At 37.0% G+C, this 72089-nt stretch overlaps 1 long non-coding RNA gene across 1 annotated transcript; it reads right to left on the bottom strand.

Annotated features, from left to right (window-relative positions):
- Positions 1-30330: 30330 nt before the first annotated feature.
- LOC123822136 lies at positions 30331-64596 on the bottom strand. Its single transcript, XR_006786223.1, has 3 exons — positions 64563-64596; positions 64368-64453; positions 30331-30626 (listed from the first exon to the last, which is right to left on the bottom strand). It is a non-coding gene; the product is annotated as an uncharacterized LOC123822136 (long non-coding RNA).
- Between the last annotated feature and the right edge of the window lie 7493 nt (positions 64597-72089).

Here is a 72089-nt window from a genome sequence, read left to right as displayed (position 1 = left end):
AGATTACACATTATGAGTTTGGCACAACTGAAAGTATATGCACCTGGCAGCAAGCATCCAGGAACACAGAGCTGCATCACAGCAGCTTCTCTTCATTGTAGCAGCATAGCATTGCTGTGGGGTGATCTTGAGTGCTACTGGCCTCCCTTGGTGCCTCCCAATTTCCTAAGCCTCATGCTCCAGTGCCCTGTTGCTTTTATGAGCTATCCAATTTACTTCCAACAAAATTCTTTTTCCATCTTACTTAGCTGTTTTGTTTGCTTGCAACCAAATACACTGATTGCTAAAGGACCAAAGACCCAAAACTCCAAAACTTAGCATGTATATGTCCCATAAATGCTAAATTCATGGGTGTTCTGTTTATGGGTATATTTTCCATAAATGTTAAGTATGTGGCTAGTAGCTACCACATTGGACAGCATAGCAGTAGATCAGGTTGGCCTGTTAAGTCATTCTAAGGTTTGAAATTTAATCAAAGTAGAGCAAGAACCATTGGATAATTTTCAATGATAAGACAATAAAATGTAAATTATCTGCTGGTACTTTATGGGTTCTTTTTTTCTAACATTCAAACATAATAAAAATATGCTGGAAAATATTTTGGCATAATATATGAATCTAACATTTCCCCCCCAGTTACAAATAATTATACTCTACCACTTATTGGGAATAATAGAATATATGGAAACCAATCATTTCTCATCATCCCTACCACCCTGTCCTGGTCAACCACCCTCACCTCTTTTCTGGATCAGAGATGTCCTTCCCTGTTACTATCTTGCCCTGCTGCAGCCTAGTCTCAACCAAGATGCCAGAATAATCTTATTAAGACCTAAAACAGATCATAAAAAATCTCAATAGCTCCCCATCTCCCTCTACATGTTCCACTAAGGCCCTACCTGCCTTGGCCTCCTGTTACGCCTATCTGTGACTTCATCTCATACTAGTCACTCTCCCTCAGCCTCTCTGGCCTTCTTGATGTTGTAAAAACACACCAGGCATTCTTCTGCTTCAGGTCTTGGCCCTTATTCTTTTCTCTTCCCCTATAAACATATCTCTTACCCTCACCTCCTATTCTTTTCCCATTTATGTGAGCTGTTTTTTACTTTCATTGAAAGGAAAGAAAGAGTCTGGAAAATACCAACTTGAGTTGCCTTTATTTTTCTTCAATTGTGACAGCCCTCTATGAAGTATATGAAAGTGAACCTAGCATCAGAGATGACCACCATTTATGTCAGATGAAAAGAATTTAAGAAAGAGAAAAACTGAACACCTCAAGTAAAAAATCTCTAGTCACTATCAACCATTCCAATCTAAATAACTGAATGAATTTTTCTTTATAAAACTGAGGGTGTCAGTATACAATTGACCCTTGAAAAATGTTGGGGTTAGGAATGCTGACCTCCCAAGGAGTATAATATCCACAGATACCTTTGACTCCCTAAAAACTTTACTACTAACAGCCTATTGTTGACCAGAAGCCTTACTGATAACATAAACAGTCAAATAACACATATTTTGTAAGTTATATAAAGCAGGCATGAAAATGTCATTAAGAAAATCATAAGGAAGAGAAAATACACTTACAGTTATGTATGTTTTTGTTGAAAAAATCCGCATAGAAGTGGATCGCATAGCTCAAACCCATGCTGCTCAAGGGTCAAACATAATTTTTCTATTTTCACCTGAATCTGTTAAAATTCAGTTAAGGCAATTTTAAAGGGACTTAAATTTGTATATGATTCATGGCATTTGTCACACAATTAATTTTTCAAGAAAACTGTAAATAACCAAAAATTTAACAAAGTGCCCTGCCAGTGTAATAGGACATACATGTTGGGTAATTTTTTCCAAGTGTGAGGAGGGATTTGCACTTTTCCAGTCACATGTGCTTTACTTTCAACTAAGAGTGTGCATTAGCAAGGAGGTGGGCTGAGGTTAACAGTGCAGGCATGACTACATGAACTGGCCCATCCAGGAACTGAATCCATAAACATGATTTCATTTATATGGTGCTTCAATCAACTGAATTAAGCAACCACAGTTAATTAGAGATCTAAACCTCTCTACCACTCGCACACCTCTAACCTACAAGTCGATCCTTTCATTGCCTCTCTTTATCATTGAAACACTTCTGGGTTAAAAATAACCTTAATTAGCAGTCAATACCATAAAACAGCCATAAAAACTACATTAAATATTTTTTCCTTACTCTTTTACTCAGCAGAACAAGAGAATGCTAAGAAAATTGTTGTCTTCCCAAACTGAAAATTTCATAAAGAACAGAAACATCAAAATTAACATTAATTTTAACTCAACTTGATTGGTTTAAAGAAGCAGTGTAGTGTAACAGATAGGCAAACTGGGCTTCAGAACTTTGGGGGTTCAATTTCTGGCTCTTACTGTCATGTGACCCCTGGTCAACTAGGCTGCTCTCAGCCATAATTTCCTTATCTGACAAAATGGAGTAATGGGAACTAATTGTTCTGATGGATGTTAAGTGCCTGGCACATAGTAACCAGTCAATGCATTTTATTGTTACAAACACATTATTCTGGTACCTTTTTACAAGGACAGATTAAATAAATCAAGAATGGAGGAGGGGAAACCAGCAAGGAGGTTGTTGAAATAACCCTGATCTCAAAAACAGATCTGAGAGACATTCAGGAGACATAAGCAACAAGGAGTGGTGAAAGCAGTGAAATGTAGGGAAGGGTGACTAAGAGAGAAAAGTCCTAAGTGGCTTTCATGAAGACTATATTCTACAGAATTCTGGAAGAGGGAGCAGTGAAAAAGCTAGCAAAATTTAAGTGAAGTATTGTCTTTATGCTAAATTTGGTGTTTTCAGATTCTGGATTCTAAATTCCCAGGAACTAGATTTACTTAGCTTTATAATAAATAAATATCATTCCCCTCATATATTTTACCACTATTTTTATAATCCATGTCAATGCTGTGATGATTAAGAACTTAAAATTTCTTACAAAGACATTTCTAAAAGGTAACTTTTTGTTATTATTTACATGTTTTAATTGTCAAATATCATGCCATGTTTTAGTAAGTGGGCCAGAAGATAATTCTCTCTTTTTATTTTCTTTAAGGAGAGTCCCAAATCAGAGCACAGAGAAGAAACTGAAGGAAGCATGCTTTGAGTCATACAACAAGTAGAGGGATGATGATGGTTACGACGATGGTGATGGTGATGGTGATGAAAATAACAGCTAACTTCTCAAAACCAGTTCTACATGAAGGTGAAGACCAGACTGCAGGGAGGCAAAAGTGGGGAAAATGGAGGTGATCTAAATGACAAGATGTTCAGAGATGCCCGATAGATGAGCTGCTGCAACCTGTCTCAGCCTTGGTGGATAGGGGAGGGAAATGGTGAAGAACAAGAAAGAGAAGAGGGAAAAGAAATGAATGCCAGAAGCAAGAATTAAAATTATCTGACAAATGAGAACATGGGAAGTTGTGTCTCCCTGGTGAGGACCCAGGGAGATATCAGAAGACAGGTGGTAGAGCCACTTCTAAGGACACCCAGCAACTAGGTCTCCTAATTCCCAGTCTTGGCACATAGTGCCCAACTTTGCTAGGGAGAAGAGGTGACTACCTGTGTCAGGTTGGATCTGCAGAAAGATGATTCCACTCTCCAGACTTCTCTTCTATGAACCCCATCTAAAGGGTTTAAAATTAGGGGAGATGAAAATATTTAAAAACTGGATTGTAATAATAGTTGCCCAACTTCATACATTCACAAAAAGTCATCAAATTTACCAGGAGTGAACGTAATAATATATAAATCTTATTTCAATAAAATTGTTTTAAACAAGCCCTGGCTGGCGTAGCTCAGTGGATTGAGCGTGGGCTGGGAACCAAAGTTCGATTCCCAGGTTCGATTCCCAGCCAGGGTACATGTCTGGGTTGCAGGCCATAACCCCCAACCGCACATCTCTCTCTCTCTCTCTCTCTCTCTCTCTCTCTCTCTCTCTCTCTCCCTCCCGTCCCTCTCTAAAAATAAATAAATAAAATCTTTAAAAAAATTGTTTTAAACAGAAAAAAAGAGGAGTCCCTGTTCTTGAAAATAATACTAATTATGCATACCCAGTTCTTGGTAACCATCTTCTAATTTCAGAAATTTTTCTGATTATTTCAGATTTTAGAATAACCACCACAATGGAGAGGAATTGAGCAGAAAGCCACGGAATATTCTGCTGTATCCAAAAAATGTGACTTAGGTTTGGTTATTTTTTCTTTGCATCAATTATTTCAGTTGCTGTGACTGTTCCCACAAATATTTGTACACAGCTGGGCATAATTCTGCAGTGCTTACTGCCCTGTTAAAACCTCTCCTCAACACAAAGGATTTTCAACAAATACCTGAGTGGAGGTTCCTCCATGTAACTGTGGTAAAATCTGTATTCCCTGTGAAAGGGCTTAGCTTGATGGGCTAAGAGGAGACCAACACTAATCTAGAAGCAGAAGGAAATGCTAAATAGAGAGATGAGTTGCAAACATTGCCTTCCTGTCATTTTGACACAGCCGGGACATTACTTACTGGATCTGTATTTTCAGTTGGGTTATACATAGCAAGGTTAATATCATCCAAGTCAGAAAAGATATGAGAAAATAATTACTACCAACTCATCTTTCACTACCAAAACTGAAATCAGATAAAAAAGTATTTAACAATTACTGAAATACAATGACAGTTATATTTATCATATCCCCCTGGAAGCCCAGAACAAGAGTACTTCTGGCCTAGTTAAATAGAATGTGCATTCCCATTCCCTCCTCACCCCACCTCACCACTACAATCACCACTGCCACCTCACACCCACATACGCCACACACACAGATTTTTGTTTATAAATACTTTGGTGGAGTTTTTAGTATTTGGGAGAAATTTTCAACACGTGCTATGCATTTTCAGCTCTACAACTCATTTCAAAACCAAGGACAATAGTTGTAGAATTCTGTTCTTGCTGAAAATAGCACAGGTGAATTTGAGACAAGATCCAACTAGTGCACACAGGTCTAAGAGGCCCCAAATTTAGCAGAAAACTTAAGAAGACAAAAAGACAGGAGGCCAGGCTTAAATCTAGCTCAGCTACAACTGCTGCCTCCCCTGAGGCCAGTCACTTTAGCAATCCGGGCCTCTAATTCCTGGCACAAATGAGAGGCTAACACCAAATGATATCTATAGTGTCTTGCAGCTATTGAATCCAGCACTTCTCTGAGCTACCTAGCCATTCTTGAAGGTCCTGCATATTTTGCATTTTCCCAAACAAGAGGCAGCACCATTCTAGTCCTAAGAAAGTGCCTAGGTCTCTCCTGAAGAATACAAGTTTAGATCCTTTCTTCTTTTGTCTTACCTTGTAATGAAAACTCAATTCAAACACTTTGCCAAAGAAGTTGTATGGAAAATACCTATGAAACTGTGAGTAGAATCAGACTATATGTATGGCCATATCAAAACTCCTAGTTGACACAATAAAATCAGTGGAATACCTGAAATATTTATTGAAGGTAAAATTGGAATAAATGACCCATTCAGTAAAAGAGTTACTTGAAGAGGTTAAAACAGAGCAATAATTACCACAATGTTTTCCACAAGGTGTTAAATATGTTCCTGTTTTTAAAAAAGGTGGGGGGAGAAGTGGTTATTGTGGTCAGATCAGTTTGGGACTTGCCAGGTTAAATGTGTTAACAACTTTTTGCAGGGTTTTCCCCCTGCAGAACCTCTGACAGTAGTATGAAGTCTTTTCAAAACTCACTGACCATGGAAACCTCCTTTCCTAGAACAGCTCATGGAATCACTATGAAGGAAAGACCTTTTAAGATATACTAAAATAAATTAGGAAAAAAGTACATTGACAAAGCATGTCAATCTGCTTTCTGATACTCACTAATGAACTGATATCTTTAAGAGACACATCCAAATTTGATGTCTACTTAAAAGTTTATTCATCCAGGAGGAAAGTCATCTGTTTCAAACTGACATTTGTCAAATGTCTCAATGATTCTAAAAATTCCTGCTATTATATTTCATACAAATATGTTATGTGTACCTTCAAAAGTAGGCTTTAATAGTTATGGATAAAAGCTGAATAGAAATGAGAGAAAAATGATTTTTAAAATGATCTATGCTTGTCTTCCATGGAATTTTTTCCATCTTTTTAAAAAGGAGTTTCTTGGCCAATTCTGGCATCTCTCAGGAAACTACAAGCCAGGGTAAACCAGGAGCCTGCTATAACACTTCATTCTTATGCATCATTTAAAAGGCATGTATGCTTCATGTGATTCCAATAACACCAGGCACACTGAGAACGGGGGTTATATTAGGACCCCATAAATAATGCTTCATCTCGTCATTTAGGCTTGACAAACAAAGAAACCTTGTGTAAGACAGAAGTACATTTTAGAATAAGGTGTCCTACCTTGTAAATACATTTAAGAAGACTTCAAGCCCTGGCTGGTGTAGCTCAGTGGATTGAGCGCGGGCTGGGAACCAAAGTGTCCCAGGTTCGATTCCCAGCCAGGGTACATGCCTGGGTTGCAAGCCATAACCCCCAGCAACCGCACATTGATGTTTCTCTCTATCTTCCTCTCTTCCCTCTCTAAAAATAAATAAATAAAATCTTTAAAAAAAAAAAGAAGACTTCAAACCTACAACCTCAAAGGTGAGTAAGAATCTATCAAAATAACACTTCATTTAAAAATTGATTGATATTTTTGCATAAATGGTGATTGAGAGGACTGACCATGACCCACAAGTGTATGAAGTACACAAAGTGCATTAAGCACTAGTAGAAAACAGTGTTTTCTTTTTCTAAGGACCCAAATGAAGGAAAGGCTTACAGAGAGTATGATAGATTTTACTGGGGTATTTTATGTATAGTAAGTGTATCAATTTAAGCTAAACAATATTCACCTGTGTCTAGCAGGACTCTATGGTGTGCCTGCTAGGGAGTTTTACATAAGACTGAAACCCCTCCTGGGTAAAACTTACAGAAAAAAAGAACGAAGGCAAACATCATTTGGTTCAAGAATGATGTGCCAAAATCAAAAGGAAGATATAAGTATGAGGATGCTATATAAGTATATAGCACAATGTCGGACACTCAAATTCCCCATGAGCTTGCAGACTTACAGCCAAGCACCAGAACAGGAAAGAATCCACTAAAGAACAAGTGAAAACAAGAACTGCTGGGACAGACAATGAGCACGCAGGCAACTACAGCTTTGGAGCTAGTCCCCTCCCTGCACAGTAAGAGACATTAGTGGCTGATGCTATGACAGATTCACCAACACACACAACAGCAGACACTGGTGGCCTGGGCACAAACACTGAAACTTGTAGAATCATTTCCAATTTTTCACTGGCAGCAAAGTTGCTGTTTTTCATACCAGAAGACAGTAGACATGCTATATGGAGTCAAGGTTAGATAGAAAATGAAATATAGGATGCTACTGGGTTGTTAAAGGGGTAAGGTTGCTGACTGTAGATGACAATCATCTTAAGAATGCTATAACTATTTACTAGATATGTAAGAGTAGCCTTACATAGTGAATAGGAGCAGGGTCAAAGGAATACAAATTTGCAACAATCAAAATATTTTAATTTTTCCCTTTGTTGGTGTGACTGAGAATCAAGAATTACATAAGAAAGGATTGCATAATATTGAAACTACTTGTATTGGAATAGTGTCTTAGTTGGCTGTGGTAGTCTTTGTAAACAATGGAAAAGCACATTTAATTGAATTGGCTTAACTGGTCCATTGTGAAAGGTTGTGAATTTGATAACCTATTAAGGTCATCTCTCTAATCACAAGTGTCCTAATGAGCACTGATATTTTTTTTCACTTTATTCCCAAAGGTCAGAGCACTTTGGCTTAGTCCTACTTAAGTTTCATTATTTCCAAAGCATATAGAGTATAATAAAAATGCATTTAAAATAGCCATAATGCTCATCTACTTGAGTATTCTTAATATCAAAAATGTTTATAAAGATAACTCATATTTTAATAGCATGCTAGGTATTTTCAAAGTTCCTTCATTTTCTTATGTTCTTCAATAAGAAGAAGTAAGCTATATGGCAGATAAGGAAGCAAATTTGGTTAACTGGCTAAGGTCAAGCAATGACTAAATGAGGAAGGTGGGTCTAGAAGTGACATGTCTGGACTACCAGTCCAAGCCAGCTCACTGAACCACACCAGTCCAACCCCTCTCCAGCCTGTGATCACTTCAACAAGCTCGAATGTTATCCATACCTACTTCACCAAAAAAATCTAAAACAATGGACCACTCTAAGCTACATTACTGAGAAGTTAGCTATATCACTGCTACCAGGCAGTGAGATCTCACTTATTTAAGTAAAAGGTGCTTTTCAATTTTGAGTTTTTAAACTTTTCTTTATTAGTATCTTTAATGAAATGAATGCCAACATTGGTTTATTTGTTTCTCTTCTGGATGTTCTTACAAAACATTCAGTGAAGTGTTCTTCTAAAGGCATAATGCTGTTCTTTCCCTGCCTTGCACAACCTAACTACCCAGCAAGAAGAGGAGAAGGTGTCCCCCATGAAGGTCCAGTTACCCTGAGATTTTATGCCTCCATCACAAGGAATGACCACATTCTAATGAAAAATAACTTACCACAGAACAGAAAGAGACTAGGGCAGGGAGTGGGTGGGGGGGGGAGACTTTCACAAGAGTTGGAAAGTTTATTTCTTCCTTGAGGAGGCGAACATTGAAGTTACTTCTTTGTTGACCAGTCATACAGACACAAACCCATGCACACGCACGAACTTCTCCAGTCCACTTCTCCACAAAAACAATCTCCTTGGCCTCAGTCAGGGGAATCCCTGTATATAACTTGTTTTTGAAAATCAATTCAAATAACTAAATTTAACATAATTCTAACCAAAGTCAAAAATTATGAGAATAATGAAGATGCCAACCATGCCCTGTTAACCTGCAAATCCCCCCAGTGTGTATTACATTTTGTTGGTGTGAGTCTATATATCCCCAACACACACGCAACTCAGATGTCATTATTCATAATTATCTTCCCCTTAAAAATAAAATTTACTCTAATGATTCCTCTTCCTGATATTCTTCAGCAGATGAATAAAATGACTCATATTAAACTCATACTAGCTTGCATCCTCACAGATTTTGCTTCTTTTTTGCTTTTTTACTTCCCTTGCAGCTGTACATTAATATAACTTTATTAAATTCAACAGACAGTTTTGGAAATAAGATATTATACCTTCAATGGGCTCTCATATTGAACTCATAAAAGAATGCAAGAAATGACATTCTTAAAGCTTTGCAATAAATTCTATAAGCCACACACAAGTCTTTGGCTATCTGCATGATTATACTTGACAGAGCTGTCTAAACCAAAATGCCCAGGATAATGAGAAGCTCCTTTGGCCTGTAATATTTTAAAAGACATTTTACACAGGAATGTAGACACATATTATATAGAATAAATTTACTACATATGTAGTAAATACATAAATATATTTAAAAGATTATATTCAGAGGGACCTTCTCTTGTTATTTTTCTAATCCTATAGAAAATACAATTTTACTTTGATGTAGCAAAACCTCCATTACAGGTATGTGAGAAAATTTATTGAATGGTTTTAAATAACACAAAACATAGCAGAAATTCATTAATATCATCTATCCTAAGTAATAGCTAAAAAGTTATTTTTTTTATTCATTAAAAATTCTTTAGTTTTCACCTACTAGCTTTCAAGATTTTTGTGGGACTCAGAATTATAGAAGGAAATCCTGCAGATAGAATTTCTTAGAACTGACTTCACAGGTAGGTGATAATTATACAGTAAAATTTTTGCCTTGGGATTAAGGGAAATAGGTATTACAAATACTGCCTACACTCTAGACAGAAACCATCATAGAAAGTCCCTAAATAGAAACAGGGATTATATATCTCTTTTGCTCCCTCTGCTGGTTGATTTTATAAAATAAAGAATGGGTGCTTTGATCTCTTTCCAGAAGTGCTGAGACATTTTAATGTTCTCAGACTTTCAGCATTTGGGTGTCAAGATTTGTCTGTTTGGTTTGTTATAATTGAGTTGTTGAATTTTTGCTTGTCTAAATTATAAATGCATATGAAGTATTAGATAAAAAGAGATAACATGAAAATGGAAGTTCCATTAGATTAATAGTTCAGAAATTATTAAACATGACCCAATAGGGAATATATGACATCCTTATATTAGAATAATATGATCTCCCTGGCTGGCGTAGCTCAGTGGATTGAGCGTGGGCTGCGAACCAAAGTGTTGCAGGTTCGATTCCCAGTCAGGGTACATGCCTGGGTTGCAGGCCATGACCCCCAGCAACCGCACATTGATGTTTCTCTCTCTCTCTTTCTCCCTCCATTCCTTCTCTAAAAATAAATAAATAAAAAATCTAAAACAAAAAAATTTTAAAAATAATATGATCTCAAGGACAGTAAAAGCACTTATATAGAATATTACTTAAGATTTTGGAAGTATGTAGTTAAAGACTAAATTGTTTGGCATTGGCTACATGTTGTAGACCATGGGAAGTAGAAAAACTAATGAACAAGAGACAGGAGTTGCACCGACACTCCGAATGACTGGTTCAGAAAAGCTAGAACATGACAGAAATGGTTGCTGAGGGAGCAAGACATACTATCATCAATATTCTAATCTTTTGATTCTGCACCCAAATACAACTTTCTTCCCAAATATATAATTGCAAACAATAGCAACAGCAACAACATATATAAAATATTTATATTCCAAATGAAAACATGTGCATCCTTTACCCAGTACTGGATACCCACAATAATTTGGTTTCCATACCTATCTCTGAGAATAGTCCTTCTCTATCTAGTTCAGTCACAAACCAGTTTTGATATCCTGCTACTTATGAATCCAATAATAAATTTAATCATTAATATACTCTATAAGATACTAGAAAATGACTAAAAGAAAGATACATTTGAGACTGCTAGAGGGTCCTTCCTTAGTGGGACAAACCATCCTTTACTTAAGGAGCTCTGAGTCTATAATCTGAGTCAGGTTAGGTAAGTGTGGGAGGGGCCGTGAACTTCCACTGTGGTGGGTCAGTAAGATCACTGCAAATGAAGACATTTTGTAAGTCAGACCTTAGTGGAATATCAATTTCAGTTCTACAATCCCCATAATCAATTAGTAACTTCCAAAGTTTTCTGCATGTCAGAGTTGATTATTATCACTCTCAGCCCGCTTATTATTATAGGAACCATACCACCGTGCCTGGCTAATTAGGTGCTGCTTTTCGGCCTCAGTCAACATCGCATGACAATGCATATAGTGGTGTCATCCCCACCTAGAGATAAGAGCCAATGAAGTCTTTTTCTAGAATGCTGCACTCCCCTTGCCAATGAATTTCTTAACTTCTAGTGAAGAAAAGTATTTTTTAATTGCTTCTTGAAAAATAAAATTGGGAGATGCCAAATCTCCCTAAATTCTTTAGATGATCTTTCTACAAATAGTAACTTATTTCTAGCCCTTTAACTTCATTTGGCACATTCTATTGATGAGTCCTGGTTTGGGGCAATCAGCCAAATCATCAATTAGAATCATTTTCAGGAGCTCAAGCTAGTATACTAATTCTACCTAGTCATTTATTTCTGCATTTATTAATGTATTTATTCATTTCTTCAACAATATTTATTTTTTCACTAGGTATCTGACAATATTTTATACAATGGAAATACAGCATAGGGTAAAGCAAACAAAACTCCCTGACTTCTCAGAGTCTTCATTTGATGGGGACAGGGAGAAGACAATAAACAAATTAAAATTTAAAAGATACAGTCTGTTGAAAGGTGACTGTGTTAGCACTCTAGAAAGAAACAGAGCTAAGGACCAAGGGAGACTGGGAGCACTGGAGTGTGTAAGTAGTGGGATCAGATCAGGCAACTCAGCCCAAGACTTGAGCAAACACTTGAAGATGGTGAAGATGCGGACAATGCAAGCATCTGAGGCAAGGGAGGCCAGGCAGTGGCGGCACAGCAAGTGCAAGGGCTCTGAGGCTTGTGTGAGAACAGAGAGGAGGCCAACAGCACTGGAACAGAAAAAGCAAGTGAAAAAATAATTGTCAGTGTTCTGCTTCCGATAAACTCATAGTTTTCTAAACAAAAGTTAATACAAATACCCTTTTCCATACTCTCTCCCAAGTCAGTGGCAGGTTTGTTAGTATAATGTGCTAAAACTTACCATTTTGTATCAGCAAAAAGTACCTAGCAACCATTTATCACTGGGTCTCTAAAGCAAATGGGTTAACTTAGCAAGAATAATACGAAGTTTTTTCCATCTTAGTCAGCTCATAGCAAGTCCATCGATTGTCTGTTATGATTACCCCTAATCACCCACCACAAACTGCAAGAGAAATATCACTGTGAACTGGGTGTGTAGTACAAAGTAGGAATATAGTGCTAAGACTCAAGCTTCTTGATCAAGGGCAATTGAGATTTCTTTACAAATAAAAGCAATAATCTTTAGAGAGCTTATGAAAAAGCCTAGCAACATCTTCCTACTTGTCAATAAACACCTATTTTTTGTAGTTTGGCTTTTCTATTTTTAACTGGCATGCTTTAAGGAAAACATCCAAGTCATAGATATTGAATGGAGAAATTATTGATTTTCCTCCAGGCAAATAACTTCATTAAAACTATATGCTAAGTACCTTGTTAGTTTAAGAAATTAAATATATAAACTGATTTTGTGTTTAAAAACATTCTGATTCACCTGTTATCAAAATAGATAATATTTTGTGGAAACAATAAATAGATTATAACAAGGAATAACCATACAAATAATAACACCAATAACTCCTTTTTTATATAGCAAAGCCTCATTGAAAATGCCAAAGCTGCAACCCCATGTTAATGGATGGTGTTGCTATGCAATTATTTTTTCAATAAAAGTTCTTCCTAAGATAACCTGCTGATATAGGACTAATCATTTACATATAGAAATTGTTTAAGTGAATCAAGATGGAAATGATAGAACTTCTTATACCTCATTTCAATTGAAAAGTTAATTTTCACTTTATTAGTAGAATCTAGTGTATGTCTGTTGCAGACCTATCCTTATCATTGCATTAAATTATTTGCAAACATAATCTCTGCCCTGATCATAACAATCCTACTGCATAGGTATACACAGATAAGGAAACTAAGGCTTCAAGGTTTCTGAATCTTCCTGAGATCATAGAGACTGTAAGTGGCAGAATCCTCTGATCCTACTTTACCATACCCCAAGCTTACCCCAATACTGTCTGCCTCCAGGCACCAACAGCATTTCCTCAAGTACCTTTAACACTTTCCCTATCACCTTTCTACATTCCCTACATGTTTTAGATTACTGCTGATTAAGAAGTCATGTCCACAGCAGAAAGCTACTCTGTCACATTGCCAGCACCAAACTGGCCTATACTAAGGAATTTAACAAGCAAATAAAGTCACACTCAATATTTAAACAGTAAAATTTTCTTCATAGTCATGTTTATTTTTAACAGACCATGAAGCATACATGGATTCATAAAGGTATGTGGGAAACACACTTTTGTTTCAAATATGGAAGAAAACTTGTGTTCAAAATATCATGAAACACAATATCAAAGTTTTGGCTACAACAAATACCTAAGAGATTTTCTATAATTTTCTAGTATTTACATGTTGCTTTATTGTTCATTATAACTAGGGCTATTTCTGAAAAGACTGTTTCTTAGGCTTCAAGTATCATTGTTATCAATATTATTAAAATTTAGACTTATAATTACATAACTTTTAGATAATTAAACAGCTTCCAAATACTATACATATGGTTAATTATTTTTAAGAAGGCTGCTTGAAACTGCAAGTCCTTAATATATATGAATTAATTAAATAATCTCAAACTTCCCTCAATCTTAAAAGTAATTTCACATAGTCCTATAATTTTATTATATGCCTCAGAAACCTATTCTGGTGACCTCATCTCATTTAAGGGAAATTTTATCACAAAAAAAAGATACTTCCATAAAAGACAAATCACCCAAAGAGTTTTCTATTCCCTTTATACATGGAAGGTAGGTTCTCCCCCAAAACAAAACCAAATGTAAAACCACTTTTTAGGTGAAAAATAGTATTTTTTAAAACTTTATTAAAAAAATTTAAATCTTTCCATTAAATGTGTTCCACTCTCACTTTATGAAATCTCAAGCAGATCTCAAAATAGCAATTGCCTCCTGGTCTAATAACCCCATTTAGAAACTTCAAATTTCCCTCTTGGGAGGACATCAGAGGTCCAAAATGAAAGGCAGAGCCCCATGAGCTCTCTCACAGAGGTTTATTCTTCTTCTTCAGCTGTATCTGTAAAGAACTCAGGATAAAACCAGACTAAACTGATGAATAAGGAAGAAAAGCACCCCGGGGCCACCAGCTGCACACGTGCCAGAATCATGCAGGCACTAAAAGCGAGCTCACGATTGTGCCCACAGTGCCTTACAAGTACCCCGCACAGCATTCATGTCCGCACTTGGGCTTCCTCAAAAGTCTGAAAATTTGACAAGCATTTTCATCTCCATTTCCCCCTGAGGAAACTGAGCTAGAGTGATTTGGGCGGTCTAATGTTTCTGGCACTACAAAGGCATGATCTATGTCTTCAGCTCCTGGTGGATGTTATACCAATGCACTGGATGCCTTCTATGAGGGGGTAAATAAAAAGATAAGCAGGTATGTCAAATAATCCTATCTTTGTCTGGGTAATGTGTAATTTCCACAGAGGCATGAACCCGTATGACAGTACAGATGATCCTCAACTTACGACGGGGTTATGCCCTGATAAACTCACTGTAAATTTAAAATATTGTAAGTCCAAATGTATGATACATCTTACCTATGAAGCATCACAGCTTAGCCTAGCCCACATTAAATGTCCTCAGAACACTTACATTAGCTTATAGTTGGGCAAAATCATCTCACTGCTGCTGTCCAGCATCACAAGAGAGTATCATAGCCCTGGCTGGCATAGCTGAGTGGATTGAGTGTAGGCTGTGAACCAAAGCATCGCAGGTTCGATTCCCAGCCAGGGCACATGCCTGGGTTGCAGGCCACGGCCCCCAGCAACCTCACATTGATGTTTCTCTCTTCTCTCTCTCTCTCTCTCTCTCTCTCTCTCTTCTCTCTCTCTCTCTCTTTCCCCATCCTCCTCCCTTCCCTCTCTAAAAATAAATTAAAAAAAAAGAGAGAGTATCATACCACATACTGCCTACCTAGGAAAACATAAGCATTCAAAATTTGAAGTATGAATCCTACTGAATAATTGTTGCTTTTCAGTTTTAGCACCATCACAAAGTAAAAAAATAGTAAGTCAAAGCCATCGTATTTTGGGACCATCTGTAACGGATAAATTAGCACTAAGATTATGGAACTACTAGAAGAGGCCTCTGAGGGGAGAAATAAAATTCATGTGAACGTTTGAAGGTATGCTTTTAGGTGCATACCCAAGATACAATTGTTACATCTTCCTGATGAACTGATGTTTTTATGATTATGAAATGTTCCATTTTATCTCTGATCTCTACCTATAGCATTACCAGGTTTCTATAATCTATTAACATGGCATATTTTCCATCCTTTTACTTTCAATTTAGTTGTGTCCTTATCTTTAAAGTGTGTCTCTTATAAATATTATCTTATTTTCATATACTACCTCCCTAATTTTTCTACCTTTTAATTGGAGCAATTAATTCACTTACATTTAATGTAATTACTAACATAATTGAGTTATCTTCCATCTTTCTGTTTTCCATTTGCCCTATCAGGATTTTCATTTCTTTTTTTATTCTTTTCTGACATCTTTTGAGTTAATCAAATACATTTGTTTTGCACTGCACTTCATATTTTCTATTAACTTTTTTGCTATATCTCTTTATAGTATTCTTTAGGTGGTTTTTGTAGTGATTATAATATATATTTTATCACAGGACACCTAGAATTAACATTATATCACTTCATAAAAAATGTAACAACCTTACAATAGTATGACTCCGTATACCTCATTCAACCTTTTGTGATATCTTGCTTCTATATAAATTATTAACCTTATGAATATGTTGTAATTACACTTGCCTTAAATAATCAATAGTCTTTTAAAGAACTATTTTAGATAGTCTTTATTTACCATATATTTATCTTTTTCAGATCTTCATTAGTTCATTACTTTACTCCTTCTTACAGATCTAACAACCAGGACCATTTCCCTTCAGTCTAAAGATCTTCCTTTAGAATTATTCATAGGATTAACCGCAGGTGATGGTTCTCTCAGCTTTTGTGTCTGAAAAAAAAGTCTTAAGTTAATCTTCATTTTTGAAGAATGTTTTTGCTGGATATAGAATTCTAGATTACTAGTGAGGGATTTTTTTCCTTTTTCACCACTCTAAGATGTCATGATTGTTTTCTGGCTTCCATTCTTTCTGATTACAAGTTATCCTCATTTTTATCATTGCTCATCTGAATTTTTCCTCAGGTTCCTTATTTTTTCTCTTTAGCTTTGTGTTTCAGCATGGTCACTATAATGTGTCTCTGTGTGGATTTTTTTGTATTTATCTTTCCTGTGGTGCCCTAAGCTTCTTGACTCTGTGAAGTAATGTTTTTAATCATCTTGAAAAGTTCTTGGCCATTATTTCTCAAATATTTCATGTGCTCCCATCTCTATCTAGAACTCTAAAATATGTAACAGACCATTTGAACTTGTCTCACAACAGTTTAGTTTGTTTATGATATGTTTTTTAGTTCACTAATTTTTGGTTCTGCTCTGTCGTCAAGTAAGCCCATTGAATATTTTTTCATTTCAGATACTGTGTTTTTTGACCCTAAAATTTGTATATGGTTCTTTTAAGTTTTTTTTTGTCATTGACATCTTTTCATCCATTTTGTCCTTTTCCTCTAAATGTTGGACATATTTAAAATAAGTTATTTTAAAGTCCCTTTCTACTAATTTCAACATCACCATGAGTGAATGCATTTTTTATTTTTATTATGAACCTGCTTCTTTTCACATCTCTTAGTTTTTATTATATGTCAGTCAGTCACTGTGTATGAAACAATAACCAAAACTAAGATAGGTGACTATTTTCCATAAAAACAGCTTCCCTTTTCCTCACCAGACACCTAGAGGGGCTGACTTCTTATATCTAATAAGTTAAACACCATTGGGGCTGGTTTTCTACTTCAGCTGGTTTGATTTCACTTCAAGTTCCAAGTATTCTAGGGGTAGAATCAAATATGTCCTTCCATAGGGAGTAGGGATCTAAATCAACTCACGAAAACTCTTTTCCAGCCCAGCTCCTAGGTTCCCATGCAGCTAGTTACTCAGCAGAAGTTCTGTAGATTAGTAGTGGAAGGAGGCTGGATATTCTCTGTGTTTGTATCTCTACCAGATTCAATCTGCTATGAAACCACACTGATAGCCACTAAAAATTCAATTAAATTCATAGTTCTTTGATGGTTTTAATGAAAATACATTTCGTAGTTCATCCAGTTTAAATTTATCCTCACTGTTATGTCAAGAACACTGATGATTTGTGACCTCCTGCATTCTAACTGGACACAGAACCAACACTGAGACATGTAAAAGACATTTATCCGCACATGAGGCAATTGTAAAGGATTTACAACTTAGTCAGGAATTATTGTGTGGATATGTGTACACTTTTCTTATTAAATGGATTGATTGAACAAAGAGAAATCTAGACTATACATGAGTAATATCTTATATGTTATCACCCAAAGAGGTCATGGCCATTTTATTCTTTAAATTATGCAGAGAGAAAAATCTGTTTTGGTCTTGAACTTTCCAGATGTTCCACTATTTTGAAACATGTGGTGGCCACTTAAGGTCTTTTTCAGTCCAAAGGTTCTAAAATTGATGAATCTTCTATTTCATCCAAAGCCCTGCTAAATGGTGTATAAATGGGGAATAAGAGGTGTCAAGAGAAGCAGAATAGGAAAACAGATGGTGAGAATTACTAATTATTTTTAAGTACTAGAGGAGAAAAAAACAGGACAATAATACTCATCATAATACACAACATTTATTGAATGTACGCAGGGGACTGTGTATGCTTTATAAACATTTTATTTACTTCACATAGTAGGTAATAAAGGTTCAAAGAAATTAAGTAATACACCCAAATATACAATACAGAATTACTAAGCCAGAATTTGAACTGAAGCCAGCCTGAGGCCAAAGTATATATTTTTACTTTATATGCACTGCCTTCCTAAAAAGTAAATGAATCCTTATATATATTAGCTCTAGCATTTACTATCAATGGTATGGATTTAGAGAGTAATGCTATATATGACACCATTTCAGTAAAAGAACAGATCCCAACTGGTGTTTCATACATCTATTTATACTAGCTTTACAATATTAGATTACGTTTTTATGTTTTGTAGAAACTATTCTCCTAAGATTTAAAATAATAACAATTTATGCTATTATTTATTTTTGTTAAAATGTAAACCTTTAGACTTCCAGGCAAGATGGAGGCATAAATAGATACACTTTGCCTCCTCACACAACCAAGAGAAGGACAGCAACAAATTCAAAAACAAAAAGTAACCAGAACTACCAGAAAATGTAACTGTATGGAAGTCCGACATCCAAAGAGTTAAAGAAAAAGCATTCATCCAGACTAGCAGGAGGGGCACAGATGGGCAGCCAAGGAAGACAGAACTCATGGCAAGGCAGCAACTTGAGGTTTAGGGCCAGTAAGCCAGCAGCTGGTGGACCAGGTGGTCCCACATCTGCCTGTGGATAAATTTGGAGGAACAACTGGGAAGTTAGACAGACCGTGCAACCCAGGGTTCCAGCACAGGGAAATAAAACCTCAAAACCTCTGACTGTGAAAATCTGTGGGGGTCGTATCAATGGGAGAAACTCCCAGCCTCACAGAAATTTCACTGGAGAGACCCATAGGGTCCTAGAAGGTACACAAACCCACCTACCCAGGAATCAGCACCAGAAGGGCCCACTTTGCTTGAGGGTAGTGGAGGAAGTGACTGAAAGCCAGCAGAGAGCTGAGTGAGGGGAATTGTTTCTTCTCAAACCCCTCCCCCACATACAGAGACACAATGCAGTGACATGGGTTGCCACACCCTGGTGAATACCTAAGGCTCCACCACTTACTATGTAATAGGCACCTAAGACAAAAAAAAATATGGCCCAAATGAAACAACATATCAAAGCTCTAAAAATATCTCCAATGAAGAGATAGCCAACCTATTAGATGCACAGTTCAAAACACTGGTAATCAGGATGCTCACAGAAATGGTTGAATATGATCACAAAATAGAGGAAGAACTGAGGGCTATGCAAAGTGAAATAAAGGAAAATGTACAGGGAACCAAGAGTGAAAGGAAGGAAACCAGGACTCAAATCAATGATTTGGACCAGAAGGAAGAAACAAACATTCAACCACAACAGAATGAAGAAAAAGGAATTCAAAAAAGTGAGAAAAGACTTAGGAACCTCTGGGACAACTTCAAACATTCCAACATCTGAATCATAGAGGTGCTAGAAGGAGAAAAGGAAGATCAAAAAATTGAAAGCCTATTTGAAAAAATAATGAAGGAGAATTTCCCCAATCTGGCAAAGGAAATAGACTTCCAGGAAGTCCAGGAAGCTCAGAGATTCCCAAAGAAATTGTACCCAAGGAGGAACACACCAAGGTACATCATAATTAAATTACCCAAGATTAAACATAAGGAGAGAATCTTAAAAGCAGCAACAGGAAAGGAGAGAGTTGTCTACAAATGAGTTCCCATAAGGCTATCAGCTGATTTCTCAAAAGAAATCTTTCAGGCAAGAAGGGGCTGGAAAGAAGTATTCAAAGTCATGAAAGGCAAGGACCTACATCCAAGATTACTCTATCCAGCAAAGCTATCACTTAGAATGGAAAGGCAGATAAAGTACTTCCCAGATGAGGTAAAACTAAAGGAGTTCATCATCACCAAGCCCTTATTATAGGAAATGTTAAAGGGACTTCCTGAGAAATAGAAGAAGATCAAAATTATGAACAGTAAAATGACAACAGACATATAACAATCAACAACTGAACCTAAAAAACAAAACAAACAAAAAAAGTAAGCAAACAAGTAGAACAGGAACAGAATCACAGATATGGAGATCATATGGAGGGTTATCAGCAGGGAGGGTGTGAGGGGAGAATAGAGAAAAAGGTACAGGGAATAAGAAGCATAAATGGTAGGTACAAAATAGACAGGGGTAGGTTAAGAATAGTATGGGAAATGGAGAAGCCAAAGAACTTATATGTATAACCCATGGACATGAACTAAGGTGAGAGGTGGGTTACAGGGTGGAGGGGAATAGAGGGAGAAAAAAATGGGACCATTGTAATAGCATACTCAATAAAATATATTAAAAATATATTTAAGCCTTTAAAGAAAAAATTTCCCAGTGATTCAGAGCTTTATGAATAAATCATAGCCTAGACTGTATAAATTTTACATGTACATGACGGAGAAATAAAGAGAACAGAAAAAATATATGTCAGAGTCTAAATATCAGGGGGAAAATCCCTTAAGAAGTTAACCTTTACCGTTAATTATACAAAGGACAGGCAACTCAAGTAATAGAACCATTTTCCTTCCCTCTCCTTATCTTGCTCATCCATAACATCCTAACCATCCTTCTTACAGTTAGTTCTTGTTCCGTCTCTGATGCAGACACCGGCCTGCAGTGTCTGAGTCATTATGGATGAAATGAGACATTAACACAGGTTACCAAGTCCAGTGTAGGAAAAGGGACAGCATGGCTTTTCTCTCAAGGGGAGCAAAAGCCTTGACCCTTGCCATGACCAACTTTATTGGGTTTCTTGGCACATTACATGATGGTCCTCATTTACTATGCACAGGCTTGCTTTAGGTGGTTACCTTTAACAGGAAACAAAGGAGCCAATGCTGCTAATCATATCACAGAAGAGGGATATTTGCAAATGAAAAGGCAAAACTAGTTGAAGCGGTTACACTCATCCTTGGAAGGTTTAGCATAGATTTTAGGAAGTTACTCTGCAGTAAATGTCCTCAATTCAGGGTGAGGGAGTTTTTTAGCAAAAGCAGGACTCAAAGTGGCCTAGGCACATTGCAGGCCTGATTCCCCACAGGAGAACCTATCTGTGGGCATGGGTCCTGTGCATCTCCAAGTGGGAGCTGGGCCCACACCACGCAGAATGGTCTCCTAGAATTCTCTCTCTTTTCTTCTCTCTCTTTCTCTCCATAGTAACAATATTTCTTTTCTTCCTTCTGATGTCTCCCTTTCTTCTCTATTCTTCATTTCAGGTCCATATTCTTTACCTGACTTCATAGTTTCCCAAGCTTTCTCCAAATCATTCTTACAAGTGTTTAGGCCCTTAACTTTTGAGGCATCCATCAGTCCCTGTTTGGTAACATACAGCATTTAAATCAAATACGATTTAGTAACCATAAACACACTGAAACCTGTTCATGAGAGCAGATGAACTGGAAGAAAAAGAAACATGTGCAGAAATCTGGGAGGAAGTACAACCCTTGAGAAAATAAAATTTTCATGTGCCAATCTGTAACTCATAGCAACTTCTTCACACAACCTGTAAATTATTGTCAAAGGATTTTATTTTATTTTCCCTGGAGATAAACATTCTAAATTGTTCAGACATGATTTACTTAAGCTACTCAATTTTTATCTGAATTCATTAAATGAAGAACTAATGAGTCAAATCATCATTATTATTTCTTTCACAATAATAATCAAAGTAAAAGCTGGAAGTTTCCTGGATAAGAGTGTAGAGAATAGAAACACAATACCAGGCAGTATTGGCCTAACAACAGTGTAAGGTAAAACAAAAAATCGTTGCTATAAATAATAATACTTAAATATAGTTTTCTTAAATCAGTGATTAGCATTCTTTTTTTTCCTTCTCAGAACAAATGAACCTTCCCAAAACCATCTATATTGAGATTATCAAATACCAATAGCAAAGAGGCAGTGGAACAAGATAGGCAAATCAGCAATAGTACATAAATGACTGGCTTACAGCTGGTTGATTTAGAAAAAAATAAACAGTATTGATATTCTATTTAACATGGTAGTTATAAGTACAAAGATAGGAAAATACATTATTACTCTAAATCCCCAAAATAACATTTATCACAACTCAGATGCATTTTAAAGGGGCAATGTAGTTAAAAGCGCTCTTCTGTTAGATCTGGAAAGTGTGCTGTTCATTGAAGAGTGAAACTCAGGATTTATATATAATTGCTTCTTGAAAGTACAGGCAGTGACCTGGTTGGGTGGCTCAGCTGGTTAGAGCGTGTCCCCATACACCAAGGTTGCAGGTTCAATCCCTGGTGGAGACACATACAAGAATCAACCAATGAATGCATAAATAGGTGGAATGACAGATTGATGTTTTTCTCTCTCTCTCTAAAAACCAGTAAGCAAAAAAGAAATTTTAAGAGGTAATTAACACTGTAAATTTCACAGAACTCAAAAGAGACCTAAGATCTGTCAGGTAACAGCACAGCAAATTTTCCCTGGAACATCAAACCATCTTAGTTTTGTCTCAGTTTCCCTAGTTTAAACTCTCCTGGTTTATAATCTAAATTGTCTGCTTCATAAAAGTGTGAACTGTAAAAAGTTCACAGTATTAGATGTTTTTAAAAACTGAGGTCATTGGAATATTTGAAATCAAATACCAGGTGTCACATAGCCAAAAATAAACAAGTAACAAAAAGGGAGAAATAAAACAGCCAAAATAGCCTCACAGAATACATCTTCTAAAACCCTAAGGTAGTCTTATGAAGGAAACCACTTAGCATGTGTTTGCTATTACTTTAAACACCTCCACAAAAGATTTTTAGACCACAACTTCAGGGTCCATATTTGAAAGTGACACACTCAGAACAGAAAGAAAAGTCAGGTGCCTGTGTACAACCAGTCAGGAACAGAAGAAAGAGTGAGAGACCATACAGAGAACACAAAGAATACAAGCAAAGGAGATGGAGTTCATGTAAGCAGCAAACTACACTATTTCACTGACTTTTTCTTGTTTTGTTCCTGGAACACATTAGATTACCTCCACTTTAACATGTAGGTTAAAACCATCAAATTCTCTTGGAAGACTAAACTTAGAAAGGAGAAAACTAGAGAAATCAAGTACCCTAGATGCCTAAGGATCTCATGAGAAGGAGAAATGGGGCACTGCAGAAGAGAAAAATGGTTCATGATCAGGAGATCAGGGTTATTGAAGGCAATCGTCCAGTTCACTTCTTACAGAGGACACTTCTTACATGTAGTATTCAAATGTCTTCCAACAATTCCTGAAAGACCCATTTCTCCTCAGAAAGGGTTTAGGTTTATGTCACAGCCACCTTACAATCCCAGATACTACAGCCCACTTCCATCCCCCATGAGACTATTTTCCTAGGTAACTAGAGGTCCTTATGAAATACACACATGAATTTATTGCAGCATTTTATTGAATCTAAAAGTGTAGATTAAATGACCACCAAAAAAAAAAGACTGAGCAATAAAAATAAATAAATAAATAAAGTGTAAATTAAAACTTAGTATATACTCATCATCATTAGTTATGAAGAAAATGCAAATCAAAACCACAATGAGATACTACTCAGAATGACTATAATTTTTTTTAAAAAATGTAAAATAACAAGAGTTGGGAGATTATAGAGAAATTGAAACCCTGATATATTGTGGGTGGGAACATAAAATGGTGTGGCCACTGTGGAATCTGACAGTTCCTCAAAAAGTTAAAGACAGAGTTACTATATGAGCCAGCAATTCTACAGCCAGGTACATGCCAAAGAGAACTGAAAAGTTGTTCACACAAAATCTTGTAGCAGCAGTATTTGTGACTGCAAAAAGTGGAAACAACTTAAATGTCCATCGACTTATAAACAAGCAAAATGTAATACATACAATGGAATATTATTCAGCCATAAAAATTAATAAAGTACTGATACATGCTACAACATGAATAAACTTTGTAACTATTGTATCATGCTAAGTTAAAGAATAGTCACAAAAGGCAATACATTGTATGGTTCCATTTAAATAAAATGTTCAGATTAGGGAAATCCATAGGGACAAAAAGTAAACCCATGGTTGCTAGGGGATGCAGGAGGGGAGAATTAGGAATAGGGTTTTTTTTTTAGTAAAAACTTTCTAGAATTAATGGTAACAGTTGTACAATACCGCTTATATATTAAAATCCATGGTAAATTTTGTTGTGTGAATTTTATCACAATTAAAAAAGAAAAAAATCAATACATGCACATTTTGTTTTTATGCTATCATTAAGTCTACTGTGTTAAAATGCCTACACAGACAATTAAATGAATTCAACAAGTGAATAAATGTTCAACTCTCAAATCCGACCGCAGTATTTCTTTTGAATACTTCATAATGTTTGAATTCCTAAATGAATACATGTTATTTTACTCAACCTTATAAAATATTTAAAGGAATGAAAGACTTTAATGTAGAACATGGCACTTACATGGTAATGATCTACCACGTCCCTCAGATTCCTTTTGGTAGAGGGCAAACTTTTTCTCTAATGACCCACCTAATTAATCTTCAAAAACAGAGGAGAAAAAAGACAAAAATTACAGCCTAATCTCATATAGGTCTTAGACAGTTGGTCAATATTAATTGTCCTCTCTATGCAATGTATTTTAAAGGAGAGCAACTCAGAGTAGTTGAGTATATGTTCTAGCATATATATTCTAGAGCAATTACCTAAGCAATGTCTGTGTTTTCAAATCAAAATTGCTCTTCCAATCAGAGTGACAGCAGAATGACAGGACAGTACTTGCACCTGACTCTTCATGTGTTGTGCTGAAGGGCCTGGACACAGAGAGAGGCAGGGGATGAAGGAGGGACACAGGCACTCATGATGCAGAAATCTACCGAGGCCATCCCATCACTGTGCTTTTGGCTTTTGAAAGAAATCATCTGTACTTGCCCAGCACACACTCCTGACCCTGCTTTTCACTCCAGCTTCTACCCTGATGTGCTTATATTGGTAATGGAGGGAGGGAAGGTGACACCTTTCTCTGTTTTGACTGAACCTGAGAAACAGAGGTGAGGAAAAGCAAAGAGGGGGAAATGGAAGTGAACAGAAGAGAGGGCCACTTTCAGAGCACAGTGGGTTTAGCAACCATTTTCTGTCTGGGTTACCCTTCTAATGCCATTTGAATATGTGTTAGTAGGACAGAAGTCTTGATTTGAGCACCCAGAATTCCATCCTCTCCTTTGGGCATCAACAGGCAGTACCTCCTCCTCCCTCTACACTCTGATGAGCAAGCTGCTTCCTCCCTATGCTGTGTGGTTCAGCTGGGGTGGTCAGTCATACAAAATCACCCTCCTCACCCTCACAAAATAAAACGTGCTCCTCCTCTTACATACAAACACTTCTGTGGAGGTGGACCCATGAACTGAGATCAGCTGATTAGATGCTTCTTTGGGATTTTAACTCTAAAGAGGAAACCCCTGGTGGCAGAAAGCAACACCCAAAGCCTTGAGCCTCAAGTGTCTGAGGTTGGGGTCCCTGCAGTTTCCCAAGTTCCGATTTTTCAAATCTTTTAATTCTCTGAACAATCCACTATATCCCCAGTCTATGCCTTTCCCTTGCTTAGTTCAGTGAGAGTCAGTTTCCTTTACTTACAGCAAAAAACCTTAAGTCATGTGGCAGGACTCATGTTCAGAGCATTTTGAGACAAATATAACTTGTAGAAATGCCTTTGGACTTGGGGAAGAAGGGAGAGTAGAGGTAAAAACTCCCAGGCTAGATTTAACCCCGATGCCCATATTTCACAACTGCAAAATAAGGAGTTGAGCTTAGGGATGTTTTTTCCAGCTCAAGCATTCTACAGTTTAAGGAATGAGAGGGAACTGAGTGGGAGGATAGCAGTGTAGTGTTGCACAACACACTTGCTTTGCCAGTACAACTTCAGAGGACTAGGTGGAATGTTTTTGAAAAAGCTGTGGAGGCACCTTAGCACTGTAGCCCTCTACCACTGTGAGGAATCAACTGTCAGCTATCAGTCCCTAGAGAGCTTTTGCCAACTCAACCAGACACCACATTTCAGGGGCCATATCCTCACTGACTGAAGCTGCTGCCAACCAGGGGCTGCTGCTGCCTTGAACCCATACAGGGATCCTGCCAACAGCTGCCATTTCTAGAAAGGTGTCAGGCTGTGGTGACCTTATGATTATAAGGCATCCAGCCCTTACCACTTTAGTATGAATCACTTTTAGAATTTCAGGGAGAGATTTCCAGCTTTTGCATATATTTCTTGAAGAGAATGAACAGAGTTTTCCTACCAGTAAACTTTGTGGGGTTTACTCCCAGAAGATGTGTGTAAGGGAAAGCAGGTGGATCTATGGAAATTTCTGGGCTCTAGAATCCAGTATGCTGTGTCCACATGTCTTCTCTCAGGTGGCTCTCAGTGCAGAACTATGGGACAGCTATGCCAAGAAGCACAAGAGGAAAACCAGGGGTGGTGGAAGGTACCCCACTTCCTAAAGAAGAGTCTGAGTAAATGAAAGTAGTTTTCCCAGCAACAATTACTCAACTTGCTCCAACAAATGATATTAGTCCCCAGGAACTCTTAAATTCTAAAAAGTGTGTAATGAAAATAAATGGAACAACAACTGAGGACACCATCTTCGGTTCTGGTGGTTTTGTGAGTGGAAAAACTCTAGAGTAAAAGATGTTTTTGAAACTAAGACTTCCTAAGTTAACTGGGATATCCAGAAAGTTGGGGCCAAAAGAAATCACCAAATTTTTTAAAATTTTCTTACACATTCCTCTCTTCTATTGTCAAATTACACCACAAATGAATGGAAATCTCATTAATAAGCCATAGATATAATAATAGTTTATTCTCAAAATTAATTGTGTCATTATATATGGGACCACAAGAATAGGCATTCTTAAGGCTTGTAAATGACTACAGAATCAGGTAGAAAAGACCTAAAAGGCACACAGAGAGGCAACACATGGTAAAACAGCAAGAAATAAAGAAGAAAAACAGGAACAGATTATTATCTCCTCTTCACTCACAGGTACTGAAAATGTGTAAGAAGGAATGAAAGAGATGGATATTTGTATGTATAACTCACAAACCACCACTAAAGGATTTCTGAATAATGGAGGGAAAGCTTCTAGATCACAGGTGGCAAACACCTTAAGGCCCACCACCTTGTTTTATGTGGCTGGCACCTTGTTTCTACCCAGTGGCAGCGCTGAGCTCTCACTTAACTGTTAAGGAGTAGTTAAGTACATTTATACAGTCCTAAAAATACATTTGGCCCTTTGAAGGCAACCGCAAGGCTGAAGTGACCCCCAGTGAAAATGAGTTTGACACCTGTGTTCTAGATGTTACTAATCCTGAGTGTTAGAGTTTACCACCTAATTTCAAGTTACATTTCTTCCAAATGGAGGCAGCACAGGAGAGGTTATTTTGCTGTAATCAGTAATCACAGTGTGATCTCATGGAAGCATACTAGACCGTTTGCATGAAATAGACCTGGGAAGTAGCTCATAGGAACTGAAATAGCTAAAGCATCATTTCAGAAACTGTGCTCTGTGTAAACTAGTTCATTCAGGGGTGTCTAGCCCATGGGCCACATGTGGCCCAGGATGGCTATGAATGTAGCCCAACACAAAAATCATAAATTTACTTAAAACATTATTAGATTCTTTTTTGATTACATGTCGCAGTGAATTTAATATATGGCCCAAGACAACTCTTCTTCTTCCAGTGTGGCCCAGAGATGCCAGAGATGCCAACGTTTGTTGGACATCTCTGAATATTAATAGGTGTTTCACAAACAGCCCTTCCATAATCAAATAATTTGGAGATATTCACTTTATGGAGATGTTCAATGAACCTTAGTATCTTAAATACTCTTGGAAGCCCTGTATTCAAATAGCATATTTATCTTTATATAAACTAGTTTTTCTAAAAATTATTTGATCATAGAACCAGTTTTTTATTTAAAAATTATTTAAATCTTTTGAGATAGTGTCCCAAAGAATGTAATTTAGGAGATACACAGCCACATAAATTCATAAACTTACAGAAGGCTAAATTACCAAAGGCTAACTTTTTAACAACTATTGATATCTTTTTCAGTGTGTACATGATACCAAATATAAGAAAATTTCAAGTTCAATCTGAGTTTTAGTGAATTAGTTTAGAATGTGGCATTTTTTGAGAAACAAAGTGCTAATTCTGTTTCAGCCACTCATTGGCTATGAAAAATTACACAACTTAACTTCAATAAATCTCACTCTTTAAAACTGAGAAAACTATTAAGATGTGTATAAATCATTTAGCACTATATTCAGCACATAATATTTAAAAATGGTATCTATTATGATAAGGAAATCAGTGAATAACAACAAAGTAGGTCCATAAATAAAGACCTAAATAGAATTCTCTAAGAAGTCCCATTTTCATTAGTGCCTTAATACAGAATTAGTGTTTAATGACAGACCTATAGGCAGGCATGTGTATTTTTATATATGCTCATTCACTTTTTTAATTAAACAATTTTAAGCAACTTTTAAATTCAGCAACTTTTTAAATTAATTATGTGTTCCTCAAACAGACCAAGTTTTCTCATGAGTTAAAACTTTTGTGTTCATTTCCCTTTGTCTAAAATGTCTTCTCCCAGGTGTGCTTACAGCTGGTTCCCTAAACTCCTTAAGATCCTTTACCTGTGAGGAAAACAGTAATCTCTGCTATTTTTCTCCACAAGCACCAAACACCACCTGACAAACTACATATATACTGGTTATTTCTTTATTGTGTGATTTCCCTACAAGAATATAAAGTCTATGAGGCCTTGTCTATTTTGTTCATTCCTATGTCTTCATCTCCTTGACTAGTTCCTGATCCATAATGGGTATTCATAAGTATTTGATTAAACAGTTTGAAGATAAATATCTTCTCCTCATAAATCTTCTGGGGGCAAAAGTAAACACTAAATGCCATTTTTAAAGTCACATTATTATGTTGCCTCTTTTCTAAAAGAAATGTTTTAAAATGTCAAGATAAAATTCAAAATCGTATCTTAAAATTGAAATCTACAACACTAATATAAGTATTTATCCTTTATAGTCACAAATTATCCTTTATGCTCTCTCTCCACGCATTGCAAAAAGCATATATCAACAATTAGGTCAAAACAAATTTCCTGGATTACATATACTTACCCTAACAAGTTCTCCTAGAGTCTTTAAATTTTAAAAAGAATAGTAATGTGGGGCTTGTCTATAAAACCATTGATAATGTTTGGATATCCTGGATTAAATACAATAAAATATATTAAAATAGAAAAACATAAGCTCTTCTTCATCCCATTAAACCCCCAATTGTATGAGCTTGGCAAACAAGTATCTATAAACAAACTGTCCAAGGAGCATACTGTGTGCACACCCCCTCATCCACAGAAGAGTTCGACCCCTGGTAGCATCTCACGTGGCCCACACCCACCCTTCCCCTCCAGCCATGCCAGGCATCCCCTCGGCATTTCCCTTTTATATTCTCATGTCTACTGCTCACAAAAATCACATGGTGCCGCATGTTCCCCCTCACCTCTCTAAGATAACAGCACCACAGGCACTAAAGACACAGAGTAACCTACATTTTCAAGGTTTCTTGCAAATATAATGGCAACTTTTTACAGTATTCTAGTTTTAGAATGTATAATTTCAATATGACATAGTTCATCTGTGTACTTTGGCACACAAGAAAATTCCACTTCAAATTTTTACAATGTAGGTCAAGATGTCCTCTAAAAAAGCCATTCTGTGCAAGTGTGTATATGTGTATGTAACAAAGAAATTCTTACAATAGCTTCAGCCTTCTTGACATTTATAACACTCATTTATCTTCCAGTCCTGAGGATCACCCTCAGTGATTCATACACCCATGTGATCAATGGCTTCAATTGTTTTTATTAATAGGGCATTTTTGTTTTCACATTAATCAAGTGTGGAATTTAATGTTTGCTTTAATTGTAGCAATGAAGATTTATAATGTTATTCAGAGAAATGCAAGTGGTGGGTCAGTTTCTGCTCTTAATTTCCTTTAATACATATTTATTGAGCACATGTTATATGTATGTATATGTATATAAGCAAAATACTCATTTATTGTACATGAAAACCTATATGTTCATACATAGAACTCTGCTATTAAGAAACATTATTAAAAAAAAAGAAACATTATTAATCTTTATGACACATTACTATTGAAGAAGATAGGCTTTGGTATTTTTAGCTCTTGTGGTATTAAGAGATATTAGAAATGTCCCTCTGGCTGAAAGGTTAATGTTTATGTGTAACACAGGAAATTCAAACACAATGATTGTAATTGATATGAATCCTTGGTTACCCATTCAATAGCCAATCCCAGTTCCCAGAGTTTAGAGATGATAGAAATTCATCTTCCCAGCCTTCTTTGCAACTAAAGGTGGCCATGAGGCACAATTCTGGAAAATACAAAAAAAATTTAAATTGCTTTTAGGAAATATTTAAGTAAAGAGACATATATACAGAGTGATATATATCTTTTGATACTGCCTCCTTCCCACTCTTTCCGCCCTAAAGGCCATCACATTCAGACTGATGCCATGAGTTACAGCAGCCTACTATGACCAGAAGGAGCCAAAGAAAAGGCCAACATCCTGAGAAAAGACTGAGAATGCTCAGGTTCTTGCTGGTATCACTAAGCCAGTGAACAACCCCTATACTGTCTACCTCTGGGATTCTTCTTCATCAAATTAAACATCCTAATGCTTTAAAAGCACCCTTGGTTTTCTGTTACCTGTGGTCAAAAGCAATCTTTCTGATTTACTGGACACCCATTTACATGTTGGATATCAAACAGAAATCTCTTTTCCCATCAAAGAGAATGAATTATAAACCCTAGATTCACACAGTGAGTCAGAGAAAGCAAACAACAAAATATTTGGACATATGTATTATATTTAAGTTCATTTATAATAAAACTAATATAGTTATTATTTATTTTTAAGATGGGTATATTAAGTAAATCCATTAACTCATCCCAAGTTCAAGAACCACTGGTTACAGTTTTACATTGCCTGAATTGGATTCTACCTAAGGGAGGCTGCCCAAATTTTGCTGCATGTAGCAAAAAATATCCTCCCTCTACCCAAATTAACATACAAATATTAAAAACATATATTATAAATGTTTAAACTATATGAATATGGCTATTTTTCTTACATATGTTTATTCAGAATATCTCTACCTGGACCAAGAAGCAAAGTGCAGACTCCTCGTAAGTACCTGGGCAATTCATGAGATGCCTATGAAGTGAATTGTGAGCTACTGCTCTCAGCCCATAAAACTACAGTTCCAGTCCTTTACCATAGGATTCAGAAAAAAATGGATGAGATTTATTTTGGCAACATTCCACATAAGGAAGAAGAATTGCTAATATACGCTGACCTAGCCCATAGGGTATCTATTTCCTTGGTATACTGAAGCCTTAACAAAGATGGATTCTGAACTTTGTAAAATGAAACTAGTTTTTCTGTGGCGTATCACCCCTGTGTCCCACAAATTCCCCAACGTCCTCTCATTCTCCTTCCCACTGCATCTCAGAGTTTGAATTTTTACATAGCAAAATTCAGTACATGGAAACACTGGATGCACATTGCAGAGTATCAGAGAGACACAGAAAAGGGTCTGACTTCTTCTAAGATGTATTACTGACATTTTTCTAACTGAATAGAGACTATTCAATATCCTTCCTTGGGTATAATGGGCTAATTTATAACACACACCAGCCTGGTCCAATAATAGAAAAGAAAGAGCAATGACAGAATTTTATTCTTTCAGAGGTCTGAGGATTTTTCCATGCCTAATACAAAATTATCTCTCAAATTCAGGGCAATCTGCATGATGTTTCTATTTATACATGCTCAATTTCAATATGTAATTTAGAAATCTGAAAATAAAGCTAGGGCTTTTGGTTATGACTCTTTTGTGCCCAAAGTTATTTATGTTATTGAAGCCATATCTGAATTTACTTGGTGCATTTTCTATTGATAAAGTGGATTATTTTTCCCTTCACTAGTATCTCCTGGACTATAATTAATGTATTATAGAAATAAAATGTCAGTGTTTTTGCTAGAAAATATGCTCAAATCTGTGTTCCAAACATGTAAATTTGAAAATATCAGACTGAATGACAAGCTGTTGTACACGAATCCTAAGCACATTAATAATAAATAGCATGTATTGTAAACCAATCTTTTACCAGGCACTTGAAAGGCAACTTCACACAAGATAATTTCACACTTTACATAGGGCCTTTGTCTCCATTGGCATTTCCATATGATAACTGGAAGGCAGATATTATTTCTCTTTCATTTACATAATGAAAAACTGTGACAAAGTTTGGTTTGGTTATGCAAAAACTAAAGTAACAGCTTCGTGTTTCAAGGAAGTCAGGAGGCAGAATGAAGTCCAATGCCATTATATGCTTCTAATTTTTCTTCATAAAATATTTTCTCATTAGAATACATTATATCTGCCAAGCTAGAGTTCTCAAGTCTTTTTGTACAGCATCTCATTTGCACCTCACAGTTGCTCTACATTGTGTGTACATGATTTTCATGTGGAAGACTAATACTTTGGTTCAGCTCCCAAAAGTAAATATAAACCCATGTTCAAGATTTTTTTAAAAAATACTAAACGATGTTAAAATGACTAATCTAAATTCACATAAACTTAACTTGGGTTTCCCAAAATAGGTACCATAGTCTTTCTCTTAACACTTAAAAAAAAGGGTTGACTCTTCCCTTTTCTATAAAAATTTAGATATAAATTGCTCTCATATCTTAAAATCATCAAGAAATTTTCACTAGACACCAACATCCTTCTACTCTCTCTTTATAAGCTAAAACTATAAACACCTTAAGACTGACTTCTAGCTAGCACACCAGAACTCATTCTAAAATTATCCTTCAAAGCAGTCATTTTGAGAATCTTAACCCTATTATAAGCATACTAATCAATATGTTTATAATTTTTACAAATTTGCCTGATCTTGAGCCAAAAATTCTTTGCTTGGTTCAATTATTAAAACTTTTATTTACTTTGTTATTTTTTCTAAGAAAAAGACAAACTAATGAACCATTTCTCTTAACTAGTAAGGCAGAATTCAAGAAATTTTTTCATCTGCATTTTGAGTTATATATAGAATTAACATCCATCCCTTCAATATACTATTTGCTTTTTATTAAATGAACATATATTTTTAAATGAAATAACATATAAAAATGCCTGAGAATCTACTTATCATTTAGAAAGTAATTGGTCAACAATGGCTTTCATTTTTAATATTATACTTTATATTGCTAATATTTTTTCTGAAGTCTTTATGATCTGCCAACATAGACAGTACCAAAAGTGCTTAAATAAAGAGGATCTTTACTAAGAGGTTTGCCATTGCATGTTATCTGCCATTTGAGTAAAGTTTGGCATTATTGATACACCAGAAGCTAGATGAAGCTAGTGACAGTGAATGCCCAGGGCTCCAGATTTTAACAGCCTCTGTCTGTCCCCAACCAGAGTGTGAAATGTACTAAATGCACTTCCCCCAATCCATATGTTGAAACTGTAACCCCCAATGTGACAGTATTCTGAGGTAATTAAAATGGGATTAGTGCCCTTATAAAAGAGACCCCAGTGAATTCCCTGGCCCTTTTTTTTTTGCCATCTGAGGATACAATGTGAAGACATCTGTCTGCAACTTATAAGAGAGCCAGACTAGGACTTTACCTTGCTGGCACCCTGATTCTGGGACTTCTAACATCCAGAAATGTGAGAAATAAATTTCTGTTATTGTAACTCAAAAAAATTTCTTAAATAAAATACAATGCTTTGGGAATTACTTTGAAACCCAGGTTACAAGCCACAAAAGAATATCACTTTCTTTACTTAATAGTTATACCTCATTTTTTTTAATTAGTAACAGTTTAATCACTCACTTTCTTTGCCAGATGAAACTCTGATTTCTTTGGACCTTTCCCAAATATAATATTTTCACTCAAAGTATGAAAAATTTTTATTGTTAAACATAATTTTTCAAGTTTGCCATGGTCTTGCGGGACAATTCCACAGGAGAAATTCCAAGAATGACTTGTCCAAAGGCGGCATCCCTGAAGTGAGTGTGGAGCTGCCAAGTGATATCTTGGATGTGACTAACTTTCCCTTAGTATATAAGACAGTGATTTTCTGAACTAGCAATGGTTCAATTGCCATATAACTTCTGTTTCTTACAATTTATCAAGTTCGATTCAATTTACCAATTTTCCCATTATGCCACTTTTAAGCAAAGGGATCATTTTAAGCCCAGTAGAGCATTTCAATATATTGCCCACTATAGAAAAGCTAAGGATATATTATAACACTTCTTTCCTTCTGAAGAAATAATACCCTTCTGACATTTTGACAAGTTAATGAAGCATCTCTTTCCCATCAGAAAAAGTCAGCTGGCGTTCCTTCATCAAGCAAGTGTGCTTCCAAGTGTTTCTTCATTTGACCCTCAAAACACCTTTTAACACTTTTCCTGAGTGATGTCAACTGGTATGCAAGCCACTTGGTACATTCCCAGACCCTTTAAAAATAATTCCATCATACTGGCTAATCTTAGAGGGGGTCTCTCCAGAACTGAGTTCACTTGTAAAACTATTCATTAAAAGGGTCTCTTATTTCTGTCTCTACTTCCTTTAACACCCTTGTTATATTTCACTTGGACCTAGAAACACAACAAATCTCAAAGCTTAGAATATTGGTCCATTTTTCAACTACTTCTAGGATCCTATTCTCTGCAACCTCATCCTTCTTACTAATAAATTTGATTAAGGCAAATTCCCTTTTGTGAAACCAGAAACCAAATTTTCCTGCTATACTCTCAATGCTTGCATTTGTCTTCCACAGCCATTAACTAACTACTTGGATCTTTAGAAGTCTTCACCTCTTTTTCTTTATGTACGTATGTATATGTATATGTGTATATGTGTGTGTGTGTGTGTGTGTGTGTGTGTGTTTGTGTGTGTGTGTGTATTCTTCAAAAGTCTGTCAGCAGTCCGTTGAAGTGTTTCATTTTACTTGAAATTAATTTTCCATTTTTATTTTTCCAATTATTTGGCAGGTTTTATGGCTTTATAATAATTCCCCAGAACTCTTTGAACCTGTGATGATTTTTATGTTTGTGCTTAGCATGTTTCCTTAGCAACACACTGATTCTGCCAACTCTGTTCTATGAGATTTAGGGAGTGAACATGTCTGAGATATGAATATGAAGATAACTGTCATAGGTTTTGGTGTTTTGATGGTCCCAAAAATAGTTTTTTAAATTATGGTTGCAAATGAAAGATCTATCTTTTATTTCAACATTGTTTTTTTCAACCAATGTTCTTTCAGTATGACTTTGATTCATTTCTGCTTCCTGTACTAAAACAAGTTGTTACAATTTGGTTAATTAATAAGTTCATGGAAACTATATTACAAGACAAAGACTTTATCAATTCAGAAAAACCAGTAGTTTTTACAAATCCCACTACTTTAGTCATGTTTAAATGCATGAACACCATTTTCATTTATAGAATTTAGATTCGTCAAAATTCCAATAGTTAGAGAATTTTTACTGAAGATCTTAAAATCTTATAACAAAAATAGTATTCAATTCTATCTGTTTTTGCTAAATTTTGAAGCTAAGCTGTTAGTCGCATAAACATTTAGGATTGTTAGGTCTTCTGGCCAATTAATTCCATTATTAATATATAATATCTCTGTTCATTCCTGGCAATATTTCTTATTCTAAAGTCTACCTTGTCTAAAACTAAAATAAAGTCTCCTAGTTTCTTTTGATTAGTTTTGGAATACATATATTTTCCTATCCTTTTACTTTCACTCATCTGTGACTTATCCTTAAAGTGGAACTCTTGTGAACAGAATATATGGTTGGATCTTGCTTTTCAGTCCATCTGACATATAATTACTTGTACATTTATATACAAATATATAAATATTAATATAATTTTGTTAAAATCTACCATCTTTCTGATATTTTTGTTCCATCGGTGTTTTGAAGCTCATTTCTCATTTCTTGACTAATTTTCGATAAAATATTTTTATATTCCATTTTATCCTTTTCATTGGCTTATTAGCTATACCTCTTTACTTTACCTTTTGTGGCTTCTCAAATGTTTACAATATAACCTCTTGAAGCTTTCACATGCTGGCCTTAAGTAATTCATCAATATACATCCTGTAAAAAGCTATAGCCATACACTTACATTTCTCCCTCCTGTCCCTTATTCTATTGTTGTCATACATTTTACTTCCACTTTTGTCATAAACCCCACAATTTTTGTTATTATTTTCATGGTAAATAATGTAGTATCTTTTAAAAAGATTTTTAAATAAGAAAAAACATCTTTTGTATTTACAAACCTTTTACCACTTCCAGAATTCTTTATTCTTTTTTGTAGGTCTCAATTTTTTTCTCATGTCATTTTTCTTCTGTCAGAACTGCCTTCTTTCAGTGCCAGTCTGATGGCAACAATTTTTCTTGGCTTTTGCTTTTTAAAAAGTGCTCTTTCATTTTTTAAATACAATTTCACTAGATATACAAGTCCAAAGAATTAGACTCTAGTTACTAATTCTAGTTTATTTTAAATGTGGATTAAAATAATCTGTCTTATTGAGAAAAATCTTTTTAGTAACAAAAATTCCAAATAAAATTTTCTGGGTAGTTTTAAAACTAAAAATGTACTTCAAATTTCTCCCCCACCCCCAAATATTTCTTGCTATTTAAACACTTCAGAAACAAATATGGATTTTGTTTTATGAAATACCGAAAGTAAAGGCAGAATATTTTTCTAATAAAATCCTGTTTTTAATCTCAAGAATCTAAACATTACTTATGAACACAGGGTCCTGAACAAACATGTTTTTCACTTCGAACGAGAGTGTTGTGGTAGGAAGAATAAGGAACCCCCAAATTTATCCAAGTCCTAATTTTCCAGAATCTATGAATATGTTAGGTTACATGGCAAAGGGAACATGTTACAGGTGGAATTGAGGTTGCTATATAAGTGATTTTGAGATGGAAGGGTATCCCTGCATTACTGCATACACCCAGTGTAATCATAAGGATCCTGATAAGTGAAAGAGGAAGACAGGGGAAAAAAAAGAACCACAGAGATGACAACATGAGAAGAATTTGGCTCAACATTGCTGGCTTTGAAGATTGAGGTATGGGAAATCAAGCCAAAGAATGCATGTGGCCTCTGGAGACCGGAAAAAATAAAGAAACAGATTCTCTTTCCTTAAGCCTCCAGGAAATAAGGCAACCTATTAACACCCCAACTTTAGTCCCAGTTAACTCCATTTCAGACTTCAGATCTTCACAACTGTAAGATAATAAATTCATGTGTTTTTCAGCTGTAGTAACTTGTTATAATAGCAAAAGGAACTAATACAGATTATGGTACTTGGGAATAGGAGGCTGCTACATCAAACATCTAAAAATATGGCTTTGGAACTGGGCAGTGAGAAAGGGCTAAAAGAATTTTGAGATTCATAACATAAAAAAGCCTAGCATGTTTTGAACAAAGTTTTAGTAGGAACATGATGTTAATGACTCTGGGGAAGACTCAGAAGACAGTGTAATCATGTTACTGGAAAACAAAAGAAAAAGGATCTTGGTCACATTGTGTGTGGTTTTAGGTGGAGAGCAAAACTTGTAAATGATAAATCTGTATATTTAGCTGAGAAGATAGCCAAGCAAGGTGTAGAAGGTGCAGTTTGGTTTCTTCACCTTGCTTATGGCAAAATGTTAGAGGAAAGAGATAAGTTAATAGAAGAACTATTAACGAAATGGAACCAGGACTTGATGATTTGGAAAATCCTCAGCCTATCCACATTGCAAAAGGTACAAAAATTAAGAGACTCATTGGCAAGAAAGTATGCTCTAGAGAAAAAAGTTGAGGATGTGACTAATGACATTTTGCTAATACCTCAGGAAAACCAAAAGAGCAGAGCTCTTTGAAAATATTATGCAAGTCCCCATAGCCATTAAATTGTACACCATAAATGGGTGAATTGTATAGTATGTGAATAGCTCAATAACACTGTTTTTAAGAAGCAAAAAAAGCTCAAAAGAAAATGTCTCAAATGACCCAATTAAAAAATGGGCAAAGGACCTGAACAGACACTTCTCCAAGGAGGACATACAGAGGGCCCAGAGACATATGAAAAGATGCTCAGCATCACTAGCCATTAGAGAGATGCAAATTAAGACCACAATGAGATACCACTTCACACATGTCAGAATGGCCATCATAACCAAATCAACAAACAAGTGCTGGGAGGTTGTAGAGAAAAGGGAACTCTAGTACACTGTTGGTGGGATTGCAGCCTGGTGCAGTCACTGTGAAAACAACATGGAATTTCCTCAGAAAACTAAAAATGGAACTTCCTTTTGACTCAGCAATTCCACTGCTGGGATTATACCCTAAGAATTCTGAAACATCAATCCAAAGAACCTATGCACCCCAATGTTCATAGCAGCACAATTGGCAATAGCCAAGTGCTGGAAGCAACATAAGTGTCCAGCAGTAAATAAGTGCATCAAAAACCTGTGGTACATTTATACAATGAAATACTATGCAACAGAAAGAAAAAAGGACCTCCTACCCTTTGCAACAGCACGGATGGAACTGGAAAGCATTATGCTAAGTGAAACAAGCCAGGCGGTGAAAGACAAATACCATATGATCTCACCTATAAGTGGAACCTAATCAACAAAACAAACAAGCAAGTAAAATACAACCGGAGACATTGAATAAAGGACAATATGATAGTAAATGATGGGGGGGTGGATAACAAAAGGATAATGGAGGGGGCCATCAAGGAACATGTATGAAGGACACATGGACAAAGCTAAAGGGGGTAGGTTCAAAGGCAGGATGCAGGGGGCATGGTGGGGTGAAAATGGAGACAATTTTCCTTGAACAACAATAAAAAAGAAGAAGAAAATGTCTTTTTTCTGGCAATTTGGCCTTCCTGCAATAAATATACAATCCTGATGGACCAAAATAAAAATTGTAATGTTTATATTCAGACTCAGAATAGGTCAAAATTTCACTGAATAATTGGATGTCCAGAATATAATAAGGCACATATTTACAATTCTTTCAAATTTTCAGAATTATTTCCAACCTTTAAAATAAAATCAAACTGCAACAAGAAGTATGCTCACTTCAGGTCTAAAGTAGTTCAAAACAAGAAACTATACTTGGAACTATTTGGTCAAATCTAGCATAACAAGATCACTGGTCTATTTTATCTCTAAAAAAAGCAGCTGAAAGCAGGTTCCCTGTTATCTCCAAGGAAATTCAATTATTTTGTCAATTCCCACTGATTGGGACAGCAATATATCCTATCATTGCTATTCCTAAACTCAGTCAGTTGAGTGATGAATTTTTTTATTATCCTCATTGAAAGATATAGATGAATCTGATTTCCTATGTCCATCTCCTTTCCTAAAGTTTAAGAAGTCAAAAATAAAAGGAAATATTTTTTGTTCTGTGGTTAGCTAAAGTATACAATGGGAGCAAAACTTTCTGGAAAAAATATTCCTGACCTGCCAAATAAACTCACAAAATTAGTATTGGTTAACATTTGACCAGAGATAATATATAATATACATTTTCTATTAGACACTAAGTATTATTTAAAGAATTCAGTGCCAACATTAGTTTGTTTTGCACACAACTTATTGGGTGTTTAAAAACCTCACATAATCATAATAACTACGAATGGGGACAGGTGGGTACTTGAAATATTGGGGGGACCACTGTGCAAAGTACATGATTGTCTAACCACTATGGTGCACACCAAAAATTAACACAGAGTAACACTGAATGTAAACTGTAACTGAAAAATTAAAAAATAAAAAAATATAAAGAACTATTACAACTCAATAATAAAAGGCAAATAATCCAATTGAAAAAGTGGGAAAATACAGACATTTTCCCAAGAAGATATACAAATGACAAAAAAAAAAAATACATGAAAAGATGTTCATAGTCATTAGGTATCAGGAAAATAAAAATTAAAACTACAAGAGATACCACTCCTACCCACTAGGATGGCTGTAACAGAAATGACAGACAGGTTCAAAGATGGTGGCTTTACTCCAGGGAGCATGATTCTCTGCTTCTGTGGGGGGGAGAGAAACTCGAGGATCGGCGGAGGAACAGAGCAAGTGGCCTAGGTTACCGAAACATTTTTGAAAACAGGACATCAAAAATTATAGCGGACATTGAAAAACCAGATGGTAAAGAGACTGCTTCAGCACAACAGGGACCTAGGGATCAGCGCCGGAACCAGGGGGGTTGCAGTCTCCAGGCCGGATGCTCCCAGGTCTGCCTCAGGACACCCAGGAGAGCGGAGTCGCTGCTCCCTCCCCAGACAACGGGGGTTGAGCAACACCAGGGGAGACCTTGTGGCTTGAAGGCACAGAGAGGGGTGTTGGACTGGGAGACAATAGCGAAGGGGCTGCTAGCACCCACCCATAGCCCTGGGAGAAGTGAGTGCCTCCAGCCAGCACAACCAGGGGCAGCCTGGAAGTGCGGCCTACCCCCAACCCAGTGGGTGTGTGGATCAGGGGAAAACCCAGACCTTGCAGCCCTGAACAAGGAAAGGGCATGGGCGTTCTCGGGTTTCTGGAGCCTGAGGTGGTGAACTCGGGGGAAGCGCCCCCTCGGGAATCCTGACTCTCGTGCTGTGAACCCAGAAGGGATGCAATGCTTAGAGGGTTCCTAGACCCCGAAACTGAAAAATTTGGTGGATGTGTGCACCCCTTTACGATCCCCAGAGCTTAAACCATGAATCCAGAAAAGACACGTGTGCTTCTCGAGAACATAGTGCCCACCACAGTGAAATTTGGGGGAAGGGTGCATCTCCTTGCGATCCCCAGAGCTTGCACCGTGAAACCGCAAAAGACGCAGGAGCCCTGCAGGGCCCCGGAACCCAGGAGACCACTGAAGTGAGCTCCAGAGAGCTTGCGCAGACCGCCCAGGGTCCTGTAGGGGAAAGTCAGATTGGCTCTGGGAGAGTGCCCTGCTGGCCCTGGGGACAGAACCCAAGTGATTACTGAGTTTTGACTAGGAAGAGTGATAAGCATTTCAAATGCCCCTCAGCCTGCTGAAGCCAGCAAGACCAGAAAAACTGGTCTGGCCAGTTAGAAACCAACAAGAGGCTTTTTTGTTTGTTTGTGTGTTTGTTTTGGCTGTTGTTGGTTGATTGATTTTATCTTGTGTTTTAAGTGACTTTTTATTTTTCAATTCTTATTATTTTTATATCTCTCAATCCCTTATGTTTCTCTTCCATTCACCCTAGTATTATTCCTTCCACTCCAAATTTATCTCTCCTGCATTCCATCTTCTGCTTTTTTTCCCATTTTTTTTGAGCTTGCAAGTTATTGCAAATTTGTACTATCTTTTTCTCACTTTTCTGACATTTTTTATTTTAATAGTATTTTGGTATTCTTTTTATTTCTGTATAATCTTCTTTGTTTGGCTGGTTATATTGTCATTTGATAGGTTTCCCGTTATCTCAGTCACAGTGTGTTGATAATTTACTATCTTTCATTTGTGTTCCATTAGTACACCTCTCAAGGTTCTATACTCATTCTTGTTATCTAGATCTCATATATTCTGCCACACAATTGTTGCTTTAATATTACTGTAAATAAGACTTAGTTCAGACAATTGTAAATACTACTCAACACCCCTCCACAATCTCAGCCCACTTTGCAATTTCCTGAACTATATTATTGTGGGGCTTGTCTCTATTCTTACACTACTCCTATTTACTAATCTTTATTCCAACCCTACATCAGAATGTGACCTCCAAAAGCCTCACAGCTTTCTAGACCCAACTAACAATCCTTTTGTCCCCAAAAAGAGTCTTATCTTCTTTCCATCCTTTCTAAAACGTGGCTAGTGGGGTGGAGGATAACGGTTAACACTATAAGTAGCCAAAGGATATCCCATCTCTTCTCTACTGGCTGCTAATGTAAATATCATAGAATACTGTCTTGCTGTCTTAAACCATTTTGCCTTACTCCTCCAACTGATCACATAAAAAAGTAGGAGGAAGTTGTGAACACGAGGATACACGAAGGAGACTGCACCACTGAATCTCACAGGTATTCTACCACAGAAGTTCACACCATAATCACAGGGAACTAGAACAGATGAATTTAAGAAACAGAGGCTAACAAGAAGAGTCTCACGAACAATGAGAACACAAAGAAATAATCCCGAAATGAAGGGAAAGGAGGAGGCCTCAGAAAGACTGCGGAATGAAATAGAGGCAACTCAACTATCAGATACGGAGTTCAAAACAATAATTATCAGGAAGCTCAATGAACTCACAATAAGCTACCAGAAACTACAGGGAAGCTACAACGATCTCACTGCAAACTATATAAACATGAAAAAGGGACTAGAAACAATCAACAAGGTCCAACAGGAAATGAAGAATGTCATTTCGGAACTGAAGAACACAGTAGAAGGAATGAAAAGCAGGATCGATGACGCAGAAGATCGGACCAGCAAGCTAGAGGACAAAGTAGAAGAAAACACCCAGAAAGAGCAAGAAAAGGAAAAGAGGCTCAGAAAGAATGAAGAGAGATTAAGAGAAATGAAAGGCAATATGAAATGTAATAATATCCGTACAATAGGGATACCAGAAGGAGAAGAAGAAAAGCAAGGGATAGAAAACCTATTTGAAAAAAATAATGGTGGAAAACTTCCCTAATTTGATGAGAGAAAAAGTCACACAAATCCAGGAAACACAGAGAGTCCCAATCAAGAGGAACCCAAAGAGGCCCACCTCAAGACACATCATAATTAAAATGGAAAATTTTCAAGACAACGAGAGAACATTAAAGGCAGTAAGAGAAAAACAGGAAGTAACATACAAGGGAGCCCCAATAATGCTAACAGCTGACTTCTCAATGGAAACACTCCAAGCCAGAAGACAATGGCAACAAATATTCCAAGTAATGAGAACTGGAGGTCTGCAACCAAGGCTACTTTACCCAGCAAGGCTCTCAATCAAGATAGAAGGCCAAATAAGAATCTCCCCAGACAAAAGAAGTCTAAAAGAATACACCTCCACCAAACCAGCTCTGCAAGAGATTCTAAAGGGGCTGCTTTAAGGAAGGGAAGGAAAAGAGAGAGAGAGAGAGGAACACTCGTACATAAAAGAGAATGAATAAGTACCTATCAATAATAACCTTAAATGTAAATGGATTAAATGCTTCAATCAAAAGACATAGAATAGCTGAATGGATAAGAAAAAATGACCCACACATATGCTGCCTACAAGAGACCCACCTCAGGATAAAAGACCTGCACAGACTGAAAGTGAAGGGCTGGAAACAAATCTTCCAAGCAAATGGACAGGAAAAAGAAGCCAGGGTAGCACTACTCATATCAGACAAAATAGACTTCCAAAAAAGGGCCATAAAGAGAGACACAGAAGGTCACTTCATTATACTGAAGGGAAGAATCCACCAAGAAGACATAAATATTGTAAATATATTGCACCCAACATAGAAGCACACAAATACATAAAGAAAATCTTACAGGACTTCAAGAAAGATATGGACAGCAGCACAATTGTAGTGGGGGACTTTAACACCTCACTATCAAAAATGGACAGATCTTCCAAACAAAATATCAACAAAGATATTGTGGCTTTGAACAACATCCTAGATGAAATGGGCTTTACTTATATATATAGAACCCTCCATCCCAAAGAAGCTAAATACACATTCTTTTCAAATGTACATGGAACATTTCAAAGATTGACCACATGATAGGACACAAAACAAGCCTCAACAATTTCAAAAGAATTGAAATCATACCAAGCATTTTCTCGGATCACAAGGGACTGAAGCTAGAAACCAACCCCAAGGAAAAAAAACCCAAACACTCAAAATCATGGAGATTAAATAGCATGCTATTAAATAATGAATGGGTCAAGAATGATATTGGGGAAGAAATAAAAAGGTTTCTGGAAACAAATGAAAACAAACTCACAACAAGCCAAAACTTAAGGGACACAGCCAAGGCAGTCCTGAGAGGGAAGTGCATAGTGATACAGGCCTACCTAAAAAAGTTAGAAACATTCCAAACAAACAACCTAACCCTACGTCTACTAGAACTCGAGAACAACAACAAAGACAGCTCAGAGGCAGAAGGAAGGAAATAACCAAGATCAGAGCAGAATTACATGACATAGGGACTAAAAGCACAATTCTAAGGATCAATGAATCCAAGAGCTGGTTCTTGGAAAAGATAAACAAAATTGAAAAGCCTTTAAGCAGACTCATCAAGAAAAAAAGAGAAGACCCAAATCAACACAATCAGAAATGAAAGAGGAGACATGACAACAGATACCACAGAAATACAAAGGATTGTAAGAAATTACTACAAAGAACTGCATGCCAAGAAATTTGAAAACCTAGGTGAAATGGACAAATTTCTAGAAAAATATAATCTTCCAAATCTCAATGGAAAAGAAACAGAAAGCCTGAACAAACCAATAACAGCAAAAGAAATTGAAGCAGTGATCAAAAAAAGTCCCAACACACAAAGGCTCTGGACCAGATGGTTTCACAGGAGAATTCTACAAAGCATTGAAGGAAGAGCTAACCCCTATCCTTCACAGACTATTCCAAAAAAATCCAAAAAGATGGAAGACTCCCAAACTCTTTTTATGAGGCCAACATCATCCTAATTCCAAAACCAGATAAAGACACAACAATGAAAGAAAACTTCAGGCCAATATTGCTGATGAACATTGACGCTAAAATCCTCAACAAAATACTGGCAAACCGCATCCAAGAATACATGAAAAAACCATACGCCATGACCAAGTGGGATTCATTCCAGGGATGCAAGGATGGTACAATATTCACAAATCAGTAAATGTAATACATCACATAAACAAAAGCAAAGACAAAAACCACATGATCATATCAATAGATGCAGAAAAAGCATTTGATAAGGTACGGCACCCATTGATGATAAAAACACTCGGCAAAGTGAGAAAAGAGGGAGCATTCCTCAACATAATAAAGGCCATATATGAGAGACCTACAGCCAACATCATACTCAATGGGCAAAAATTTAAATCTTTTCCACTAAGATCAGGAACAAGACAAGGCTGTCCACTTTCACCACTTCTATTCAATATAGCACTGGAAGTTTTAGCAAGAGCGATCAGACAAGAAAAAGAAATAAAAGGCATCCAAACTGGAAAGGAGGAAACAAAACTGTCACTGATTGCAGATAACATGATAGTGTACATAGAAAATCCTATAGACTCCTCCAAAAAACTGCTTGACCTAATAAATGAATTTGGCAAAACAGTGGGATACAAAGTCAATATCCAGAAATCAAAGGTATTTCTGTACACCAACAATGAAACAGCAGAAGCAGAAATCAAGGAAAAAATCCCATTTGAAATAGCAAAAAGAAAAATAAAATACCTAGGAATAAACCTAACCAAAGAGGTAAAACACCTGTATTCAGAAAACTACATAACACTCAGGAAAGAAATCAAGGAAGACACAAACAAATGGAAACATATACCGTGTTCATGGATTGGAAGAATTAATATCATCAAAATGTCCATACTACCCAAAGCAATTTACACATGCAATGCAATACCTATTAAAGTACCTTTGGCTTATTCCACAGACATAGAGCAAACACTTCAAAAATTTATATGGAATCATAACCGACCCCGAATATCTGCTGCAATTTTGAGAAAGAAGAGTAAAGTAGGAGGGATCACAATACCTGCCACTAAACTATACTACAAGGCCACTATAATCAAAACAGCCTGGTACTGGCATAAAAACAGGCACATGGACCAATGGAACAGAACAGAGAGCCCAGAAATAATCCCAAGTCTGTATGGTCAGTTAATATTTGACAAAGGAAGCAGCAACACAAAATGGAATAAAAATAGCCTCTTCAACAAATGGTGTTGGGTGAACTGGACAGCTTTGTGCAAAAAAATGAAACTTGAGCACCAACTTACACCTTCTACAAAAATAAATACAAGGTGGATAAAAGACTTAAATATAAACCGTGACACCATTAAAATCCTAGAAGAGAGCGTAGGTAGGAAAATCTCAGATATTTCATGCAGAAACTTTTACTGACATGTCCCCTAGAGCAAGGGACATAAAGGAAAGAATAAACAAATGGGACCTCATCAAAATAAAAAGCTTCTGCTTGGCTAAAGAAAATAGTATTAAAATAAAAAGAGAACCAACTGTATGGGAAAACTTATTTTCCAATGATACCTCAGACAACGGTTTAATCTCCAAAATATATAAAGAACTTACACGACTCCACTCTAAGAACACAAGCAACCCAATTAAAAAATGAGCAAAGGACTTGAACAGACACTTCTCCAAGGAGGACATACAGAAAATCCAAAGACACATGAAACGATGTTCAATATTGCTAGCTATCAGAGAGATGCAAATTGAAACCACAATGAGATACCACTTCACACCAGACAGAATGGCCATCATAAACAAAGCAACAAACAAGTATTGGAAAGGTTGTGGAGAAAAGGGGACCCTAGTGTACTGTTGGTGGGACTGCAGACTGGTACAACCACTATGGAAAGCAGTATGGAACTTCCTCAGAAAACTGAAAATGGATCTGCCTTTTGACCCTGCAATTCCACTGCTGGGACTATATCCTAAGAACACTAAAACACCAATACAAAAGAACCCTTGCATCCCGATGTTCATAGCAGCACAATTTACAATAGCTAGATTCTGGAAGCTACCTAGATGCCCATCAGTAAATGAATGGTTCAAAAAACTATGGTACATTTACACAATGGAATTCTATGCAGCAGAAAGAAAGAAGGAGCTCCTACCCTTTGCAACAGCTTGGATGGAGCTGGAAAGCATTATGCTAAGCAAAATAAGCCAGGCAGTGAAAAATAAATACCATATGATCTCACCTTTAACAGGAACCTAAACAACAAAACAAACAAACAAGCAAAATATTACCAAAGTCACTGAAATAGAGGACAGGCTGACAGTGACCACAGGGGAGAGAAGAGGGAAATTCAAGGGAGAATGGGAAGGGTTTACAGGAACAAATTTAAAGGACACATGGACAAAAGCTAGGGGGAGGGTAGTATTGGGAGGAAAATGGGAGGGTTGGGTGGGTGGGTGGGCTGGATTGGGAGTAAAGGGGAGAAAACTGTACTTGAACAATGATTAAAATTTAAAAAATAAAAATAAAATAAAATTTTTTAAAAAATGACAGACAATAACAATTGTTGGTATGCATGTGGAAAATTAGAACTCTCAGACTTTGCTGGTGGGAATGTGAAATGGTACAATGTTTTCCAGAAACAGTGTAGCAATTCCACAGAAGTTTAAACATAAAGTTACCATTTGACTCAGCAATTGTAGCCCTGAATACAAAGTAGATGCTCTTATGAGGTTGTTTCATTAGGCACCATTTTGTACAACATTGATGAGCTGCCATATGAACTTAACTTTTGTTTGTATCAATTAGCTTATGGTAATATTGTTACCATTATAGTTATATGTCACTTCACTTAAAGTTGCAGAACCTGTTAACATTGTTAAGTGAGCACTTACTATATATCCAAAATACATGAAAACATATGTCCACACAAAATTTGTATACGAATGTTCATAGCATCATTAGTCATAACTGAAAATTGGAAACAATCCAAGTATCAACTGATAAAGGAATAAATAAATGTGGTATATTCATCCAATAGAATATTATTTAGCAATGAAAGGGAAAAGATAGATTTTGCTAAATAATCAATGAAATAACAATGAATTATATTCTGGTAAAAACTGATAATGTGATGGTAGAAAATAAGTTGAAGGTCAGGGAGGACAATCAGTTAATGAGGACAGAAACAGGATCCAATATTGTAGTGTTGAATTTTACTGCAATGTCAAGACACGGTGAAGCTGGTGTTTTTAAGTTAGCAGTCTTTGAGTCACAGCCCGCGGTGTCCTGGGTGCTGACACACAGCAGTGAACAACATAGACAAAACTCCTGCCTTTAAGGAGATGTTTGTTCTAGTTTTTTGTAAAACACAAACATAAATCCTTCTCTCTTTACTGTCTTACAATACATATTGGAATGTAACCAGCTAACTGTGTCCTAGTCTGAAATTTCATCAGATGCCACTCAGGACTCTTTGACATCATAAATAGTGATAAATCTCTTTAGACCTGTACTAGATACACAAACAAACTAGATGTGTTCAACATGGAAACCACCTTTTTAAACCATTCATAAATCATAGGCCTGATTAAAGTATTTCTTCTACTCCATAGTGAGGGCAAATAATGGAAAGGACTATGGACTAGTTTTAAAGCCACTGAAAGTGTGTATGTGTGTATGGGTGTGTTGCCAGACTGGTATACACACAGAAGGGCACTGGACACTTTAAAGTAGTAAGTGGAAATGTCATGGTACTGGGAACCAGAAGTCCTGCCACACCCTGGAAAAGTCTCAGACCTTGAGACTTGTGTTAATTCATTCCTTTAAAAAAAGATTCAAACTACAGTCTTACTTTGCTCTAAAATTATGAATCCATAATTTCCTATCTACGACCTAAAGCTACAACTCCTGAACTTTACCTACAGTGATCCAAAAAACCACTTTTGCAATACAGGATGAAATACAAGGTAAAAAGATCAATAGCCTCAGACCAACTTGTGTTTCTACTACTCAGTTCCTTCCCTTAGGAAATTAATAATAAAGAGGAAGGGGTTGTCAGGGCATCCTTAGAACTTTTCAGAGATAAAGGAAAGACTACAGGATCCAAGGAGGGAGACAGGGTGGAGGGGCTAGGCAATGAAACTATAATAAAGACAGAAAAAGAAATGATATGAAATCACAAATGTCTGCTCTTATAGTAGCTTCCTCACCCCATTCCTCTCTTATTTTTCACAACAGGCTTGTGGATGAAGATTGCACCCTCTCGCCACCTTTTCTAATTCCACAGGACTTTCTCGCAGTGGCTATTCCCTGCTCTTCTTTTTGTCATCCAGGTGCTATTAATTCTAATATACACTCTTATTTAATGCTTAAAATGAGGAAGAATCTAATTCTCACTAGGTATTACTAATTAATTATATTATCAATCCTAAGAGTCTGTGCAGTATTACCTTACCTATAAGATTGTTAGAGATTGAAAGGACCTTAAAAGTACAAAGAATTGAAGACAAGTCTGTCCTCCTCCCTGTACAGCTCGCTGAAATGTACACCCAGCCACACTGAGGCTGACACTGTCCTCACTAGTCCTTCTTGGACTGGACTGCCTCCAGTGGAGGAGTTCTCAGCACCAGTAGAGGTGTGTTAGGGATAGTTTCAAAGCAAGAGAGCCTTTCTAGCACCCATAAACTTTCCCTGTAGGCTATCATCTTCATAACTCACACATTAGGCTTCCCTGAGAAAGTAGACAATATCACTACCCTGGATATAAAAACTTACCTGTAAAACTAAGCATCTGCCATTACTTTATATGTATATAAATATGTATATTTAAATTTCAGGATAAAAGATTTGGTTAAATAACGTATACTTACATTGTTTACTAAAGACCATGTTTGCAGAGTGCTTCCTATTCACCAAACTTCTCTGTCTCTGGAGACAATCATGTGAGGTAGGTGGAGATCTAAGAACATCAGATTTGAGACTTCCGGCAAGATGGAGGACTAGGTGGATGCACCATACCTCCACGCACAACCAAGATTAGAACAACAACAATTTAGAGCTAGAATAACACCCAGAACTCACAGAGTATTTATCTGAATGGAAGTCGGACAGCCAAGAAGTTGAGGTAGACCCGTACAGCCAGACTGGTGGGAGGGGCTGAGAGGACGAGCTGGGCAGGCGCGGGTAGGCGCGTGCAGAGGTCGGGGAAAACTTGGGGAAACTTGGCGCATGAGCCATCCGGGGTGCACAAGAACGCAGTGGTGGTCCCTGAGTACACAAGCTGCGGCTGGCAGACCCAGTGAGGCGGCAATTGTGGACCAGGGCAGAGCTTGCAGCCCAGGATCCCAGAGAAGAGACTGAGATCCCAGGAAAACGGAACTACCTCCATTGTTCCCTCCTGTCCCCGCTCCCGCCCCTGCCCCCGCCCCCACATATAACATCATAATCTAGCGACTGGGGTGCCCAGCCCTGGTGAACACCTAAGGCTCCGCCCCTCACTGTAACAAGAGCAACCAGACTGGGGGGGGAGGGGAAAAGGAGAGACAGGGAGAGACATGTTTCCAACAGAAGAACAGATCAGTCCCCCAGGACTCATCCTTCTGAGCGACTAAGAAATAGCCAATCTATCAGATGCACAGTTCAAAATACTGGTGATCAGAAAGCTCACAGAATTGGTTGATTTTGGGTGCAAATTAGATGAAAAGACTCAGGTTACCATAAAAGAGATGAAGGAAGATACATGGAGGAGAGCCAACAGTGAAGGGAAGGAAACTGGGACTCAAAACAATACAGTGGACCAGAAGGAAGATAGAATCAACCAGCAGGAAAGCATGATGAAATAAGAATTCAAAAAAAAAAAATGAGGAGAAGCTTAAGAGCATCCAGGACATCTTTAAACGTTCCAACATCCGAATTATAGGGGTACCAGAAGGGGAAAAGCAACAGACTGAGCACGTATTTGAACAAATAATAAAGGAGAACTTCCCCAATCTGGCAAAGGAAATAGTCTTCCAAGAAATCCAGGAAGCTCAGAGAGCCCTAAAGAAGTTGGACCCAAGAAGAAACACACCAAGGCACATCATAATTACATTAGCCAAGGTAAAAACGAAGGAGAGAATCCTAGAAGCAGCAAGAGATAAGGGGACAGTAACCTACAAAGGAGTTCCCATCAGACTGTCAGCTGACTTCTCAAAAGAGACCGTACAGGCAAGAAGGGGCTGGAAAGAAATATTCCAAGTCATGAAAGACAAGGACCTACATCCCAGATTGCTCTATCCAGCAAAGCTCTCATTTAGAATGGAAGGGCAGATAAAGTGCTTCTCAGATAAGGTCAAGTTAAAAGAGTTCATCATCACCAAGCCTTTATTTTATGAAATGTTATGGGGACTTATCTAAGAAAAGAAGATAAAGAAAAAACATGTATAGTAAAAGGGCAGCAAACTCACAATTATTAACAACCACACCTAAAGCAAAACCAAAAGAAACTAAGCAAACAACTAGAACAGGAACAGAACCACAGAAATGGAGGTCACATGGAGGGTTAGCAACAGGGGGGTGGGAGGAGGAGAGGGGGGAAAAAGGTACAGAGAATAAGTAGCATAGAATGTAGGTTGAAAATAGATGGGGGAGGCAAGAATAGTACAGGAAATGTAGAAGCTAAGGAACTCATAAGTATGGCACATGGACATGAACTAACAGGGAGGGGCATGTGGGTGGGAGAGGGTGTACAGGGTGGAGGGGAGTGAAGGGGGGAAATGGGACAACTGTAATAGCATAATCAATAAAATATATTAAAAAAAAGAACATCAGATTTGTCACTTGAGCATACAAAAGTATTGGTTAAAATACAGTATTTAGACTAAATTGCCTGGGGCTCAATCACATCTCTGCCATTACTAGTATGTGACCTCAAACAAAATTACTAACCTCTTTGTTCTTCAGTCTGTTTGTCTGTAAAAATGGGAGAAAAGTAATATTAACCTGTTAGGATGCTTTGAAGATCAGATGAATTAATGAAAGAATAGTGCTTACCTGACACCTGGTGAGCACTTAATAAATGGTAGCTGTTAATATAATCACCATGACCACCATTATCATCACCACCATCTGGCATGGTTGTTTACTATGAGAAAATTAACCGTGCAGTTTTCAGATCTCCTTTCACTTTGTGCCCACACAGATATGGTCATACCATTGGTGCTTGCTACTAATGTTGTCCCTTTGCTTTGACAATTACTTTTCTCTACTTTTGCCACAATTGATTGCAGAATATTGAGCTGTTTCATGAAACTAAATAAATTTAATGAGTCATTTTTTTGTCTCCATTAAGAAAAGGAAAGTAATAATATTTCAAGTGGCTGCATGCTGAATAGATGTATGAAGACTTTCTCCCAATCTGGAATCTAATATTAAAATATTTCCAGACTATGACTTAGTATTATAGAACATACAAAAGTCTGTAAATATTCTAATATTTAGGCTTCTGTTGTTAGCTTTAATGTCCCTCATATATAACCATACAGTTTTTCTTTTATTTTTTTTAATTTATTTGTTTGTTTGTTTGTTTTTAGACAGAGGGGAAGAGAGGGAGAAAGAAAAGTAAGAGAAACATCAATGTGTGGTTGCCTCTCACATGCCCCCTACTGGGGACCTAGCCCTCAACCTAGGCATATGCCCTAACTGGGAATCAAACTGGCGACTTTTTGGTTCACAGCCAGCGCTGAATCTACTGAGCCACACCAACCAGGGCTAATTTTTCATACTGTCATGTTTAATATATTAATTTTAATGCCCAGGAAATATATTTATTTCAAGCAGTTGGTCCCAGAACAATAGAAAGATTTGCTAAGTTTATGATTCTTTGACAGTAAACTGATTTCAGTAACTCACAATTAGCTCCACAATGATAATGGCACCAATAAAAACTAGTATCTTCATAAAGCTATCTTGACCAATGTTTTGCATCAGGCTGAAAAATTTTACAGAAATTGTATGTGTGTTTGTTTCATTTTTAACACAGTTCCTCAAAAGATACAGGTACCAAAATACATCTTTCATGAAGGTCTAGAGTGGGTATCTGGTAATGTGACCTAGAAAAATTTCACGACTCGATCAAACTACAGGTAAAAGCCCATAGTCTAAACAACTACTATTTTCATCAAAATTTCTGGTATTAGCTTCTTTTTTATTTTAAGTAACTATTTTAATAAATTAAGCAGTTTTTATAATTATAGTCTCAATACCATGCACATTTCATCTACATCTAGCAACATCCTTTTAAAAACTGACTTACTTTAGGTGGGCAAACACCTCTTCTCAGCTGAGGGCCCTGTCTTTGGACATGTCTTTTTGTTATTGCAGTGGCAGTGGTGAAAATGCTGGGGGGTTTTGTCTATTAATATATTTAGATTGTAAAGTATGAGGAGACTATAATAGGAAAAGAAAAATAATTTTAATAATGTTTTAAATTTGCTACTTTTTAACAGCTAAAGAGTAGCATAATGAATTTAAAGTGGTTTTTTAAACTAAACATTTAATTATTTTTGTTTCATTTTATATTATTTCCTGGAGTTCATATTTTGTTTCAGACTCTACTATTTACTTTACTTTGCTTTTTATTTATTTATTTATTTATTTTGCCCATCCCTCCACTTCCTTCCCCTTTGCCACGGGCATTTTAATAGGGATTTCATTGAATCTGTGTGTTGCTTTTGGTAGTAAGGACATTCTATCAATATCAGTCCTTCCATTACATGATCATGGTATATTCTTCCATGTTTGTATCCTCTTCAATTTATTTTTTAGATGTCTTACAGTTTTCAGAGTACATGTCTTTCACCAGTTTGGTTAAATTTATTCCTAGGTATTTAATAGGCAACTGCCTTTGACTTCCTTGATTTTCACATGATAATGTAAATCCAAAGCCAGTGCCTCTATCTATTACCATGAATGCCTCTGATGCTTATTCTCCAGGTAATTTTCAGGAAGCTTAATCTTGAGCATAGTGTCTTATAACAACTATCAAAAGCCTAGAAAAGCAATATTTACTATTGTTGCCTGAAGGATGCCAGAAGTCAGTTCCCCCACACACTCTTAAAATGTGTTTTTAGATTGAGATAAACCAGTAGTACACTGCCCACTTAGATTGAATTTTAATTTTCAGATATTCTCCATTATCTTTCCTAATTCACTGACTTGTATTGAGAGATATTCTAAGAAACAAGCTTAAAAGAAGTACAGTTTGCCATCAGAATGTTGGAGAGGTCATTGCTTATTACATGACAGGAAGCGCCTATGGGAAGAGAAACATGGCAGAGAATTTGACAAGCTGCTCAATAAATACAGTCATAGTAAATTCAAAATGGCAACACTGCTGATACAGAAGGATTCATTTTCCCAAAGTCAGTTCTTCTGTCCTTCCTGAGTGAGAAAGCAGGTACACCCCAAATTTTCCCCTGGTGTTGAGATGCTGTCAGGCTGTAGCCTCCCTGTATTGAAGTAATCCTTTACTTAGCCTCCAAGTTGTCCCCTGGGCTTTTCAGGCCATTCTACAGAATTATCCTGAAGAAAGTTTTGCTTTTGTAAATCCCACCTTCTTCTCAGCCTCATTCTCTCATCAATTGAAGAAGGTTCTACGTTTAGATGAAAGTGGATCTCTTAACATAGTATTACAAGCTTACTGACTAAAATCTCAGTGTCCAAGGCCCCAAGGCAAATACCACATTGCCAGAAGCTGTACTACCCAGTGTCTTATGCTTGCAGCTTCTCCCAGTCCAATGCCTTTTTTTGTGTTACCATATCCTTACTCCTTCCTGGGTATACCCCAATAATCAGAGTGTTTGGTGAAAATAAAAGAAGCGGGGTGTGTGTGTGTGTGTGTGTGTGTGCGCGCGCGCATGTGCGCGCAGAATTAACATAGTATTTTTGAGGTTGCTATCTTCAGAAGGGTCTGTTTACAGGGTTGGCCCTTTGCTGGCTTCTGGGGACTTGGTTTTTGTCATGTTCCTTATGTTAATAAGGCTATTCTGTCCACCCAAGGCACTGTACCCTGCAATGTCAGCTTGGCTAGACTGACTGTACAAAAGATATGATTAATAGCAAGTACCTAATTTTCCTCTGGAATTTTGGTACTTATGACTGGCTGTGTCAGCAGAGAGTGCCTACAAAGACAAACCCCAGATAGAAACTTCGGAGTTTGAGTCTCAAGCAAGCTTCTCTGAGCCAAAACATTACAAACATATTGCCACTTTTCACTACTAGAGGAAGGAATGTGTTAGCTGTAATCCCTCCTAAAAGGGAAAATGTTGGAGTCTGCACTGGGATTCCTCCAAACTGCCTGATGTGTCTTTTTTCATTGCTGATAACTGTAATAAATTACAGTCATGAGTACTGTTGACTCTGAGTCCTGTGAGTATTTCTAGTGAATCGCCAACCATGTGGATGGACCCCTGAGATACATGTGTGAAAATTTTTAAATAGGCAAAAATTAAAAAAAAACACTTCATGGAAAAAGGTATATATATTATCTATACAAGCAGTCATTAAGAAAGTAAATTAAAACTACAATGAGATACCACTATACAGCTATCGGACTGGCTAAAATTAAAAATATTGACCATAACAAGTGTTTCAAGTACCATCAAGGAACAAGTAGAATTTGAAATTAATAACACAATATTACTTACATTAATACACACAAAAGTGAAATACTTAGGTGTAAATCTAACAAAATATGTACCAGATCTATATGCAAAAAAACTACAAAACTCTGATAAAAGAAATCAAATAACTAAATAAATGGAGAGAAATTCCATGTTCGTGGAGAAGCAAGATGTCAGTTCTCCCAACCTGATCTACAGATTCAGTGCAGTCCCTGGGGAAGAGGAGCCAGGACAGGAAAAGGCAGACAGGCTGTACCAAGAGGCACAGGGCACTCCTCGCATAATGACTATGTTCACTGTCATCATTGTAGTGATGGTTTCACAGTGGGTACATGTCACAAATACATCAAATTTTACACTTTAAATATGCATAATTCATTATATGTCAAAGATGTATAAATAGAGCTTTTTAAAATATATATACATGACTAATCCTTTCAACCTGCAGTTGTAGGTTATTAGCAACAGCACCCATCTGAGGTTCCCTATGATAATATGTGAAATTTTAATAATAATTTAAAAGCAACAGTATGTAATCTTTGGGAATTTCAGCAATAGGCATGATATGATACATGCCAAGAAAGAGTATATTTGAAAACTGACTCAGATGAAGAAGAAACAAAGGTTGGAAAGTTGATGACTGGATGGACACATTACAAATTTCTAGTCAAAATTCTGCAACATAGTCATTAGTTACTAGAGGTTATATAAATTCAAAACTGTACTATAAATAACAGGTCTCAGAGCAAAAATAAGTAAATATTTAATTTAAAAACATACCTTTTATTTCTTTCAATGATCTTACACATAAAAGAAAATTAGAATATCACAGCACCAACTACAAAAACTACATATACATTTCCAAAACCAAATCTGTTCTCATAAGCGATTATTTCTAGAAATTGACAAGCAAAGTCCTAAAGACTGTTGTGGTTGATATTTTGTTGATCTTGGGGATTTCTCATTCAAAACATTAGTCATTATAAATATTTCTGAACAACTGATATAAATATTTCTGAGCATATCAACACCTGGTAATTTTTCTTCATATAATCCATTAAAGGGACCTTACAGAATAGTTTATACTGCTATCTATGAAGCTGATCCTAGAGTCAAATAAATGTTCCTAAGTTACTTATACATAAAACACACGAGTAATACACACGGGTAATAGAGTACATTCTTTGAAATCATGGCAGTCATTGTAAGTGCAATATGTATATTTTTCAGTCCTCACCAGAGGACATGCTTATTGATTTTAGAGAGAGGGGAAGGGAGGAAGAAAGGGACAGAATAATGGGTCAGTTGTCTCTCATATGCATCCCAACTGGGGACTGAACCCACAACTTAACCATGTGCCCTCACCAGAAATCAAACCTGCAACCTTTTGGTTTACAGGATGATGCTCCAACCAACTGAGCCACACCAGCCAGGGCAGCACACTATTTCTAACTGACAAAATTTGGATATGTAAAAGAACATGTAGTTCTCTGTAATTGACCTTAGTTTCTGGGTAACTGAAACTATTAGTTGACTCCAAGTTTTTTCCTGAGTCACTAGAGTTTTTTACTAGTCAAGTGAGGCATAAACTCAGTCAATTCGAAATTGGTTTTCCCTTCCCCAGGGTGTCCAGTCATGGGAGAGGGGTGAAAGAATCTGGAGTTAAATTGGTGGTCAGTCTCCTACATGATCATCCCTGCACTCGAGCATCCTCTGAGGTGTCTGCTCTGTCCACCTGTTCTTCAGCTACCTAGTCCAACCCACTTCCTCCCTGGCATCCCCTCGCCACAATCAAGAAAACTTTTTAGGGACCAATGGATTCTAAGTAAATCCTGCCCTCTTTGGAGGGCCAAATATTCTGGTATCTTGATTATATTGGTGTCTGGCAATGTTGTCAGGCATGGTGTTCATGGCCATTTTCCAAGGCCCCAAGAAAGAAGCAAGTGAAGTCCTCCAGGCTCTTATGTCCCCAAACATCTCTTTATCAGATGGAAGTGGAGGGGGACTGGGAGATGGATTTTATTGTGTCTCTTAGATTCCTAGCCTTAAGAACGTCCAAGACTTACTCTCTTGCTTCCTTTGAAACTTTCTACTCCTACCACCTTCCCCTAGGCACTGAGAGTTCCCATTTCATCCATAAAATGTGATTTATTTAAAAACTATTTTCCTGATGTCATCTATAAGCAAGGATTCAACAAACAGTACTTGCAAACAAAATGAACATAGTCTGAGTGATTTATAGCTTAATCAATACACATACAGAGCAAATGCCTGATGCATTTTGTTATTAATCTTAAAAACCACTACAAAAATGCTAATTGCCTTTATATTTTTCTGAAAAAAAAAAAAAAACTCTCAGTAAATTCCATCAAAGTGTAACTTTCCTAAAAATGGTGAACACTATTTTTCTCTCTTTACATACAAAGTGTCTCATACATGGTAACTCCTCCATAAATGATCCTTCAATGAATAACAGCTTTCTCTTGAAGAAATTCTTTCCAAATAATGTAGCATGATGTGCTATTCAGAAGCTAAACAAATGATATATTAATTTTTGGTAGTGCCATCACCATATTCAACTATTCTATTTGGGGTCGTATTAGACACAAAACAGCTTGTTCCTCCAGGTAAACAATGTCATCAGTGATTAGGTATGCTGACGTTTTGTTCCAATGTGGAATCAAAACGAAAGACTGAGCATTTCTAAAAAAGCTCCAGTGTTCCCAAAAGAGGGAAAATAGAGAAGGGAAGAGTTTTCTGTGGTCCTAAAAATGAAAGTCCTTTAAGAGACACTTTTTTTTTTTCATTTCACTGCAATACAAGCTCTTTTGGCATGTTACTCACACAGCCATAAATTATAAGCATCATGAATTGGAATCAACTGGGTGCCAAACGAGATACTTATGCCCACTTTCCTAGTCATAGTGCCTTAGAAACTACAATCCTTTCATTCATTTTTAATTCTCTTGGGAACGTCCCGAGTCAATATTTTTATTTCCTATTTTCACCTGCCAGTGGTGAACATGTTTTGTCCATTTTCTAAACATATAACTAAATTTAACATGGTAGTTATGACAAGACATGCAGGAAGCTTCCCAAGCCAAATAAACTAGAAAACTCAAACAATTTAAAACATGCTTTTCTATTTTGAAGAAAGTCTTGAAGTCCTGAAGCTCCTTCCTGACCATGTCCTAATTTCATTGTGATACCACTATTTGGAAAAATTTCAAAGTTCCACAAAGTTAAAAGCTAAATTATTTCAATTCTGTATTATAAGAATAAGGCAAAACACTATATCTTATTCTGTATTTATTTTGATACACCAATTGTAAAACATCTGTGGTATCAATCTCATTTTACTTTAGCTTACTGAAAACAACAAAAGTTAGCTAAACTTTAAATAACATCCTTCTGAGTGACACAATCCTAAAATTTATTTTCATATAAAGAACCTTTGAAACTTTTATAATTTGTTTTAACCTGTTTTTATGACTCAAAGCCCAGTTAGACCCAGGAAAAGATTTTAAAAGATTTAATATATGTATATTTTTTTCTCTCCATAAATTATTTTAATCAATTCAACAATATGTTTCCCTTTATCTTAAAATAAAACTTTTCTAACAAAGATATGAAAACTTTTCTAACAAAGTATATTGGTTTTCATAATGTTTTGTATTTCTTCTCCCATCCCTTCAAATAGATTTCATAAAATACATGCACAAAAGTGGGCAATCTTCTCCTTTTATATCATCTATCATTATATCAAACAAAAAGTGTGCCTGCTGTGGATTGGGAACCCAAATTTGTCAGAATTGAGTTGTAGTGTCAGAATAAATAGGTCTTCCTTTTAAGGCATTTTAAAATATGAATGATATAAATGTGCTGGACTTTCCAGCCAGGGCAGCACAGAAGAGTTAGAAATGAACAGCTGTGTCAAGGAGAGATGGAGGTCTGGAAGAGATGAGGCATGGGGATTCCTCCCGGAGCAGACAAGCACAATGGCAGTGGAGGAGAAAACGTAACAAGTGTAACTTGCCAAGAGCAGATGATTTAGAGTCACTGTGGCAAACAGACATTGAATTCCAAGGGGTATCTAGAGCAAAGGGTTTCTAAGACTCTTGGGTTGTAACAGATTGTCTTCAATTGCTTGATTTTATTGGACACAATTCCTGTCTACACCTGCAATATGGCATGTGCATGAGCATGTGCCTGCATATGTGTGCATGTGTACATTTTTCTTAAACTTTACTCAGCATGAAGAACAATACCAGACATCTTGGTCTAATTTAACAGTGGGCCATTTATTAGTCTGAAAAACTTTTCAGTGCAATAGAAAACTAAGCAATTACCCAGATAATGCACTATTTTAAGGTTTTCAAAAGAGTTTCTGTATAGTAAATTTATAAATGCTATGCATGTATACAATGAACACAATTTATAAGACTTTCTCTGCTACTGAGAAGAGTATTTTCACTTTCACAATAATAATTTAGCTAATTATTATTAAGTAATTAGATGTCTATATATTAGATGGCTATAAGATGTCTGACATTATTCTAAGTGTTCTACTGATGCAATCTCTTAATCCTGACAATAACCCTCTAAATTGATCCCATTATTATCTCCAGAGCACAGAAACATGAAGCATTGTATTCAATGTCAGCTAACTAGAAAATGGCAGAGTGACCATTCAATCTCAAGCAGCCTGGCACTGGAGTATGTAACTCTTACCACAACACAATACAACACCTCATTGGATCTAGTTAGAGAGGCACTGTTATGTCAATTTTCAGACAAGGAAATTGAGATACAATGGGGTTAAATAACTTCTAAGTTTCCTCTGCTAACATGTGATAGATGCTATGAGTCAAGCTAGTCTTTCTGATTCCAAGGTCCATGCTCATGACCAGTTATGAGCTCATAAAACCATTGCAGCCTCCTAAATACAGGACCACTGTGTAAAACGTAAGTTACTGTGATCATCAAATACAACAGAAGTGAAAGTGAACATGTTACATTAATGGCATGATCCACACAGTCCCACTGAGGTGGCTCACCCACAGGCAGGACCAGTATTTCCACAACACTAATCACAGCACAGAGGTCTTAGGCTAAACCTCCTATCTGGCCCGAGGTTACTACTGTCAACACTACAGTTTGCCTTTGTTTTCCCAATCTTTCCAAATCCACATAGCAGTTTCTCTGCCTCCAGGAGTGGCCACAAGCCTAGCCAGAAGGAAATTCAACCCAGAGACCCAAAAATGGATTTCAAAACAGGAATTACCCACCAGCCTGAGTCAGGAATTTCCATAAAAGTCTCTCATCCTGAGAGAGGGAGCTCAGTAGCACAAAGGAAGTAAGTGCCAGATCATAGACGACAAGGATTTGGTTGCACTGAAGGACTTTTCCTTCTAGATGAGCATTCTGGATTTCAGAGTAGCTGTTTCCTGCTGAGCTTAGATGGGCCTGGCCTCTGCCCCTACACAAATGAGTAGACGAATTTTGAACTCAAACATAAAAGCACAACAGCAGGCCACAGAGTGCACAACTCAGGCCTGCTGGGAGCCCCAGCCAGTTCATACACCATATGTGCCCTGCTTATCCATCTGGTTTAGTGGAAAGAGCCAAACAAAACAGTAAAAACAAATGGCAGAATAGAGGCTTTCACCCTGGCCTTCAAGTGCACACTGACCTCACCTTGCAGAGTTTTTCTATAAATAATTTGGGTTGTGAGTAGTTTTATATAAAGTATAAAAGGCCAAGATATGCAAAGCTTTAAAAAGCGAGGAAATTTTCCAAAATTAAAGCTAATTGCCTTATATCAATCCTGCCACTTACCAATATTACCCCATAAAGCAAAACTTGAAATTCAGTGAAACCATGGAAACATGTAGTTTAACCACATGTGAATCCAAACCAAAAACAATCACAAATTATACAAGCACCACAAAATCCTTTGCATTATTAAATCATTTCATAGACTGAGGATTGGGCTCACTTATTTAAGCAAAAGTTAAAACAGTACATTTCAATATGAAAGAATCTACAATATCTAAAAGGTCATTCTACAACTTAATCAGCAAAGGCTGACACTTGCCATTGAATACACACACACACACACACACACACACACACACACACGTATATTTCTACACCTTGGGCTATGTCTAGTTTCTCAGACTTAGAACTACTGGCATTTTGGACTAGATAAGTCTTTGTTGTAGAAGGCCTTCTGTGCATTTTTGACATTCAGCCAAATTGTACAGAGAGATCTGATAAGATCGATAGGAGAAGGGAAAGGCCACAGGAGGAGGTTGCCCAAGGCAATGGTAAACAAGCTAGTGTGATGTGTGTGACAGACCTACCTACCCCTGGGCAGAGACGCGGCAGGGGACACTGAAGATCTGCCAGTTTAGGACAGAATTGGCTTAAAAGACGGATGCTTCCTGAGCACATGGATTTATAGGCTAGAAGATTTAAACAGTAGGGAGGCTGAGACTTTCTCTTCCTTGGAGCCACCTGGATGATTGTGCTGCAGCTACCTGAGTTTCTGAAAGGATGGTATTTAAATACCATGGGGGAAGGAAGTCCAGGTGTAGCCTAGGACTAGACTGTCAAAGGCTCCTTCACGACTTAATGAGATAAACAAAATCCCCCTTTTACTCTTCAAAACTCACTACTTTAACCCAGGACCATTTTTATAAACCTTTTATAATATTGCTTTACTTAAATCATTATAGTCTATTTTTTTTCCAGATGTTACATTTCTTTTAAGTAACTGCAAAGATGTCAAGTCAAATTATTTCTTTCTTTCCGAAAGTGAAAAGCTTCAGTGAGCAAAGACACACTTTTATGGCAAATTGGTTAACAAAGTGCTGTCTCATGAGAACTGGACCTTAAACTAGAAAAGTGACTCTTAATGTTTAACATCTCCTTCAGCAATCTGAATTCTTCCTGTACTCACTGAAGTTTTTCCTGGTCTAACCACAACTCACCACACCATACATGTCAGGATTGCTTCTTTACTACCCTACATAATTAAAAACAAAAACAAGAAAACAAACAAGCAAAACAATGTACTCCACTAAAAGAATCCAAGTTAGTCCTATCATTACGTGTCATTATTTTACTTCAATCTCAGTGATTACATTTTCTTGCCATTTATCCAGACTGTAGTGGCACTCAATGTTGGTTTTCAAAAAAAATTCTTATATTAATGTAAATAAAGTGCTTAAAACCATTGCTGAAATAGTGCCTTATACAGTAAGAGTTAGGTAAGTGCTTACTATTACTCCCAAACCTGGGACTCCACTTTCAAGTAAATCCAAATCTATGGAAATCAGGTGCTGTTATCAGTGTCCCTGGGCTCAGGCACTGGTAATTTTTCGAAGTTCTCTCTCTATTCAATCCCAATGAGCCACCAGGGTTGAGAAACACTCAGATTTAACCAAGTGCCAACAAAACACATTTGTGGCTTAAGTCTCAGAAAAGCTGACCAATTTTATGTCCAATTGACAAAAAAAAAAATATGTACAATTTGCCAGGCACTATGCATGTTACAGAGGATATAAAATAAGTAAGACAACCTCTACCCTCAAGCAACTAGCAATCATTAGATGAAATAAGCCATAATGAATCATGATATTAACTAAAGGCGTGAGTCAAACAGAGAAAGAATTAGCCAATTCTACTGGGATAAAGCAAGGAAAGCTCCCAGAGACAGAGAAACTTAAACTGACCCTTAAGAAATGAATGGGATTGTTGGGTGGAAAAGGTAGGGAAAGACACACTAGACAGAAAGGTAATAGTGATACAGAGAGATCTGATCAGATTGCTGGGGAAGAGTAGGAAGGCACCACAGGAGGATGGTGCCTGAGGCAATGGTAAACAGTCCAGGACAGGATTGGCTGAGAAGCTGAATGCCTCCAGAGCACATGGAATTATGGGCCAGAAGATTTAAACAGAAGAAAAGGAGAGACTGGCTCTCTTTTTCTTCTTCAAGGGTACCTGCATGATGCTGCAGCCACCTGCACTCCCCAAAGGCCATTATTTTCTGTAATGGGAGAAGAAGCTCCGAGCCCAGCCTAGAATTGGTCTGGCCTGGCAGAGGGTAGCAGGGTTATTTTACTTTGAGCATTCTAGAGGGACAGGCTCTGAGGCAGAAGTCTGCCATTCTTGCAAAATTATAGAGCTTTTGTATCTTACATTGTTTTAGTTTGTAAACTAATCTTATAAAAATAAGGTAAGCAAAAACAAGCAAGGAGAATGATAGGGAAACTCAAGAATTAAAGATTTTAGCCTTAATTGATAGGCTTAAGTGACTAACGAATGCATGTGGAGAGCTGTGATTCCAAAATTGTGTAGCTTTTGACTAAAGACTCCTTTACTTTTTCGCCAAACCTCTGACTCCACAATTTTGCCTAGAGGCTGGCAGCAAGCAGCAGGACCAGACTTGCTGTTCAGTAACAACAGCATAAGTGCCCAAGGACTTCTGAAGAAGTAAAAGAGTTATGGTAGACATGCTCAGGGTGAAGCTAAACAAACTGTAAAGGTCTATAAAAGCAGGACAAAAAATTGTGACTTTTCCCTGTAGGCAAAAGGAATCCAAGGAGGCATTTTTAAAAAGTGAGCAACATGATTACATCTATAACCTAGATCTCTCTGTCTTCATATATTAAGAGCATCTACAGACCCACTCATTAGACGGGGGCTCTCACATGGTCATGCTGAGATGTTTAGTTGAAACCAGCTTCTTTATTGTGCCTTCACCCAGTTCTCCTGAGGAATAAAGACAAGATATTTTAGCCCTGGCTGGTGTAGCTCAGTGGATTGTGTGCAGGCTGCGAACCAAAGCATTGCAGGTTCAATTCCCAGTCAGGGCACATACCTGGGTTGCAGGCCATCACCCCCAGCAACCGCACATTGATGTTTCTCTCTCTCTCTCTCTCTTTCTCCCTCCCTTCTCTCCCTAAAAATAAATAAATAAAATATTTAAAAAAAGACAAGATATTTTAGAGCTTAAACTTTTAATCATAAGCTAAACAAGCTAAATAAGTTATTCTACTTTATAAAGTGTGGCCATCACAGATGAAAGAAAATAACTCCAAAAGCAGCTATATTTGAGAAGTGATATCTTGAGATCATATGTTTTTTAGCAGAATCTTTAAGAGAAGTTTTCTTTCAAAATAAGACTATACATAAGAATTGCTTTATTTAAGGTTGAGGGTGAAAGTATCACATAAATGATAACAGCAGCAAATATTTATTGAAGACTTAGTGTGTGATTACTACTGGGCTTACTGTCATCGCTGTACGTCAGCATTATTTTTAAAGTCTATTTTACAGATGATGAAACTGAGGATTAATACTATCAAATAAGTGTCAAAAACTGTCAAAGATCTGATATGTTTATCCTACTTGAAAGCTGATAAGTTAGCCTGTCACAATTTTAGCAATACTTGCAGAGAACACTTGATTCCTGGGTCAGAAACGAAAGGCTATTACTCACAGAAGCTTTTCTTTTGCCGATTTTTTGAACCCCAAGTCCCATAAGCTACACAAGAGGGTCAGGTAACACCTGGATACGCAATAGATTGTGTCACAGCAACTTTATAAGGTGTTACAGGAATTTTTCTAATGGACACCAAGTATGCCTACCTTTGCTCTGAAAGGAGATACTATCTCTTCTTCAAAGGTTATTCACTACACAAACATACTTGAAAGAATATCTGAAACAAAGATAGTCAAGTAGTCTATCTACTTGAAAAATATGAAGACACACAAGAGAATCATGGAAATCGCCCACTAATAAGTTGCCCATATTTGCACAATTAGTAAATAGTATCAGGATTTGGACCTAAGTCCCTGTCATCTGAGCAGCAGTACTCTATACTCAAGTATCAGGACACAAAGCACAAAGGACTACCTGAGTTTTGTGGATCTTGAGAATCCAGATCTTCCCATCATTTTAGAAGAGGATGAACCAGACAAGGACTTCTAAGGAGCATCCACTGCCAACATTGGTTAGGAATATCTCCTTTCTAAAAGTAGGAAATGAAAAGAAACATATGCTCTGGAGGATCAGAAGGTAGTAGTGAAGAAAGTTTTAAAGACACAATGAGCATAACAGCACTGGAGAAAAATAACCTAGGATATTCTTGAATGTTTTCTACAGGTGTTGAGTTTTAATTCTAACTTAACTTAAACAGGTGACAGATATTTAAATACTATATCAATAGTGTAGGTGAAAATGCCATTTACTGATCATAAGCTGTTTTGGACCATTAGTTTCTCTCTTCAGGAGATGTTATAGTATGGATAACATGCTTATGATTTATGCCTTCCTTCAGTCTAAAGACTCAGAATTTTTTATTTTTCTATTCGGGGGGAACAAAATTATTGTTTTAAATACAACAAAAGCTCACATCTGCTCTTATATAAGCTGCAGGCTTTTCTGGCTGCCCCAGCTTTTCAAGGGATGCCTGAGAATGTGCATGCAAAGCCACACCCTTTCCTAGTTCAAACACTTCTGGTATTTCCATCAATCTCATCTTTGTCCTCAGTGGCTGCTCAGGAGCTCACTGTGGAGGAGATTATGTTGCTGCAATTTGGGATCTGAGTCAATGAAAATACCCTACTCATGCCTATGTATATAAAGACCCAGAGGGTTAGATAATGATAAATGGGTCTCCACCTACTAAATAACCATACCTAAGTTTTCGATCACTGCAATGTCCACTGCTAACGGTAAATATTATGTACTGATCTCTTAAACATACAGCAGTGCTGACTTGGAAAAAGAGAAATAGTTTCATCTGACCTGAACATATAAACACTCAGGATAAGCCTCAGCAGGAACACTGGTTTTAAGAGTTTTAGACGAGACTACACTAAGGCCAAAGACTCATTTCTGCACACTGCAAAGGCCAACTTCCCGTTTTATGTTCTCTACACAGCCATCCTTAACAAATGAAACCTGCTGGAGATTGCTTTCTGTTTCTGCAAAACAAAGTGTTAAAGCAGAAATAGTGTTCTGCTTTAGAATATGCCCAAGAAGAGGAGGAGATTAAGTCTCTCTTCTTGGATTTAAATCTGTCTTAAATCCATGGCCCATGCTGGTATGTACTTGGTATTTGGGGATTTCTTGCTGATGAATATAATATGGCCAAAGCCTTGCTTGGCTGCAAAGAGAAACCAGAGAAAAATAAAGATGTGCTTTAGTTGGTAACATATTGTGGGGTCAGGATGTTGTTCTAGTGACTCACTTGAAAAAAAAATGTGGTAGGAAAACTAAATTCAACCCATGACAAAGTGCTATGGCTTTTGCTTAACAATAATTCCAGCCAATTCACTGGCCAGGATTCTTTTTATATAGGCTGGGTCTGCATGATTCAAAACTACCCAGTACATTGAATTCTAAAATTTGCTTCAGTAGCCTGGCTATTTTGATTGTGAAATGTTAAACCTTAACAGAGCTACTTTGGACAAATATTACATGGAGCATTTATAATGACTGATTATTTTATTAATCAATAGCCTGATATTTTTAGATGCTTTGGTGTTTCATAGCCAGATTCAGAGAGGTTACTGCTCCTGGAACTCACTGCCCTATCCTCACTGTTTTTTGGCTTCTAGGTTAAACAAAACATTTCTCAACTACAATAGTTCAATTGTCACTGGGTGGAGGAGATGGGTGAGAGAGTGTAACTGACCATCTCTATTCCATGCTTTCTACCTCTGAGGCATTCTGCCACCACTTCATTTTGGTTTTTCTTCTTTAACCCCTCTTTATTAGAATATTTGTTGTAGTCTGATTTGTCTTTACATTATTAATTGTTCCATAACTATAATTCATGATATATGCATTCCTGCTTAAAGCCAAGTTTCCCACCTATGTTACCATCACAGGGAATGGTTTTTTCTTACCTCCTCACCTTTCAAGTATTATTTATACAATAAGGTACAGCTCAAAGCTATCTGCTTTACACAAACAAGTATGAATTATCTTTTGTTCCATGCAATGATGCCATTAGTTCTACCTTCATCATAGCACACTCTGCCTTTGTTAGAGTTCTTTGTGTCTACATCTGTGTCACCACTAAATCATTAGCTCCTTAAGTATTGGACTTCTGTTTAGCCAAAGGGGCCCATTCTTCTTCTATTTCATATCTCCATATCAAGTGGTTATTTACCTATAGTAGGTAAGTCAAATATTTAATTTAATGATGTTCACATCCTCCAAATAAATATACCAGATAACAAAGTGGTACAAGATTTGGGGGCTTGGGATGGGGGGCAGAACAGGGGAAGGAAGGAAAGAAAAGGGAGGAACAGTGTCAAATTGAAAATCCAACCTGATTTAACATCTAATATTAATTTTACTCATGCTGGCAAATTTCATAAGGAAAAAAACAAACACAATTGCTCTAGATTTTTAAATGTCTTATTTTTCCTTCAGTATATTTATTCAAAAACAAACAATATTTACTTTTCTCCAGATTAAAATATGAGTGTTTCTACTTGGCTTCCTTTTGGACAAATTGCTTCAGAACAAACTGATTGTGATAATAAAGTAAATCTCACTGTCCTGACCAACAACCCCATCCTTGGTTTTAAAACAATAATTTGATGACTAACTATTGCCTTTCCCTCAAAGAAATGAAGGGAGAAGACATGAGCCAGTGAATACTAATATAAAACAGCATCACCAGTTAAAATACAATTCCCATCAGTGTGGAAATGATTCTGAGTGGGTGGTTATTGCTACAAAAGAAAAGGACACACTCATAAATGAGCTACCTGTGACATGGAAGTAAAATTTTTTCATAATGTTTAAAGAGGTAGTACTATCCTACATGCATTTTTAAATAACACTCAATATTTGGGGGAAATTCAGGAAGCAATTTTTTTTTCAGTCAGCAATTGACCCACTGGAAATTTTATTTTCAGTTATGGGAAAGTTTATGATTCGTGATCTATATTGACAATGATGACATCCTTTCAAAAGACCAACCCTAGAGGTTCAATGGTTTTGTATTTTAAATAGAGATTTCACTGGCCCCACCATTTTTATTTTGTTTGATTATTAAAAAGAGTCCAGATACTTTACGTCGAGAGACATCACAGATTGTGGATCTTTGCTCTGTGCCAATACTGTACTTGAGATTTCTAACACTTAGCAATTTTCTCACATTGTGGTTGAGGTCATCTTAGAAAGACCTACATTTATATTTTCCCTTTGTAATGCAAAATCAATACTTGACTGGCTGAGAAAAAGGGAAGCATTCCATGTCAGACTGCTGACTGAAAATGCAAGCATGTAGGCAGCAAATCTTTGTATGTTATGGAAACACAGAAGCTAAAAAGTCCTTCTGATTACTCTCTTGTTAGAAACAGTAAATTTCTCCAGGTTTCAGTTTTTTTAAATCTCATCTTTCCGCACACCCTTTTATGAGGAGTTTCATAAAGAGCATGATAATTACCAGAAGAAAACCTATAGTATTCTTGCAACATTTTTCATAAGAATTTCCATCTAACTTTTTCACATGTTTTTTGCAAAGTCATTTTTTTCTGACTTTATTTTTTCTTGGGGGAGAGGGCAACAATAAGATAACCTAATAACATCACGATGTAATGGAAAATCAATGAAGTTCAACAATATGGCAAGGAGGACTATAAACAAAATTAAGTCTCTAGACTTTAGGATTCTCCTGAAAAGTTGTCTACAATTGGAAAGATTAAATTTTGGTTTGAGTGGACAAAAAACTAGCTGCATTTTTATTCAGCATAGCTTAAAGATGTAATCATGCATTTGAATGTATATGTTTTTTATAAAGGACAGCTGCACTCTTCCCCAGAGGGGACCTCCCCTTGCTGGCCATAGGACATGGCATTCTTAAAGTGCTTTCTTTCCCAGCATGCTTCTCAAACTTGAGCTAGCACCCAGCCCCCTGAGGGCTTGTTCAAAAAGCAGACCACTGGGTTCCCCTAGGTCTGGATGGGCCTGAGAATCTGCATTTCTAGCAAGTCTCCAGAGGCTGCTGAGGCTGCTGGTCTGATGACCACACTTTGGACGCCTATGCTTTAAGAGGGAGCATCTTGGAGCAGCTTGGAGGGCAATGTGGGGGGAGTAAGCAGAGGAGCCAAGGAAGAGAGCTGTGGATAGGAGTTGAGCCTGTGAGGCCTGAAAAACAAGGGGTTATTCTAACAGTTAATCTGTGAGGGAGAACTGTGATTTCAGAAATATTCCATGTGGTCAAACTAAACCAAGGGTATCAAGGTGAAAAAGACAGCAGAAAAAGGAAAGAATTGCAAGGAAAACTTAACAAGGGAAAGAGAGGTCACAGACCAAGCCCTTCATGAAATAATAGCAACAAAAACATATTACAAGAAAAAATTGTCCTATACTATAAAACATGATCACCTTTCAGTCCTCCCTCCACCCTACTCCAGCTTCCTCCTATAAGTGAGCAAAACAGGTGTGAATCTCAATCCACTGGATGAAGTGTACAGAAAACATCAATTTCCTGATTATCCATATTCAACTTTATTGCCACATCTAAGTGTCATGCCAGCTGGGAAAATGCAACCTCATTTATCTGTGAAGCATCGCCCTGACCCCAAGGTTGTCATAAGGTAGTTCTGGGATAATAGATTAGATCCCAACATGGCATGGAGTTCAGTGCTCTGTGGTCTTCAAATAGAAGTCATCAGTCCATATAAGTCATTGGATGGCATGGGCCTAGTTCCACAGCCCCTATCTGCTGCTTCCTGGAAACGCTGTTACTGTGGGAGTCTCCTGAGAGCCACCTACAGGCAGCCTGACTAAAGGCCCCACAGAGCCATTCTCCTCTGCAGTCCTGCTACCCCCTCCCAGGAAACAAATTTGCTCTGGGGTCCATGGACTGTTAGCTCCTCTCCCTTTTCTTACATTTGTGGTTAAGAAATGAATCCCTGAACTCCCCAGTTTCTACACCTACTCTTTTCTGAAGCCCAGAAAACGTTTTCCTCACTTTTACTTACTTCACAACTAAGTTTTCAGGAGTTAAGTCTAAATGTCCAATGCCTACAGGAGCCAAAAGGGTAGAATAAATGAAAGAAGCAGGTTGGGAACATACATTAGTGATGGAGAGTACTGTGCAATGGAAAGAGAGTGAACCTTCAAAAGGATAATAAAAAAATTTTAACTGTGGAAGTCAAACAACACACATATTTGGTCCAATGGTAGAGCAAGTTTCTCATTTGTGAGTATAACTCAGGTTTGTGGAAAACAAAGATGTGATGTTTATTCTTTCCTCTCAGCTCTTCCTGGGGCACTGAGTATAGGGCAGACACTATTTTCTTAAGAGCAGGGGTTTCTGCCTGTCTTATTTGCTGCTATATTCCCAGCAAGCAGAACAGTGGCTGGCATGCTGTTGGTGCACTCAGTAAATACCTTTTGAAATATCTCATTGAATGAATCAATAAAATGAATGCATAAAAAAGTACAGTATTGTCATAAAATATTATTACCCAGACCTATTACTTTTAGTCTGTACAAATCACACTGATGATTAAATACCACATTTACAAAAGAGTGAATGACACAGCGATCAAATATAAGGGATCCTTACAAGTCTGTATATTTCCAGGAGAGCCGAGACCTCTTTTTTGAACCGCTCACCAAGCCACTGCCTTGACACCATAGTAAAATTGTAAGTTCCTGGTGAAATGTTGCATGTATTACCCTGAAGATTAATTGTGCAAATATGTTTATGTGTGGCCATGGCCTGTAAAGTAAAACAGAAACTTGAATAATATAAAGCTTTACACAGATTTCAAAGAAAGTCAAGAAATAATATGAGGGGCCCAAGCTTAGAAGCGGAAAACTTACTCTGAATTAATGTGTGCTATGCTTTTCACATTCACTAAAATCTGTCTAGCTTGACTCTCCCTTGGGAAAAGTTATTGTATTGCTACCACTTCTTTCCCTTTCTGCTTCAGCCAGCCTCCAGAGCTCATGGTTTTCTGTCTGCAGCTTCCTCTTTTATCTCAGCCCATTCTGTGAAACCCTGATCCACTGGAAAGGAAGCTAATTGATCATTCTGCATCGTTGTTTCTTCCTATGGATTGCTTCCCTTGGTGAAACATTTAGCACTAAGCCAGGAGGACACGAGCTCTGATAAAACACTCCAACAGGATTTGCTATTGCAGCTGTTTTTTATTTGTGAATCTCTGCAATGTTTATCCTGTCCATATTGCCCAGTCTGAGGAACACTTTAGTAAAAGAATGTTTTGCAGTCCACATGTCCTTAAGCATGGATATCTGGGAGCCACTCTTCATTCCTCCTTTATAGCATGAATCCTCATCACCTTTTTAGCCCCATGATCTTTATTTCAATTAAGTGTGCATTAGAGACTACCTTCTCATGCACCA

The sequence above is a fragment of the Phyllostomus hastatus genome, unplaced genomic scaffold (assembly GCF_019186645.2).
Source record: "Phyllostomus hastatus isolate PE091 unplaced genomic scaffold, TTU_PhHast_1.1 phas_contig_40, whole genome shotgun sequence".
NCBI classification, from domain to species: domain Eukaryota; kingdom Metazoa; phylum Chordata; class Mammalia; order Chiroptera; family Phyllostomidae; genus Phyllostomus; species Phyllostomus hastatus.
This window is presented reverse-complemented; position numbering and strand designations above follow the sequence as displayed.